Here is a 72089-nt window from a genome sequence, read left to right on the forward strand (position 1 = left end):
GCGCTGTGTCCATTGTGTGAGAATTAATGTGAATGAATGTTGGAGTTAACGCAAATGTACAGGATCTGGATATTTCGGAAGGTTAACCGGTGGTACAGGTTACCAAACTCCACCCGTCGGTTCCTTACCTCAAACTACTCCCGCCTTTTGACAACCAATCCTTGTTTACTGGTCATTTCATTGTTCACTGTGTAAAGTCTCTGGCTCTGCTCTGTGGAGGGTTCTTTGCGCCTCCGGCTTCTCGTTCCGGCGTTGGGTTCCTCTGGTGCCTCCGGCCTCCTGCTACTCTGTGCGTTGGATTTCTTGTGAGGGCGACATGTTGCTAGTTCCCTGCACTGTAACGCGCTATATTTGTTGTTCCTTTGATTGTTTTTCCGTTGAAATGGGTTCGTTCCACGCACTGTTAACTTATGTTTGATACTATGGCAGGTTTCCTTCAGTCCCGTGCTTCAGCTAATCGTTTCGCTTCAACCCGGTCTCAGAGGTAAGCTCTGGTTTGATGTTAAACCTTGTCTTCACACCTTTTACAGAGTTTAACAAGCTTGCCCCTTGTTCTTCAGGTTATGGGTGTCGGGTTGTTTGCAGTGCCGCCTGTCCAACTTCAGGTGAGAACCCAATGCGGTTGTGTCCGCTCGTTTACATGTGCTTTTAATTGTTTTCTTGCCTCAGGTGCTAACCCGCATCTATTTTTGTTGTTGCAGGTTGCTCGAGTGGCTGGCCGCCGTGGGCTTATGCTCTCTGCGCGTTCTAGAGACAACCCAAAACCCTCCCAACCATATGTAACGGGTAGGGTCTTTCCAGCTTGGCTCCGTTTGTTTGGTTATAAAGCGGTTGTAGTTTTTTTGTATTTAGTATTCACAGCCACCTGGGTTGTAAACGAACTGTGTTCACTTCTGTCTTTAAGTTCTGGTCTGTAGATAATCACTGTCGCTTGGGCTGTAATAGAACTGGTTTGTCCTTTGTCACTTATGGGACCTTTAGCCTGTTCGGTTGCTTTTAGTTTCTTGAAATGGTTTTTGTTTGTAAGGGAACCGTGGTTGGTGAACGTTCTATGCTCAGAGAAACTTGTTGCGCGCCTTATTTATAATGGTTAAATTAAATGAAACTCCTGTACATTTCATTTCCAGCATTTACATATCTTGCGAAAGGTATTTAAGCTAGTATGTTTGTTACCTGGTTTCTTATGTCGATGACGGTTGTCAATCCTCTCTTCTGTATGGGATAGCTTTCTGTAGCAGCGCCTTCTCTTCTCGTTGCGGTTTACTGTCTTTTAACTTCAAATATGTGCTCAGTGTTTCGTATTTTCACTCGTGTGCTTACTGTACTTTACTTGCAATGGATGTTAAGGAAAAACAATATCAACCGAGTAAATTTTGTATGCCTGTTGTATTCTACTTGCAATGGATGTTAATGCAGAAACAATATCAATAAATTAATTTGACAGTCGTTCTTAAAACAAACAGTTTGCTTCTTTTACAGAGGAATGTATCTGTCTCTTTCTCTTTGAGGGGAATTTTTTTTCATTATCCGTCTCCCTCTGTTTTTACATCTGGGTAGCGTAACTGCTCCCACTTTCAGTTGAACTGTTTACCAGAATCATTCCAACTGTGTACCAGTTTCTTGTACTAAATACTAATTTACTGCTAACTAATTTCTAAATTTAAAACAAAACACAGTTTTCAATTACCATGGTCTCTAAATGACCTTCTGGGAAATAAAACAAATAATAAAGGAAATTAAAATAAATGTCAAGTTTGTTAACCTGCCCAGCTATGCACATGTGCTCTGCTTGTTCATGTTCTCTCCATGAGACAATTAACGACCTTCTGTCTCCTCAGAGCTGGATGCTCCTGCATCACAACTTCTTAAACTGTGACCAAGCCTCTGCGATAGGAAATCATATAAATGTTAACTACTAAGTCATAGCAACAAGTATAAAAATCCATTTTTAGTCAAAATTCTTTGATTTTTATTTCTAACAAAAAATAATTGTCTCGTGTGTTTCAAATGTTTTGTAATATTATTTTTTTTATAAAAAGTTAATTTTTTGAAATTCAAAAATATTTTTATTTTTTATTTTTTTTTAAATTAGTAAACTGTGATTAAATTAGTTAGAAAGGTTGATTGGACTTAGATATGACATTTGTTTAAAAAAATTAAAAATAAAATGAAATATTAGTAAACTATTTTCTCATTGGCTATGACATTTCTTAAAAAATTAAAAATAAAATGACATAAAGTTTTAACACAATATACATTAAAGGGTTGTCTTTAGTGAGACTTTTTGGAAGTTTTTCTGGTGGGTTTTTTTCGAGTCTAATTTCTCTAAAATCCGATAGGAATTTATTGAAATCACAAGCTTGATGGGTAACCCCTACACAATCAAAGTGCCCTAAGGGTTTTTCAAGGTGTTGAATCCATATATACAATCAAAAAACCAATTTAAATAACACAAATCAAGATTTCACCTCAAATTTTTCTACTAGATTCCAGCACCGAAAAGTCCAAAAAGCCGCACTAAAGACAACTCCATACATTAATCTCTCATCTGAAAATAACACCTAATCCCCGCATTGATTGATGGCATTGAATATTGAGCGTGCACCCATCAAATCATTAGTACAAATTGGAGTTTGGGAAAGAGGTTATGATTCAAAGATATGGCCTCTTGAAGAGCATTTATTTTTTAATCTATATTTTCCCTTGTAATATGTTAATGGCGATTTTTCAAGAGCATTGGTCATTTCATTGTATCCTTTCAACTCTGCATCCAATGTTTTGTGCTTTTGTTCTGGGACTTCAACATTTTTAAGTTTTCATTCATAATTTGTGAGTAGCTATATCAAATTTGTTTTCACTAAGAGTTTTCGGGATCTTTATTTATGTCTCTATTTCTATTATTAACATTCATATGTGTTTTCTATAAGATAAATTTCATTATATTTGAGTTCTTAGGGTTTCTGGGTGAACTTTTATCATATCTTGCAACTCTTTGTTCGATGCATGTTTTTTTATTAAAAACACATAACTTACCTTTTTGAAGGTTTTATGTTCCTAGAAGTTGTCGGTCGTTGTCTATATTTGAGCCATGAGTTTTAAATATCATGTAGGGTAGAGAGGGGATTTTCATTTTCTGGCGGAATTATGTACTGTTGATTTATGTATGTTGTAAATTATGTTAGCTTTTATGATGTCTATATTTTTTCTGCTAATGTGCTTTGATGATTTTCAGGTATATCTAAGAGTATTAGGGGGTTTACTCATGCCAAGCGTCCTGTGATGACTCTTGTTCTGCAAATAGACCGTTGTGTTGCATGCTTCGGCGCAAAAGTGCAGTGTTGTAGTGTTTTCTTCTCAAAGATGTACGAAAAGAACCCACTTAAGATTGTGGATGACAAACAATCTCAACAATATAAATGACTGTTAAACATTGTAGATCTGCAGCAACTGATAGAAACAAAACCTACCAAATTTTTTATCTATGCCACAATCATAGTTAAACAACAAAAAGGAATAGTAATAACTTCAATCATCCAATGGAAACCAGATATACAAGGAATACTTTTATTATAACACCTGTGAAGGGAACAAATAAATGTTATCAGTCCCCCTCTATGGGATGGGTTCTTGGCTATCCTCAAACGTCTTCAGCTTGTGTAGAGTCGCTCTCCTCTATAATGTGTAAAGCCAGCAAACTATGGTGTGCGACAATGAAAATAATCAGAGTTACAAGAGTGAGTGCAACAATGAAAATAATCAAAAGTGAATAATGAATGGAAAACCCTTCTATTTATAACAAAATATTGAGTTATCCTCAAATAATGAGCAATAATAAAATATTATTAACCCCATTCTTGGAATAACTACTCGGAATATTTTATTGTATTTGGTTAGGAGGGAAAAGTATTTAAACTGTTATTTAGAAATAATAAATAAATAAATGATTTATTTATCATCTCATGGAATTGGTTAAGGAATAATAAATAAATAAGGATTTATTTAATTATTCCTAAGAGATTTAGTCAAATTTGATAAAGAATAATAATTAATTAGTGATTAATTAATTATTCTTAGAGAAAAATAAGATAATTAATGATTTATCTATTAATTTTTCATGATTGAGTCAAATATGACAAGGAATAATAATTGAACAAAGGTTTAATTAATTATTCCTAGAGGAAAAGCAAATAAATAGTGATTTATTTAATTATTCTTCATGGGTTTAACTATAAATTACTTAACAAAAGTGGTTTATTAAGTAATTTCTCACAGTGAAAGCAAATTTACTATGGTAAAATTGGCTTTAGATGGTGTACTTCGATCCATCTAGTAAATTAAGCTAGATGATCAATTTTTTGGTGATAACAGATTGCCCCCCAACGTATGAGTGTTAGGAGCAAAACGTATGACCAAAGTACGTTGTAAAGACACAATCATTAGACAACACAAGGGAGTTAGAGAGAGAGAGAGAGAGAGAGAGAGAGAGAGACTAATAAAGTTGATGTGAAAGAGGATAGGGACAGAGGGGGCGAGACTAATGCAAGTCTCTTTTTATGTTGTGGTACCAAACCTCATTGAGGCGGGGGAGGCATACCCATACCCGCCGAGATAACTTAGTACAAAAAATAATGGTGCGCCTAGAAACATAAAATTGAGCAATGAAGTACATGTTGAATGGTACATGACATGCTGGCATAACAGAACCAGAAAATAATACAATGTATCCCATATACATAATGCACTTGGAAAAAACATGAGCCAGGACTGAATACAATAATATCTAAGTACATGAGATATAATGGCCCTTCCCTCGAAAAATGGGTGGGAGGGAGGGTAGAACAACCAGAGAAGCCTTGTTGAACAGGGAAGGGCTCAGCAAAACTGAATGGATCATCTGAAGGAGACGTGCATGCTATGAACACTGCGATCTGTAGGAGCCAAACCCATCAACTCTACGAGACTGCATCTAAGGTTGTAGCATAATAGGAATGCATTCAGGCATGTGGGGGGCTACCTGAAGGGCCACCCCCTCATGAGGTCTTAAACGTCTCACACACACCCAAGAATCACTGGTACAATTTGTTGCATCACTGGACGATCAAGTGCATGGATCACGAACATGAAACGACCAATTCAAAGGGCAATGATGAGTCCCTTTGCTCAATCTAAGGTACCAAACAAGAATGGAAGCTAGAACCGAGATACACCACTCTCTAGGTCATTCTTCTGGAATAAGTGAGCTGATGTCGACAGAATAGGGCGACCTAGAGAGCTAATGTCGACAGAATAGGGCCTGCAATAGGTGAGGCAATGAGGATCCTCAACTAAGGCACGAGGGAAAATAGTAATGTTACTGATGGACTGACACCAAGGATAATGGGAAAAGTGGTACTGGGAGACAAATATATGACTTCCCTTATCAGAGCATAAAGTGTATGGATGAACTGGCAGCCGCTAACTCAACTCTGGAGGGGATGGGGACAGTATGACTCGAGGCCAAAATGGGAAACACAGGATGAAAAGTATGAAAATATGGATGGAATACTGTGACATGATATAATTGTACATGAAATAGACTCCATGGATGCAACGGTGACTCATCGCGGATGCTTTGAACAAGGCTAACTCAATGACACTGCCACACAGAATAGGCCCGGTGGGGACCATCAAAACATGAGTAAATGATGGTTACTCATGATGAAGATCGACACATGGTACGACAAGTATTAAGAGGAGGTGGACCTCAAAGTACAAGTGTCACTTTATGAAGAAATTCGATTTTGAGAGGCGACGAAGTGACCCTTCTTGGAAAAATGACTTCCTGGTGAAGTGTCAAATCATCAAAAACTGAGGAAGACCCATTATAGTACTCGATGAGAGATTTCCAATGGTGTTGACGGTTCATTAAATGGAGCTACGGTCTGGTTGCAATGTGCGATAGAAAACTGTGGGTTTTCCTATAAAAGGGTGTTTTCCCTCTAATTTGAGAGGAGGAGAAGGCCCTAAATCTTGTGGAGATCGTAGCAGAAAAACCGACCATCAGAATCGAGATCTATGACTTTCAAGCAAGTGGCCTTACTTGTCTAAAGATGGCCTTAATGCTTCTTGGAATGATGGTTCCTGGTGAAGAATTAAGGGAAGAGGAAAACGAGAATGAACTACTAGAGGAGGTCTAGAATCATCCTCACCCATGAAGTCAAACATGGGGACTATGTGGACATAGAGTAGAATATTTGAAGATATGGTATCAAACGTCTACGATATGCGATGTGCATATGGCTCGCCGGAGAGGCCGGTAGGATAAACTATCCAAGGAATAGGAGGATAATCGACCATACCTAGATCCAGTGGGATCTAGGCCGAGACTTATGTTAATCAATTGATAAGATGGCTAGGGGAAAACCATCATGCCCCCAAGCATGGGATACTGCTCGCAAACATATGTGATGGAGGGGACTGATCTGGTATGCAAAGGTGGGAATGATGCCCCCTAGTAGGAGGAGTTTGTGGAGCGCCATTATGTTCCAAGTGCTTTGAAAGGGGATTCAAGCATCTCTCCCCAACTTGGCACGAGATCCTCCAAAGGATGATAAGGAGATGTAGGGGCCTATGTGCCCCCCAGTATCATATGGGCATACTGGATGTATTTATAGTGATAGACTCCAAACACTTATATGATACATAATATGATTATGCATTTTGTATGACGATGATGGTTCGCCATGTGTTTTGCTAATGGTTGTCTTTTGTGGTATACATGTGATAAATGCCAATCTAGAATGTTAATTTCAATGGTATCTACATATTTATTTTGGGCTCTAGGAACATGACTGAAAGTAATGGTTTCAAATTCACATACCAACAAATTAACTCGTAGATATTTTCTGAATAGGATTTGGTTATGCACATGATACACACCATTCAATTGCATGACAAGTAGCAAGGAATATAAACAAACATGAAGATGAAGGATGCGATGAGCAAGGGCATCAATTAACAAACCTATAACTGCATCATATTCGACTTGATTATTTGTGGCAGATCCAATGCACACACCTTTTGAAAGGACTAACGTATGTAACAGGGTGAAAATGTCCTAGGCTGTCGAGGCTAGATTCCAGGAGAAGCGACTTGCACTGTCGGCATGACCGATATATGGTGTGGATGATGGATCCATCTGAAAGGTGCAAAATACGACGGATGATATGATGCAATGTACTTAACTTCATGGAAGAAATAAAGACACGGAAATCAGAGGGATATGCTATGAGAAACATTTCTTAAGGTAGACGTCACTTGGAGAATTAGGAAGGAAATGGCCTTCAGAATCCTCCAAAAACTATGCCCCCTTGCCTAAGTGCAAGGGTAATCAGGGGTAGACATAGCTTCCATGATTTCCTCATCAGACTGGAAGATGGGCAGATGGGAGGAACATTGGCTACATGATGTGGCGACATTACCTAGTTCATCAACCCGAGAAATAAGGCTCACATACACATCATCTTGAATGGTAGACGACGAGCTGGTAGAGGGAGGATCTACACATGTTGAGACCTTGGATTCTGTCGAAACAGGTTTGATAGAAGCGTGCGCAGAAACCTCAGAAAGGTTTTCCTGTGAGGAACTCAAGGATGACGACAGGTAAAGACATGGCCCGTGGTGTCCGTCATCTCGACATTGGGGGGAGGGATCACGATGGTGGGACCAGAGTCCCCCTATTTTGGTTGACTAGTGGTATTAGAATCCACGGGTATAGGAGTAGATGATCCACTACGAGTGGCCTCATATTTGCGAAGCGCCTCAAGGAAATCACGAAATTCATCAAGACAAGGGCAACAATGGGAATATCGACCATGATGATCACACGGGGCACAAGGGTGATTTGTGCACAACTTTCTGCGTTTCTTGGGTGGACTTATTAAGTTAACATGGACTTCAAGGATATTTGACTCAGGGAACGTTTCATGAACCAAAGGTTTGAGATGAGGAAGCTCGGGAAAATTATTGGTGGTGTGCCCAACAACTTTACACAAATCGCACGGAGGTGACGGTTTTAGGGCCTTGGGGGCTGGAGGAGCTTGGGGAGCCTTGTCCTTAGGTTATTTCCTCATATCTTTGCCCCCCTATCCAAATGCTTTTGCAATAGGAGTGGGATCATGTTGAGGTTGTGATGGAACTGAAGCAGTGGCAGGGGCCATAGGGACTAGTTGAACCAAGTTCAAAGTATGATAAGGTCTTAGCTGACCAGGTAGAATGCTTGCAGGGGATCGATGTACCATACTGGGATTCCCAAAGTCATGTTAGGAAGGACCAACGAATCCATGACAGGGATAGAAAATACTCCCAAAGGGGGGAATAAGAAAGGTATCTGGCCTGTAGGGTAATGTCCCAGCGGAATAACTCCTGGATGGTTGAGACCTGGACGAACAGTTCTTGGTGGAAAAATAATGTGAGTTACAACAGTGAGTGCAACAATAAAAATAATCAAAAGTGAATAATGAATGGAAAACCCTTCTATTTATAACAAAATATTAAGTTATCATCAAATAATGAGCAATAATAAAATATTATTAACCCCATTCTTGGAATAACTACTCGGAATATTTTATTATATTTGGTTAGGAGGGAAAAAGTATTTAAACTTTTATTTAGAAATAATAAATAAATAAGAATTTATTTAATTATTCCTAAGAGATTTAGTCAAATTTGACAAAGAATAATAATTAATTAGTGATTAATTAATTATTCTTAGAGAAAAATAAGATAATTAATGATTTATCTATTAATTTTTCATGATTGGGTCAAATATGACAAGAAATAATGATTGAACAAAGGTTTAATTAATTATTCCTAGAAGAAAATCAAATAAATAGTGATTTATTTAATTATTCTTCATGGGTTTAACTATAAATTACTTAACAAAAGTGGTTTATTAAGTAATTTCTCACAGTGAAAGCAATTTTCCTGTGGTAAAATTGGCTTTACACTGTGTACTTTGATCCATCTAGTAAATTAGGCTAGATGATCATTTTTTTTGTGATAACATGCAATGGTAGGCCTTGGTCATGCAAAATTGCCCTAGCTACTGCCACAATACTTCTATTCTTCATTTCAGACACCCCATTTCCTTGTGGGTTATGGGGTGTTGTCAAATCCCGTTGAATGCCTTCCTTTGCATAGAATTTTTTAAACTCATTCGACACGTACTCACCTTCGTTATCACTCCTAAGAGCCTTCACCTTCTTGCTAGTTTATTTCTCAACAAGTGTTTTAAATTCAACAAATTTGGAGAATGTTTGCTCTTTCTTTTGCATGAAGTAGATCCAACACTTCCGCTTGAAATCATCTACACATATAACATAATACCTATGCTTGGCAGTGGAGGTTGCCGAGAAAGGTCCACAGGCATCAGAATGGATCCTTTCAAGGATTGCATGTGCCTTGTTGTCCTGATCATTGAAGGTGGATTTTTTGTAGTTCCCCAACGCACACCCTTTGCATGTATCCCACTACTTTAGTGCTCCTTTGGGGAGGCCTGTAGAAATATGTTGCATGATCTTCAAAGCGCCATGATGCAAATGGCCAAGTTATATTCCATAATTATATGACATCACAACTCTGCACCTTCTCTACTTTTGTGCTCAATGTTACATAGTCTTCCACATCTAATTTTTAGAGGTTATTCACTCGAACTTCGATCTACTTCACTTGTCCCATGGAAATGTGTCTCAAGAAAGCCTTCCCTTTTCTAAATATCACATCGTAGTCATGGTCTTCTAACGTAACTACGAAGAATATATTCTTCTTCAGGCCCACTACAAACATCACATCCTTGAGCGTGAGAGGAGAGTCATACTCCCTCTGAAAAGTAATTATACCAATGTCAGTTGTGCTCTAACTTCCATCATCTCCCATCTCGATGTGCATCTAGAGATCCTTCTCCTCCAAGTCACTGAAACATTCTTTGTTGCCTGTCATGTGGAATGAGGCACCACTATCCAAATACCACACACTATACATCACTGTGCTTGCCATGAATGCAATGAGAGTAAAATTAAGCTCAAAATATGAGGCCGAGGCTTCACCCAATGCTTCTCCTACAGTCTTCTTTATTTCCTTCTTGTGTGGACACTTCATTGCATAGTACCCAAATTCATGACAGTGACAGTGAAAGCACTTGATTTTGGACAAGTCTTTCTTTTTGCCCCCTTGACTAGATTCTACTTTGGATTGGGATTTCTTCCCTTTCCCTTTCTTTGAATTTCCATCCAAGGAACAATTATCCTCATCCTCACCCTTGGATGATGTCTCGTCTAAGTTGTTCTGCCTTATCTCCTCTTGTACCAAATCGAACCAAAGGCATTCCAAATTTGGTAGCTTCTCCCTCTCGTTCACCAAATATTGGTAGTTGTGCCAACTCTTGGGAAGGCCTAGAAGGGCTAGGCTCACCAAATCATTCGTTTCTACAATAACACCAACTTGACCAAGTTCATCACGACATTGTGTGAACCTGCTCAGGTACAGTGGAATGGTCTCATTCCTCTGCATCTTGATATTTCGAAGCTTGTCCTTGAGTGCCAATTTCCTATGGTCACTACTATTCTGGAACAAATTTTTTAGCACTTGCCACACTACATAAAAAGTCTCTCTCTCGTGGATATTGGAGACAACATGGTCTCGTACTCCCTCCAATATGATCCTGCTCGCCTTGGCAACACACTTCTTCCAGTCTGCTAGATTTTGAGCATCCGTTGCTGTTGGTTTCAGAATATCATTATCAATGAATTCCTTCAACCCATTATCCTCCAGTACTTCCTCCATTAGTTCCTTCCATGAAACAAAATTTTAGCTTTCTTCAAGGGCATACTCGAGCCTTAGTCCATTGAAAGCCATCTTCTCAGTCCTGAAGAAAACCTACAACCTGATTTGCAACCTCGAACCTCATGCAATGAAAACTTCCAAATATCTGCTCTACAATGATTCCAGCTCTGATACCATGTAGAAATTAATGTGTAGATTTAATACTAGTCATGAAATTTACTAAACCGCAAGACTTGAAGCTACTATACTGATCTGTGGAAGTTAATTCACCATATAAAACAAGAATCATAGACATGCAATAGGAAACATCACACATGCACAAATATTTATCTAGGGTAAAGCAACTGCTCAAAACCCATTTACTATATATATTGCATTAATCAGAGAACATAGAGGAAATATAATGCTTTCTCAAGCCTGAGCACACCCTGCAAGTGTATAGTCTATCCCTCTGCCTGATTGACTGAAATTGTCCCAACACTTAGCCAATTTCAAGCCTTCCCAAGCTCCTATTTACTTGCGTTGTTCCCTTGGGATGCCCTATTTTTTAGGAATTTCACACCAAGGAATTGTGCAATAGTCTTAGGTAAATCTATGACTGCATGCACCACCTACACACATGGGAATATGCTACAACAGATAGTACACTGCCTTGGAATTTCCATCTCAAATGGGTAAATCGAATTCTCTGCATGCAACAATTATTTTAGGTCAATTGATCAGTTAACTGGTTGATCATTGAACGGTGGTTGAAGTTCTACTTCCACAACTTGACCTCCACTAGTTCTTATAACAATTAGAATTAGTTAAACTAACAATAACTCAAATTAATCGAAATAGATTGCTACAAATTAGAAATTGATCATGTAGAACTGAACTCAAGCTTCCCCAACTTGAATTTACTGAGTTAACTGAGTGACAAGAGCCATGTCTCTGCAGTTAACTACCTCCAAGTATTCCGTTGAAATAGAAATTCAAGTTTTAATCTAGCTTGACCAAGCGAAAGTCAAAACTAGTTTTTAGTATTGCATTATTAACATGAAACTCAACCATAATATCACCAATATAATCACTACAAGTATACATGAATCATAGTATAAGAATAGCTCTTATTAAGATGTGAAAATACCAACCAGGCCAAGGACTTCCATGTACCACCTGACCATAGATTGGGCTAAACCAAATCTTTCTTTCAGTCAATCACCCTCGCGTCATATTTCAAGCATGAATATGGGATCTCATGGAATAAACTAAGACAAAACCAACCATATCTTCCAGATTCCAAGCCACCTCAACCCTCAACCATAGCCATTCCACCTCCACGGTCAGACATTACTAATAGCAACCAAATCGGTCTCTACCCAAGTTTTCCAAGGCTCCAGGAACTAGTAACTCAACCCACTGAGGGATCCAGATCGTTTATCTGAACCTAGGCTCTAGGATCAGTAACTCAACCCAACTTGTTCCAGGGCTTCCAGAGCATTTGTTCCAACCCAAAGCCATAAGGAACATGAGCACCAATAAAAAAATAATCAAGTGGAAACAACCACAACACCATGGATATCCAGGAAATGGCAAGGCAAGGCTCAAAACACTGTCAATCCAAGCAATCCTCCATGCCAATGACATCACATTAACAGATAATGACATGCATATACCATGCATCCAAAAATCAACAAGGAGATCATACATGCAACCTGTTACCTACAAATAAATTTAGTTGTAGCTACTGATCCATCTGTTCCCTTGCGATATCCTACTTTCCCCTGCATTATTTCTCCAATCCAAGTGAATACTAGAGTGCTCCACGCATGCTACAAGAATTCTCTAAGTGTGCAAGAGTATGAGAGAATAAGAGAATGAACAAGAGCTCTCATCCAAAACTGTCATAAAACTAAAAAATGACCCTTAGAAGCCTTTTTGTCTATAACACCCTCCTCCCACATTTACCCAACTTAACTGGTCTGCTAGGGTAAACATGTGACAAGAGGCTACTGTGATGTAATTAAAATCCCCATGTACAATTAAGGAAGTATAATCGAAAAAACAAAACCATTATGAACTTCCACACATGCTACAGAACCTTCAGGAGCCAACCAACCTTTCCAGGTGGCCAACCCCTAAGAAAACTTGACATTTCACTAAATTGGACCCTTAGTTGCTCCCATGACAAGCCATGCTACCAAGAACTTCATGAAACTTTCAAAAATGATAAATAACAATAGAATAAGGCTACTAATGCAATCATTGATAAAATTACTTGATCTAACCCCTACTATCCATGATAGGCATTTCGTCAAATATGTCAGAAATATGTAATCTACAGGTCATAACAATAGATTTGAGCATAGGGGTCTCATACTTATCTGATATTCGTAAAGAGGCATTATTTCTCTATCACAATATCTTATTAGTTCATATATTCATTTTACATACATTTGTGAATCAAAGCATGATGAGAGACATCCATCAAGTCTGTCATAAAATATACTCATAACTAGCAGATAACCAACATAAATAACAAGGATATAACATCCATAAGAATCACATATGAACTAGTATATTTACACTTGAAATACCAAGGAGAAAGAACTCTTATTAATGAACACATAAGTCAATCAGGCACATGAATTCCACGAACCACCCAACCATAGATTGGTTGAACCAAATCTTTCTTTCAGCCAATTACCCCCATGCCATATTCTAGGCATGAATGTGGGACTCACAACAAAACCAATCCAAGTTTCCTCGGGCTTTATCACAATCCTCATCGGACCACTAGGCCATAAACAAGCATGGGTGCCACCGAATTTCTCTACCTACACTGTGAGGAATTTGTCTTCCTCCTAGTCTCTAGGCTTTATCATATATCCCGGCATTCATAAGTCAATCAGGCACATGAATTCCACGAACCACCCAACCATAGATTGGTTGAACCAAATCTTTCTTTCAGCCAATTACCCCCATGCCATATTCTAGGCATGAATGTGGGACTCACAACAAAACCAATCCAAGTTTCCTCGGGCTTTATCACAATCCTCATCGGACCACTAGGCCATAAACAAGCATGGGTGCCACCGAATTTCTCTACCTACACTGTGAGGAATTTGTCTTCCTCCTAGTCTCTAGGCTTTATCATATATCCCAGCATTCACCAGTCAAGGATTCCTAGGCCTAATCGAGACTCCACGCTATAGGCTTTACCGTATATGTCGCCATTCACCGGTTGAGGATTCCTAAGCCTAATCGAGGGCACACACCTCTAAAATTTACCATATATCTCGCGATTCATCGGTCGTGGATGCCTAGGCCCACCGAGGTACACAAAATTTGGCTTTACCGCAATCCCATCTTATTCGGTCCAGGGATTCCTAGGCCTTGTGTTCTTCTTCAGAGATCACCTCACTTACTTTCGAAACCATCCGACAATCTAGCTTAACCAACTAAAAGAGAGCCCATCACACCATGGCTATGTAGAAATGGCAAGGAAAGGTTGAAAACCACTGTCACACATGGAAAAACCCATGCCAATTACAACAAGAGAACTAAATACTCACATGCATGTACCATGCATGACAAATCTAACAAGGAAATCACACATGAAAATCGATAACTACAAGAAATCTCGTTGTAGCTACTTGATCCTGCTCTTCCTTGCTTGATCTTTGCTTCCCTTTGCATTCTTTATCCTTCCTTTTCTTTCCTTGATCCAATGCTAGAGTGTTCTAAGAATGCTCTAAGTGTCCAAGAGTGAGAGAGAGAGAGAGAGAATAGAGAGAGAGCTCCAAAACTGAATTGACAAAAGGTAAACTGTAAAAAGGTACCAATTGATCCTTAGAAGCCTTTTTATTGATGAGGCCTCTATTTTCTTCAATTTTCCATTATTTTCCTTCATTTTCCTCCTCACATGCAACCTGTGACATTTCACCTTCCTTTTCTCCTAATTTCCATTATTTTCATAAATAAAATACCAATTAATGCCTCATTTCTTTCCAAAGCCTTTGTCAATTTTCTTTAGCCATAATAAACCAAATGAACACCCACTGGGATGTTTTTCCCACCATCCAGCTTGGAATACATGTCCCATGACCTTGGTTATTATTTTGACTTTATTAATTTTATTACATGGAATTCTCACCAGGGTTGTTACAGAACCCTCCCCCATGGTGGAACACTATCATCGGTGTTCAATGACACCTACAATCAACAAGACTACTAAAAGCAAAACATACTACCCATGAAGCTTTATAACTTAGCTTGTTGCAGTATTTACAATGATCAACTTGCTAAGAAGCAAAATAACATGACAACCATAATGACATGACACCCATACTTTTTATTAGATCTTTATAACATATCTCATGGTGTTATTTACATCCGTATACATATGTACATATACCAAAACAACACACTAAAACATATACCAAAAACATTCGCTCAAACAGTGAATAGATAAGGATACACAGTCTGCATCTGATCTGCCATCTCCCATGTATCTTCATCAGGCACAAAGTGCTTCCACTACACTTTGACCTCCCATGTATCTTCATTAGGCACAAAGTGCTTCCACTACATTTTGAATTGCTTGATTTCTCGGTTCTGGTGCATGAGCATATTTCTCTTCAAAATACATTGAGGTACCAGCTAGAATTCTCCTTCTGGATCCACCTGCAGTACAAACCAATCGATCACATGATCACGATCTTTAACATACTTCTTAAGTAATAACACATGGAAAACATCATGGACTTTCATTGTAGGAGGCAATGCAAGTTGATAGGCTATTGGCCCAATCCTTTCAAGAATCTTGAAAGGTCCACAAAACCGAGGTGCCAGCTTCGCACATGACCCAATCCTTAAGGAACTCTTCTTGGTATTGATGCGCAAGTACACCTGTTCCCCGACCTAAAACTCCTTAAACACCTTGTTCTGATCTGCATAAATTTTATGTTTGTCCTATGCCGCATTTAGATTCTTCTTGATTACCTGCATTTCTTGTTCCATCTCTACCAACATGTCTTATCCTATCAACACCCTATTCACTAGATCACTCCAACTGATGGGAGTATTACAACTCTGCCCATAGATTGCCTCAAATAGACTCATCCTCAGTGACTCCTGGTAACCATTGTTGTAAGCGAACGCATCCAAAGGTAGATACTCTTCCCACTTCCATTGTTGATGCATCACATACATCCTCAACATGTCCTCCAAAATCCTGTTGACCCTCTCCATCTGTCCATATGTCTCCGGATGATAAGTTATGCTGAAGGCCAACTATGTAGCCAAACCTGAAAATAACTCTTTCCAGAACATAGAAGTGAATGTAGCATCCATGTCTGACACAATCTTCTTCGGTACACCATGCAGCCTAACCACATCTCTAATGAGTACATGTGCCACATCACTAGCTAAATGTGTAGACTTCACTGGAATGAAGTGCGCTACCTTTGCCAACTTGTCTACCATAACCATTATACAATGATGCTATCTAGATGTCCTCAGTAAAATTGTAATGAAATACATGGAAATGACCTCCCACTTCCATTTTGAAATCAAAATTGGTTGTAGTAGTCCACTTGGATGCTTACATTTTTCTTTCATGTGTTGATAGTCCAAACATCTAGCCACACACTCTGTTACATCCTTTTTCATATTTTGGAAACGATAAAACGTATTCACTGTTGTCAATGTCTTTGGGTATCCTGGGTGACCTGAATATGGTTTTGCATGAAACTCTCGCAAAATAGTCTTCTTGAGCTCACTGTCATTCAATACATATATTATGTCCCTAAATCTGAGCAAACCATATTCTGTAAGACGATAGTTCACATCCTGACCACATGTACCCTACTATACCCTATACATAATCTCCATGTACTTCCCATCCTATTGTCCTACCTGTAAGATATGATTTTGTAAGTCTATCCCATAAGAACTCATATTTTTTATGTGATTCACCTGTACTCTCCTACTAAGATCATTTGCAACCCTGTTCTCCTTACCCTTTATGTACCTAATCTCAAAGTCAAAATCACTAATCTTGGCCAACTATCTAGATTTCTCGGTGTTTAGATTCGGTAGGCCAAACAAGTATCTCAATCCATTGTGATCGCTCATCAGTACAAACCTCCTACCAAGAGGATAGTGCCTCCACATCTTCAATGCATGGATGGTTGTTGCCAACTCAAGAACATGTGCCGAATAATTTTTCTCATGCTCATTCAGTTTTCGTGACTCATATCATACTACCTGTCCTTCCTGCATCAGGACTCCACCAAGTCCTCTCTTGCAAATGTTTGTACACACCACACACTCTTTGTCTCAATCTATAATATTTAACATAGGAGCATTTGTCAACAACTGCTTCAACTGTTATAAAACTAGCTGCACATTCTTTTGTCCATTCAGATTTCTTACCTTGCCTTTGCAATGATGTAATAAGATATGAAATTCGAGCGAAGTTCCTAATGAACCTCCTGTAATAACTTGCTAGCCCCATGAATGGTCTCACCTCATCCACATTTTTAGGATTTTACCACTCCATGATAGATCTTATCTTATCTAGATCCACAACTATACCTTCCTTAGAAAAAACATGTCCCAAGTAATGTACCTATATCTGATAGAAATTGCATTTTCTAAGATTGGCATACAATCGATGCTCTCTTAGTAATCTCAACGTCGTTGCCAAGTGCTCGACATGATATTCCTCATTTTTAGAATATATCAAGATTTCATCAATGAATACAATAACAAACTTGTCCAGATAAGGATGCAATACATTATTCATCAAGCGCATAAAATTAGTTGTAGCATCAGTCAAACCAAATGGAACTAAAACAAACTCATAATGCCCATACCTGGTCTGAAAATTTGTCTTGTAAATTTCCTCCTCCTTGATGCATACCTGATGGTTTCTAGTCACAAACCAATCTTCGAGAACATTGCTTCTCCCTTCAACCGATCAAACAAGTCATCAGTCCTTAGGAATGGATACCTTTTCTTTATGGTTACCTTGTTAAACTTCATGTAATCAATCCATAGCATGAGAGTACCATCCTTCTTATTCACAAACAATATCAATGCACCCAAAGGTGATACATTTGGCCAAATGTATCCCTTGTCAAGCATTTCCTTTAGCTGTAACTTTAACTCTACTAACTCTGGTGTGCTCATCTTGTATAGTGCCTTCGATGTTGGTGCTACCCATGGTACCAGCTGAATGGAACTTTCCACTTCTCTATGAGGGGGAAACTCTGAAATCTCTTCTGGAAACACATCTTGAAACTACTGCAAAATTGGGTACCTTCTCAATACATCGGCATCCTCAACACCCTTACCTTATCACTAGAAATATGGACTGCAAATAACACACACCCTTTTTTGCGACTACTCTTTTCCTGCATAGTTGTCACCATTCTAACTGATGTTGCCTTCTTCTTACCCTGCAAGATCCTTTGTTCTCCATTGTCATCCAAGCACTCAATGGCCTTGTCATAACAATCCACCTTGGTCCTAGTAAGATACAACCAGTCCATACCCAAAATCATACTATATGATCCCAACGGAAATACATTCAAATGTGTTGATGTAGGCATACCATTCAACTCGAATGCACAAACTCTTACACAGTGATACACTCTCTTCTTTGTACCTGTAGCCAACTGCACTAACCAGGAGTCTGCATGCACTTCTTTATTCAAACCACACTTATCCACCAGGTCATGACTAAGATAACTATAATTAACTCTAGGGTCAATCAATATAAAAATAAATTGATCACAAATATTACCATCCATCTCAATAATACATGTCTGGTGATCTATCTACCTATTATTCAACGCTACATAGATACGAGGAATGATCTGCCCAACATCCCCAAATATATGTGCCTCCTATGACCTCTAAATCTGAGGCCTACCATCCTAATTCTGTTGACAATCCCTCTTAAGATGCTCCTTACCACATGTCCAACGCTGCAACTGTCCCCTATACCATCACCTTTATTATGTTTCCCTCCATGTTGTGACCCATTAAACTTCTTTTGAGGTACAACATTTTCCTTCTCACCTGCATCATGAGGCCTTGTTCTTTTTGGCTGCCATTTACCTTTAGCTTTGTCCTTCCATTTCTAACCTTGCTGATATTTTTCCTTGCTACTCATAACAATGCTTCAATTTCCCAATAACTTCCTCAAGCGATTGAGGCTCTTCATACTCAATCTGATCTCTAAATGATAATGGAAATCCACTGACAAATATATCGACTTTGGCTTTCTCATCCTTAAGATATGGTACATACCTCAATAACTCTAGGAACTTAGTCGTGTACTCCTCATTTGTCATTGATCCCATCTTTAGCTCATAGAATTCCTGCATTTGTTGTCGTAGTACCTTTCTGAAAAGTACATATTCCTAAAAAGTCTATTAAATTCATGCCAACTCAATTCTTTTGTCTTGATGTCTCTAACTCGCTTCATATATTCCCACGAGATGTTTGCTTTCCCTTTGAGGCTGAATATAGCTATTCTAGCCTTTATATTCTTTGTGTATTCATGCAATTCAAATAATTTCTTCATCCCAAGTAACCATGCTTCTACATCCTATGGCTTCTTCAAATATCCATCAAAGGTAGGTGGCTTCGCTTTCTTCAACTCATCTGGAAAATATCCCCTGTCACTCCTCCTGTAAGGATGATAACGATGATAATCATAGTGCTTGTTACAACCGTAACTAGAATAGAACTTGTGTCCATCACCTCTCCTATCTGGAGTATCCAAGAGCCTTCCATATCAGGTCATGCCATCCCTATCAGACCTCTGCCCGCCATGATACCAACTTCCATATGCCCCATTAGTTCTTTCCTCCTTCCCATGGTTGATCCTAAGTGGTCCCTATCTCTGCAATTCTGACAAACTCTGAAGAATGACTGCATTAACTTCTGCTTGTTGCTCTTGTGCTTACATGATTATGTCATTATCAGCATTGCAACTTCTTATTCTTTCCCTCAAGCTTCTCAATGTGTCTTCTATATCAGAAGAGTGCCCAACACCATGCTCATATGATCCATTAGGACAGTCTTGTGAACTATAACCTACCATCTTGCTAGTAATCTTTGATCTTCTTCTTGGAACCATACCATGTTAGCTTAAACCAAAACATAACATAATCAACATACCTCAGTATAGTTTAGGGGAGGAGATATTGTTTGCAAGATCAATCAGATTAACACAATACATGTATAATGATAATCATATCAATACATAAACAACATTTCAACCATCATCCAGTTACCATGCATGAGCATACCAACCACGTACCATGATCTCATGCACGACAACTATAACCATGTCAATGTATGCATAACAACATATAAGCACTAACATGCATAACCGACATACACTCATGATGACCACATCCAACAACAACACCATCAACTTTCACATGGTGACACAACTGGAACCATGACCACCACCGTGAATACACAACAAACACATAACCCACAAGCATAAGGAACACATATGCAACCAATATGTATGCATGTCCAACACACACCGCCCATCCAGTCCAAGGGGTGAACCATGCTCTGATACCACTCTACAACACCCTCCTCCCACATTTACGCAAGTTAACCGATATGTTGGGTTAATCATGTGATGAGAGGCTACTATGATGTAATTCAACTCCCCATGTACACTTAAGGAAGTGGAACCGATAAAACAAAACCATTATGTCCTTCTACACATGCTACAAAACCTTTAGGAACCAACCAACCTTTCTAGGTGACCAACCCCTGAGATAACTTGACATTTCACTGATCTGGACCCTCATTCACTCCCATGATAAGCCATGCTTGACATTGAGGTCTTCTAGTCACTCCCAGAGCAAGGCATGGCAACGATTGTGGAATTTTTTAGCTAGTTCTGAGCCAATGACCTCGGATTTTGTGCCACTTTTTCAGGTCCAGGACTCTGGCCATTGCCTAGAACTTTATGAAACTTTCAAAAATGATAAATAACAACGAAATAAGGCTACTAATGAAATCATTGGTACAAGTACTTGATCTTACCCCTACTAGCCATGACAGACATTTCATCAAACATGTCACAAATATGTAATCTACAGGTCATAACAACATATCTGAGCATATGGTTCTCATTCTTATCTAGTATTGGTAAAGAGGCATTATTTCTCTATTAAAATAGCTGCATTGTCATCTATTAGGTCATATATTCATTGTACATTCATTTGCAAATCAAAACATGATGAGATCCATTGATCAGGTATGTCACAAAGAATACGTATAACCAACATAAAAATAATAAGGATATAATAACCATAAGAATCACATATACACCAGTATATTTACACATGAAATACCAAGGAGAAAGATCTCTTATTATTGAATGCATAAGCCAACCAGGTCTGGGACTTCCATGAACCACCTGACCATAGATTGGCTGAACCAAATCTTTCTTTCATCCAATCACCCTGGTGCCATATTCCAAGTATGAATGTGGGACTCACAACAAAACCAATCCAAGTTTCCTCAGCCGTTACCGTAATCCCCACTGGATCATTAGATCTTAAACAAGCATGGATGCCACCAGATTTCCCCACCTACACTATGAGGAAACTTTCTTCCTCCTAGTCTCTATGCTTTACAGTATATCCCGCCATTCACCGGTCGAGGATTCCACAGCCTAATCAAGACTCCACCCTCCAAGATTTACCGTATATCCCTCCACTCATCGGTCGATGATTCCTAAGCATGATCGAGGGCACAAACCTCTAGGATTCACCATATCTCTCGTCATTCACTCGTCGAGGATTCCTAGGCCCACCGAGGTACACAAAATTTGGCTTTAGCGCAATCCCGCCTTCTCCAGTCCAGGGATTTATAGGCCTTGTGTTTTTTTTTCAGACACCACCTCATTCAGTTTCAAAACCATCTAACAATCAAGCTTAACCGAATAAAAGAGAGCCCATAACACCATGGCTATCCAGAAATGGAAAGGCAAGGCTGAAAAACAATGTCATACCTAGAAAACCCCACGTCAAGGACAATAAGAGAACCAAATACTCACATGCATGTACCATGCATGCCAAAAATATAGCAAGGAAATCACACATTCAAATCTATACCTGCAAGTAATCGTGTTGAAGTTGCTTGATCTTGCTCTTCCTTGCTTGAACTTTTCTTCCCTTTACCTTCTTTGTCCTTCAATTTGTTTCCTTGATGCAATGCTAGAGTTCACCAAGAATGCTCTAAGTGTCCAAGAGTGTGTGTGAGAGAGAGAATAGAGAGAGAGAGCTCCAAAACTGAACTAACAAAAGGTAAACTAAAAAAAGGTACCAAATGATCCTCAAAAGCCTTTTTATTGATGAGGTCTCTATTTTCTTCAATTTTCCATTATTTTCCTTCATTTTCCTCCTCACATGCAATGTGTGACCTTGCACCTTTTTTTCTCCTAATTTCCATTATTTTCCTTCATTTTCCTCCTTACATGCAATGTGTGACCTTTCACCTTCTTTTTCTGCTAATTTCCATTATTTTCATAATTGAAATACCAATTAATTCCTCGTGCCTTTCCAAAGCCTTTGCCAATTTCGTTTAGCCATAATAAACCAAATGAACACCCACTAGGATGTTTTGCCCACCAATTAGCTTGGAATATGTGTCGCATGACCTTGGTTATTATTTTTCCTTTATTAACTTTATTACATGGAATTTTGACTAGGGTTGTTACATTATCATTGAGGCCTCTACCTTCTTTATTTTCGTCTATTTTCTCTTCAATTTCTTCCTCATGCAAATATGTGACCCTTCAACTCCACTTTCTCACATTTTCCTTTATTTTCATAAATAAATGTCAATTAATGTCTCTTTTCCTTTGCCAATGCCTTTTCCAATAGCCACTAATTAATTACAAGTGATACCCATCACTATGTTTTGCCCAACATTTAGCTTGGAATATGTGTCCCATGACCTTGGTTTTATTTTATTTACATGGAAAATCAACCAATGGCTATCACACAATATTTTGGGTAGGTTGATTCTGGTGGCGATTATTTCATCTTCGTCTTTTCACTTATTGCCATTGCTCATTCTAATCTCCGTGTTGCTCTTAGCCTACTTACGATTTGGGGCTTCCTTTTGCAAAATGCTTGTATTCATGGCAAATTTTGCATCTAGAAGGAATTTGGTCATATTCAAATTCTTAAACATGAGATCGGTTATCCATGCAAAGTTTTATTGCATTCGGTAGTCCTTTGTATATATCTACCTCCACACATATATGTGCACAAGAGAATTGTTCGTCTTTAGACTCATCATAATCGATATAGCTACCCAAGGAATTTTCAATCAATCTGAAGGTTGCATCATTCTAGCAACGTAAGGGAAAATAGGGAAGCTTTACCCAGATTGGGATAGTCGTGGGGATATTGCTCTGGGTTGAAGTTAGAGTTCCAACAATCTAGATAAAGACCCTAGGCTCCCATGAAATAAGGACCGCTCTTAAACATTAGATCTCGATCTAATTTTTTCTCAAAGTAAAAGGTGTAGAAACCCTTATCACAGAAGGAGGACGCCACTTATCCCTTGATGAGGGGTTTCCAGTTCTTCTCAATCCATATCTTAATTGAGCGAGGGGAGGGCCAAAGACCCATAACTGACCAATAAGACCTTGATCTGCCAACTGCAGGGCTCGAATCCATGCTTGAGGAGTCTTGATCTCGATCTTTGAGATTTCATCAAGCTTTTTCACAAAGCGAGATGATCCAGATCTTTGAAACTTAGGGCCAGAGGCCACAAGAGAGTTGAAGGCAACAATCTCCCTCGAGAGGCCCGATTCATGCGTCGGCTCAACCATGATTGGTTGTTTGACCAACAAAGAGCTGAGCGCAGCACTCAGTGAATCAATAGAAACCGCGAGGAGGAAAGGAAGGAGAAAATTGCAAAACACAGGAGCCGACAACCCGATCTAGCAACGATTGGAATTGTAGGCCCGGGAAGTAGGCGAGTCACAGACACTCATTGTTCTACCCGCCTTGTTTTGATAACGACAGATAATTTTTAAAGAATATTGTAAATTTAGTTAATTCTTATAATTTTTTTTTATTTTAGCAACTTAAGATGTACGCTGAAGTAAGTGTTTCAATGTTTATTATGGATTGATGCCTGTCAGCATTTTCCAAACATTTAATTTAGGCATAGTCTAACTAATAGATGAAATAACTTTCTTGATCGCAATCTGACAATACATTTTGTTGCGAGATTATGATTTCTTGTTATGTAAAATATACTTTTGAATGCATAAATGGATTCAACACCCTGAAAAACCCCTATGGAACTTGATCTTTGTAGATTAAACAACTTAAACTTATGTTTTTTAAAAACATGTACAGTATTTTGGACAAAATTGACGAGGAAAAATGATCGAGAAATGGTCATTTTGTCTATTAGTTAGACCAATCGTTTAATTTATATGGTTGCACTATTTAATAACAAGTCTACTTTTCCATCATTTTTAGATAAATATAGATACTTTAATGTAAAAAAATAAATAAATAAAAATATTAATGCAAAATATGAAATGAAATGTAAACATTGAAAAACATCGAACTTGCTAACTAGGTTTGGAGAAAATATAAGAACAAACAAATTGTCCATCATTTTTAGATAAATATAGATACTTTAATGTAAAAAATAAATAAATAAAAATATTAATGCAAAATATGAAATGAAATGTAAACATTGAAAAACATCGAACTTGCAAACTAGGTTTGGAGAAAATATAAGAACAAACAAAATATGCATGTTTGTTTTGGAGTTGAGTTTTCATGATTTTATTTAATTATCAATCATTTTTATTTGGATGGTAGGGATTTAGCCAAATATTCTTAGTAGTATACATAAATCAAAGGTTGAGATTTAACTCAAAGTAGTTGTTATCACTCAAGGAAAAAATTTTAAATTTTTCACATCAGTTCGATTGTTTGTCAAAGGCACATAAATCCTTTCTATCAGTTTCGCAGCGCAGCATGTTTTAAGTGATTTCGTAGCGCATAATTCATATTTTGCACTGGCTACGCTACGAAATCGGGGATTAGTCCTAATCCATAGCAGACCTTACCCAGCTGTCATGTTTATCAAAAATCCATTTGGTTTGCATCAACAGTTGTCAGCTTATAAGGTTTTTAGTACCCCAAACGCAGGTAAAAATGGTAGAGTTGAATCTAAAAAGAAGACACAGAGAGCCTTGAGGAGAAAGCCCCTGATATGCTCACTGCGTGGAAAGAATCCTTTCTCAAAGCCTTTAAAGTTATGGGGTCTTTCACAGCTTGACAAGTTACAGCGATATTTTCCATTCCTAAGAAAAGTGTTGGGAACGACATTTGCAAGACAAATCATCACTGGCTACCTTCCTAGTGTTATTCTCCAGTTATTTCTTTATGTTATTCCACCCATAATGATGTTGTTTTCAGCCATCCAAGGTTCAGTGTCATATGGTGGAAAGCAAAAGAGTGTATGTGCCAAAATGCTTTACTTCACAGTTTGGAATGTGTTTTTTGTGAATGTTTTGTCTGGAACGGGCATCAACCAACTCAATAACATCATTTCGAGCCCAAAAGACTTACCCAGGCAGTTTGCAAAAGCAGTTCCTAGACAGGCTATTTTCTTCGTCACTTACATTTTGACATCAGGATGGGCAAGTGTATAATCAGAACTTATACAAATATTCTTTCTGATTTGGAATTTCTATAAACGTTGTTTGAAAGAGCGACAAGAGTGGCAATTGTGCAAACCCTGTGCCATCATTTCCTTACCATCAAAAAATGCCTAGAATGCTCCTTTTTGGGTTTCTCGGTTTCACTTGCTCTGTGGTAGCACCTTTAATTCTAACATTAGGGCGGTGCCGACGTTACACCAATTCAGAAGCGTGTCATATATGGGAGCGCTGTAGAAATAACAAATTAGAAGGGTTGAAGTTTCTTGTGAACAGCTGGTGGAATGATATGAGGTGTTATTCTCTCTCTAAAAAAAAAAAACCTGAAGTTATTATTTGAAATGCAGAAAAAGGAAGTTTTATTAACATATCACAGATGACTGCTTGTGTGGGACAACAAAATGTGGAAGGGAAACGAATTTCATATGGATTTGATGGTAGAACTCTTCCCCAGTTTTTAAAGGATGATAAAGGCCCAGAAAGTCGTGGGTTTGTAGAGAACTCTTATCTTCGTGGCCTAGCTCCACAAGAGTTCTTTTTCCACGCAAACGGGTGGCAGAGAAGGTTTGATAGATACTGCTGTTGTAATGAGGCACATAATGAAGGATTGGGATGCATTTTCATCTTTTGTCTTGGCAATACTTGGAAGTTCCCATCAGGGATCATTGAGAGCTCAAAAAGCCATTAATGAGCTCTTTCTTGTGTTTAACATACGTTATACTGGAATACCGAGTATCAAATATCGATTTCCTGGGGAGGCATCTGGCAATTCTGATTGCATGAATTTGATCACTCAAATAAGATCCCTCATCAGTGATATGCATAGTGTGAATTGGCGATATAACCTGATGGCACATAGAATGCTTTTGCTGCTGGCACTTCCTTCACGTAATAATTTTGATTTGCCATCAAAGACAAGGGAGGAAATTGCTTGTCACTTTTTATTGCTTCTCAATAGCCATCTTCCTCCAGTAAGGGTGCTTGCGGTTGCATCCCTTGTTCTTCTTCTGCAAGCATCCCCTAACAGGAAATCAGTTAGTGACAACATGTTGCATTCTGGATTGTCAAATGCAATTGCTAGTTCTTCCTTTAAGGGTGTTTTGAATCCAATCATTCAGGAAGAAGGTTTTGTCAATGACATGCTGAATGGTTTATCTTATGATCATGTTTTTCCTGATGCAAACAACCCAAACAGCCAGGCAATGACTATGTCCCAAAGTATTCGAGATAAATCGGTGAATGGATGGTTGGAAGCTTTTTATGCTCCATGGCCACGCTCAAGAAACTGGATTGACCTCTTAAAAGGAGAAGCATTTGTACCTGGTTTTGCCAAGTTATTTAAATGTCTTGTTAAAGAGTGTGGAGAAACAGTACTCCAATCCTTGCAGAGCCCTTTAGAAGAGTTGGTTGTGAAGGAAGAAAAGGGAAAGCAGTGCCTTGCTTCGGAGGTTTTGGCTGGAGTTTTGCATTCTGATGTGAGCTATGTTTTAGAGGCCTGGGACAATTGGCTATGTGCTGTGGTACGGACAGGACTACGCACATCAACTGTCGAAACAGCTGCTGAGTGGGCTGCCTGTGTGCGATTTGCAGTTACTGGAAAAGGAAGGGATGGGAAAACTATACCATTGTTGCGGCAAAAAATTATGGATTGCCTTGCTGAACCATTACCTAGTACAGTTCCAACTCGCATGGTGGCTAAAAGGTTTGATCTTCTATATGCGACTTTAGTAGAGGTACGAGAATCTGTTGGGACTACTCTTAGTGTTTTGAGCTCAAACATTCGTCTTTCCTCATCTTTCGGGGGTCAAATATCTGATCCAATCAGAAGACTTGATTGGAGTGCACTTCTTGTTGAAAAAACTTCCTCTTTCACAAAAAAGATTCATAGTGCCAACCAATCTACTGTGATTGATGGGCAGTTGGTTTCTTCTGATGATAACAATGGTGAAGGCAACTCTGAGCAGCAAGAGGATATAAAATGGATGGAAACTGTGTTCTATGAAGACTTCAGAAACAGGGTACATACAGAGGCGTCTTGTGAAAGCTATGGAGGATATCATGGTTAAATATGACGGGACTGTCAGGAACTCACTCGGTGATGACCCCATGAGTATTGAAGCACAGAAGAATGCCACTCTGTTTTTTCAACATTCTGCTTCGAAATACATTTGCTAGTAAACGTGTGCTGAAGGAGTACCACCTTACAAGGGAAGCATTTGAATGGGTAATTGGTGAGATAGAATCTCGTTTTCTGCAGTCCTTAGTTGCTCCAGGTGAGATGATTGGCTGTGTTGCAGCGCAATCCATTGGTGAACCAGCTACTCAGATGACGCTGAATACGTTTCATCGATTTGATAAGTTTAATTTGAAGTATAACCCCTGTGGACAAAGTAGACTCAGAGAAATTTTCCTAAAGCAAGACAATCTCATTCAAGGTCGTTTTCTTGCTGAGCTGACAAAACAAGTATTGTCTGATCTAGAGGCAGGTAAATATCTCAGGGAAAAGATAAGCTGTTTAAACAATTCAGCAGTTTCGTAGCGCGCTACGAAACTGCTGTAGGTGTTGATTTTAAACGCAGACAAACAGTTTGGTAAAATGATCGGGAATTTTCTAAAGGAAACACCTGAAGGACATATGAGAGACCAAATGAAGCTATCACAGCCATTCAGATCAAGACATGTGTACCTTTAAAAAGGTGAAATGTTTTGACTCAAGTTTAAAGTTTCTGTTATAAAGCCACTTTATTACCGGTCATTAGGGTTTTGAATGAGTTACATACGAGGGATTTTGGCCTGCACACTTGCCCATCGATGAAGCCTCCAACACATCAGGAACATGGTGATGTCCTATATTTTTGGGTTATTAAAAGGGATAAAAACATGCTGCTGTATTTTCGAAGTTATGGAGGACTGGAACCGAAAAACAGGGGATATCACCTAGCATCACTGAGCAGTTAAAGGAGTTGGCGTACAAGGTCGATATGGAGTACTAAAGACATCCAGCTCAGCCATATCAAAAAGGACCAGGTGTCAAAGAACAAAGAGAAGTCATTATGCGTGGAAGATAGAGTTAGAGTTATAGTTAGTTTAGGATTCTTAAACACTACAGTTAGTTCCTGATTGTATTTATGAGTCAGTTCAATAGCAAATAGGTGTCATTAGTGGCAGTCATCGAGCTCCCCTCATGCTGGAGGAGGAAGCTCGAAGTAGTTAGAATAATGTTTCTATATATAGCTGAAACATCTATGTAATGAGGGTTGGATATTTTTATACAAACAGAGGATTGTTTTGGCTTGTGTAAAAACTCAGTTTCAGTAATATAATTTGCTGCTTTTCTTCTCAGGATTCATACAGTATTTCTATGTTCAAGATGTGTGGTTTTACTTTGTCCTTGATGTTTTTACAGTTGTATAAATACACAATCACTCAGAATTCACTTATGCTGCTCTGATTTCCTGTGTGTATTTGTAAACTGTGGTTTTCTATGAGTTGTGTTTTGAGCATCTAAATGCCACATGCCCTGACTTCTATGTAAAAGCAGTGTCATTGTTTACTGAAAGTATGATTGACTCCATGAGCCCAATGGGGTTAGTTTAATGTTTGTCCAGCCAGCATACTTGTTCATGTTATATCACAAGAGTTAGCCATCTAATCATTAGTCAAAATCAATAACCTTTGAGAGAGCCCTCTCAGGCTAAGGAGGCTAAGCCTTAGTCAAAAGATTGGTGTGAAATAGTTGCTTGAAGTCTTCCTGGGTTGCAGCCTTCCAGGGCTTGATTTTGAGATAACAGTAGTTATGATTTTTTTTTCTCTTTTAATAAAATTGATTAATTAAAAAAATATCATATAAATTAATGTCATATGAAGTGAGTAGTTTTTTGGACATGTGGTATTGATAAACCATGGTATTGTAACAAAGTCTATTTACAGATTAAAAATCTCCAAAATGAAAGTAAATATATATGGATAAAAATCTTGTTCCATAGTTTTTCAAATATATATATGTTTAACGTATATATTAATTCTTTTATAATTAATAATAATAATAATTAAAGTGAAAATTTAGTTTTAAAATTTTTAAAATTTTAACTATATCAAATGTATTATGAAATGTTTAATTTAAATTTCTATATATGTGATTTTCTGATTTTATAATTAATTGTATTATTGCTAAAAAAATTTTTTGAAATAAATAATTCATATAAAAATTAAAATAATAATATTATTAAATATTTTATATTATTACTTGAAAATTATTATATCAAAGTAAAATAAACCTGAAAAATAATGTTTAACATTTTTAATATAAATCTTTATGATTATCTATATATATATATATGAGATAAAAGGTCAAGTTAGTTTTAAAAGTTATCACTAATAAAATAATAAAATAAATTCTATATGTTATTTGGTTGCTTGGTTGCTTTTAAGAATATCTTTAATATAATGTTGATAACCCTGGGAATATATTAGAAAAGTTACGCGTGATTATTATTTTTTTGTTCTTTGAAGGATGGCCCTTTGAGATCTCGTGACACGTGGACTCAAGTTGCCCACTAGCTGATGATTCTTTCACGACATGGCATCAAGATATGGTTGCCAGCGGTTGAGTACGGAATAGATTCTCAATTCGATTCGCTGCCGCAACGATGTCAAGCAAAACAAGAAAATAAAATTGTTGAGCACGACCTTGACCCCGCCTCCACTCCACTTGCTTCCCATCAGTTACGTTGAGTCAACATCTTTCCAGCTGTCCACTTTGAATGGCCGTCAATTGATGCGACGTAAAGTTGCTCATTGTTGAAGCAGTGTGAAAGCAGAGCAAGAAAATAGAGTAACAGCAGTGGTTTTCGACGCAAAGTGTAACGCCGGATTTAGAAAATAAAAGTGATGGCGCTGTCAGTCACCAATGACCATGAAAGTGGGCCCGGGAAATAATGAGATTCTACGGAGGAGCAACATGGATGATGGGACCATTTTGAACGACAAATCAAAATCATGTTGTTTCCCACTTATTTATTATCAAAATCATGTTTGCTTTCCAACGACGGACATTGTTGACGTGCAGTCAACATCTTTCCAGCTGTCAATGATTCTCTCTCCATGTGACGGAAATTGAAAAAGTAATTTTTGAAATAGCAGCGAAGTTGTTTATACTTTTCTCTTCAGAAGATATTAATTTTTTAATTTAATACATTTTAATGAGAAATCTAAAATTATTGAAATGATTTTAACTTGCTCTGACATTTTTACATTTTATTTTATATTTTTTTTTGGTACATACTAATAAACTATTTTCTATAACCCGTTGAAAGGGTTTTAATTCACAATGTCATTTTCACATTGGTTTTTTTTTGGTATTATAACTCGGGTATTTTAACTTAAATAAGTGATATGATTTAAGGATTTTAAATTTTACGATAATATAGTAATTAATTTTTGTTGTTTTCTTTTCAAAAATATGTTGATATTCATATTAATAAAAAAGAAAAAAAATTAATATTCATATTAATGAAAACCAATATATAGTTATATTTAATCTTGAATGTCTATTATCAATTATGAAAATTACAATTCAAAGAACTACTATTACTGTTAATTTATAACATAGTTATATTTTAATATTCACTAATAGATTATTTGTTTTCTTGTAGAAGTGCATGAGCCCTCAAAAATGATGTCACTCTTCCATCATCTAATAATAGATAGAGTCCATAGAACTAAAATCAAACAACAATTGAAGCATTAAAGATAAAAAATTTGAGTGTGCCAACAAAGATGAGCTGAAACTTAACCAAATGGAATGGAACCATCCTCCATCCTCTCACCACTCTAGAGGAACTAGAAACATATGTGACCATGTGTGGCCGAATCACCTCTCTTTGATAAAGAGTTTGTAGTAACATTTTGTTCACAGTATATCTGAGTGAAGGTGATGCAACTAAATAAGGTTTTTAGGTTCCGGATGCAATCCATCTAGGATGACAACATCGAAGCATCGGGTCTGGCTCCACCATTTATCCATTTGATTACTATCTTTACATTGCCACATATGTTGATATGCTCCAAATTGATCTACCTGACAAAGAACAACATGCTCCATAATCCAATAATTTCGCCCTAGTATTGGTGCCCTCATTGCCATACCAAAAAAGGTGGAATTGTTCATTTGAATTTTTAATGATCACCGTGCCACACCCACAACAACCCAATTTTGCAGCTCCATCAAAAACTCTACTCCAGTATTCAAACATTAGAGGGCCTCTAGGTGGCCTTTGTGGTTTCCGCTTTGTTTCCCTCAGTCCAATTTCTCCATAACATGCACATATCTTTGAAGAAATTCGTTCCATACCAAACTACTTATTTTCAAATATCAATGCATTTTTAGCTCTCCAAATACCCCAAATAGTCAACTAGGGTAAGATTATGTGATTCCTATGCCTACTCAGCCACCATATGAAACAAAATTCCAAAGTAGGGAAGCACCACCCCAAGGATAAATTGTATGACTGCAAAACCTGTAGCCAAATAACAACAACAAAAGGACATTGTAAAAATAAATGCAACGCAGTTTCATTTGTCTCCCTACACATAAGAAAAACTCTATAGCCACATTCTCCCCTCCTACACAAATTGTCCTAGGTTAAAATGCATTTTTCCCAAACCAACCATCAGAATAATACAATCTTTGTGGGAAAATAACATCTTCAAAACCGCATGAACCAACAACTTCTTAAACTGTGACCAAGCCTCTATGATAGGAAATCATATAAATGTTAACTACTAAGTCATAGCAACAAGTATAAAAATCCATTTTTAGTCAAAATGCTTTGATTTTTATTTCTAACAAAAAAATATTGTCTCTTATGTTTCAAATGTTTTGCAATATTAATTTTTTTTATAAAAAGTTAATTTTTTGAAATTCAAAATATATATATATATATATATATTTTAAATTAGTAAATTGTGATTAAATTAGTTACAAAGGTTGATTGGACTAATTACTTATGATTAGATATGACATTTGTTTAAAAAACTTAAAAATAAAATGAAATATTAGTAAACTATTTTCTGATTGGCTATGACATTTCTTAAAAAAATTAAAAATAAAATGACATAAAATTTTAACACATAATACATTAACTAGTTGTCTTTAGTGAGACTTTTTGGAAGTTTTTCTAGTGGGTTTTTTCAAGTCTAATTTCTCTAAAATCCAGCAAGGAATTTATTGAAATCACAATCTTGATGGGTAACCCCTACACAATCGAAATGCCCTAAGGGTTTTTTAGGGTGTTGAATCCATATATACAGTCAAAAAACAATTTTAAATAACAAAAATCAAGATTTTACCTCAAATTTTTCCGTTGGATTCTGACACCAAAAAGTCAAAAAAGTCGCACTAAAGACAACTCCATACATTAATCTCTTACCTAAAAATAACACCTAATCCCCACATTGATTGATGGCATTGAATATTGAGCGTGCACCCATCAATTCATTAGTACAAATTAGAGTTTGGGAAAGAGGTTATGATTCAAATGTATGACCTCTTGAAGAGCATTTATTTTTTAATCTATATTTTCCCTTGTAATATGTCAATGACGATTTTTCGAGAGCAATGGTCATTTCATTGTATTCTTTCAACACTACATCCATGTTTTGTGCTTTTGTTCTAGGACTTCAACATTTTTAAGTTTTCATGCATAATTTGTGAGTGGCTATATCAAATTTGTTTTTAGTAAGATTTTTTGGGATCTTTAGCTATGTCTCTATTTGTAGGTTATTATTAACATTCATATAGGTTTTCTATAAGAAAGATTTCATTATATTTGAGTTCTTATGGTTTCTGGGCTAACTTTTATCATATCTTTTAACTCTTTGTTCGATGCATGTTTTTCTATTAAAAATACATAACTTACCTTTTTGAAGGTTTTATGTTCCTAGAAGTTGTCAGTCATTGTCTGTATTTGAGCCATGAGTTTTAAATATCATGTAGGATAGAGAGGGGATTTCATTTTCTCGCAAAATTATGTATTGTCGATTTCTTTATGTTGTAAATTATGTTAGGTTTTATATGATGTCTATATTTTTTCTGCTAATGTGCTTTGATGATTTTCAGGTATATGTAAGAGTATTAGGGGGTTAGGGGGTTTACTCATGCCAAGCATCCTATGAGGACTCTTGTCTACAAATAGACTGTTGTGTTACATGCTTCAGCGCAAAAGTGCAGTGTTGTAGTGTTTTCTTCTCAAAGATGTATGAAAAGAACCCACTTAAGATTGTGGATGACAAAAAATCTCAACAATATAAATGACTGCTAAACATTGCAGATCTGCAGTAACTGATAGAAACAAAACCTCCCAAATTTTTTTATTTATGCCACAATCATAGTTAAACAACAAAAAGAAATAGTAATAACTTCAATCATTCAATGGAAACCAAATATACAAAGAATACTTTTATTATAACACCTATGAAGGGGACAAATAAATGTTATCAATCCCCTTCTATGGGATGGGTTCTTGGCTATCCTCAAATGTCTTTAGCTTGTGTAGAGTCTCTCTCCTCTATAATGTGTAAAGCCGGCAAAATATGGTGTGCGACAATGAAAATAATCCGAGTTAGAACAGTGAGTGCAACAATGAAAATAATTAAAAGTGAATAATGAATGGAAAACCCTTCTATTTATAACAAAATATTGAGTTATCCTCGAATAATGAGGAATAATAAAATATTATTAACCCCATTCTTGGGATAACTACTTGGAATACCTTATTATATTTAGTTAGGAGGGAAAAAATATTTAAATTTTTATTTAGAAATAATAAATAAATAAATGATTTATCTATCATGTTAAGGAATTGGTTAAGGAATAGTAAATAAATAAGGATTTATTTAATTATTCCTAAGAGATTTAGTCAAGTTTGACAAAGAATAATAATTAATTAGTGATTAATTAATTATTCTTAGAGAAAAATAAGATAATTAATAATTTATCTATTAATTTTTCATGATTGGGCCAAATATGACAAGGAATAATAATTGAACAATGGTTTAATTAATTATTCCTAGAAGAAAATCAAATAAATAGTGATTTGTGTAGATCATCTTCCGGATTCATCGCATTAGGTTTCTTGTTTTGATCGACGTTTCGAACCAGCAACGGTGGTTCATCTTCAGGATGTGAAAGATTAGTCGAAAACTGGTCTTATTATTCAGTTTAATGAATAGATGTATGAGATGCATTACCGACAGATATTAGGATTTATTAAATTATTATTGAATTATTATTTTATTAGGGTTACTTGTTTTACTTTATATCTTATTATTTTAATTGTATTTTATTATAATTGTTTTACTTTATATTTTGTTATTTTAATTATATTTTGTTATTTTAATTATATTATGTTGTTTTAATTTATATATTATTATTTTAATTATATTTTATTAAATTATTATTGAATTATTAGTTTATTAGGGTCATAGTTGTTTTGACTTATATCCTATTATTTTAATTATATTTTATTATAATTGTTTTACTTTGTATATTTTATTAAATAGTGATATATTCAATTATTTTTCATGGGTTTTGTTATCACCCAGTAATTTCCCAAGGTTAAGAAAAGAGATCATCAGGGTAACCACAAACCTAATCTTTTAGACTCAGGTTTTAGCCAACCTATGTCCAAGGAGGGATCTCTCTTTATAATTTAACTTTGTTTTGGGTGGGATTTTAGGCTAGTTCTTAGTGCTTATAAGGTTTTGATTTTGATTGAGTGGTGGGATTCTGGGAACGGATGGATAGAACAAGGCCTTCAAGCCATTGGGTTATGGAGTCAATCAAAGGATGGCTTAACTGTATCAGATCAATCACTAAAGGAAGAGATCACAGGGCAGGCTAGCAAAGCAAAAGGAAAATCTACAGGTTCAAATGGGTGAGGTAGTCCTGACCAGGGTGAAAGGGCAATGAAGAATCCTTAGACCGGGATCAAGATGAAGAGCAAGAGGAGATCAGTAGCAAAGGGAAACTAAGAATCCTTTACTATGGACCTAGGAGGGAAACTACGGAAGTAAGGGAGCAATTAAGAATTCCCAGACCAAGATAATTTAGCAAAAAACATTAAGAAGGTAAACAGTCAAGACAAAGAGCTTTAAAGCTTATTCTGAAATATCATTCCTAGTTTACCATACATATTTCATTCAAACACATGTGATTATTTATAAACATGAAGAGAAAACAATAATAAACATGAGAGAGAATACTTATTTGATTTCTGTTGTGCACAAGAATCCTGTGAAATTTCTTTACTTTATTCCTTGACCCAGCAATCCAATCTAATCTTGATTACAATAGCTCCTTAACTTGATAAGAAAATGTCTATAGAAATGTCTTTGAATCCACACAAAATACTTCAAATGAAGAAGTATTTATACAAATTCTAAACTGAAATATCTTGAAAAAATATCAAGATTGGTTTTACAAATATCTCAAACTGTTTTACATTAATAGAACTTAAATAAAGGACATTCAAAACTAATGAATCTTTTTGGCACTACTTTTATAGATTTATGTTGACAAAGAAGAGAAATTCGAATTTGATAGAAACTCTTAATTGATGATGAGGCATCCCAGTTACTAACAACATCCTTTCTTTGTGCATTTTGCTACAACAATTTCTGCAAGATTAAGGTCCATTGATACCTTTGTATATCTCAATCCGAGATAGATATGTAAAAAGTGAAAGAGGTTATTGTAGATAAGTATGTGTTTTAGATAAACCTCTCTCAGTGTCCCAAAATTCAGCTCCTGCTATTCACAATATTCTCTCCACAAAGATGTCAAAAAAAAGACTTTGCACATTCCGAAAAATAAGTTGTGAAGACATGCACTTATCTCACTTTTGGTAATACATGTGTAAAAAGTGAGATAGGTTTTTGTATATTAGCCTTTTAGGAACACAAACCTCCTCCAGTGTCTCAAAATTCATCTTTTATTGGCCACAATAGTTTTTGCAAAAGTATGACTTAAACAGGAAATTTATGAAGAATGTACCATTTCTGCACTAATTTCATCTTTTAACCTTAAATTTCTTTTAACTATTTTTCACTTTTACTTTGGATAAATTTCATTGTTGCTGGTGAAAGTGTTTTCATCTCTGTTTAACCCTTACTGCCTCCATGTTTACTTTTACTGTTTACTTTTATCGCTCTGTTTTTTCATCTATCTTCACTTTGACATGAATCTGTATGCTTTGTAACTGTCTTCCCTGCTATTTTTCTTCATGCTAGATACTGTACTTGAATTTGTCTTCAATCTAATACTCTTTAACCGTGATACACTTTGACTATTCTTTACTGTGTCCTGTTACCTTCACTATATATTTTAGGTGTTTACTGTTTGTTTCAACAGTAAATCATATAATTTCATGTTTCCCCTACTTGTCTTTTAATTGTATATTTATTTTCCATCTCTGTTTGAATAGATTCGATAACAATCTTGGAGTAAACAGGTCTTATGACTAGTATTAAGATTGTTTATCCAAGGTTGCAGTCTTTTGATCGCCTGTAAAATAAAACAAACTGTTAGGAAAACGTTGAGTTGACAGGGAGGGTCATTAATGGCTTTATCGAGCTTTATAGGTCTATGGAGTGAGTCCAAAGTGTTTTCAGGAGGTAAACCATGCTTGAATTGGTTAGCAGAGGCTTCAGGTGGCGCAGAAGGGTTACACATGATTTTACTACACAAACAGGCGAAAACAAGCAAAACTGGGGTTTTCGTGTTTAAACAGGTAAAGGTTTGATTTTTTTTTAATTTTGGCACAAAGTGAACAGTGGACGGTTTTGACATTTAGCGAGAGGGCAGTAAGCGGTTTATTTCGCATCGATTTTGTCAGCTTGGTGGTATTCAGCAGGGGTCACCCAATTCCATTCATCAAGCGCCATGTAGCATCGGGGCCCAAAAGGAAACCACCCATTATCGACTGGGTAAAGGTTGGATCGGAGGCCGTCGGATATGATTGTCCACCGTTGGATCAATGGGGAGCAGATCGCACGTTGATCGGGGTGGAGTTTTGACATGAAATTTAGTGGAGGGGCCCAACGAAGGTTTAAAAGCTGCGGGTTTTAATTAATCATGGGTTATGGTGTATTAAGGGCATCAGGGATGATTTCATTAGCGGAGGTCGATTATTAATTAACCGCAGATCGGTTAATTACTTTTTTTTATCAGGGTAGGGGTTTATTATAAAGTTTATGTTTCAAACTTTCGGGCGGGGTATTAATATAAGGGTTTTATTATATAACTATATAGGAAAGGTTATTTTGCTTTGGGAATTAATATATATATATATATATATATACATACATACATACATACATACATACATACATACATAGCGGGACTGCGGCTCCAGATCGGGACTGCGGCTCCAGATCTCTCGACTGCGGCTCCAGATCTCTTCCAGGCTCGACTGCGGCTCCAGATCTCTCGACTGTGGCTCCAGATCTCTTCCAGGCTCGACTGCGGCTCTATTCCTTTGGTCTCGGCGGTTCTCTGCGGGACTGTGGCTCCAGAACTCCTCGCCCTCGTCCTCATGTTAATGCTTTGTGTTAAAAACTCATATCCATTCCACACGTTTCTCGCAACAAAATGAGGAAATGAGACAGCCTCCTGCGCAGCCGGTTCAAGCTTGTTGCAGTGTGTTACGCACGGCAAATCTCACGTGCTTCTGTGTATTGGAAAATAAGTATCCCTGGCTTCTTTACATGTCCGACATCGACCCAGATCTAGCGAAGGCTTTGCCTGGAAAGTGAAAATTAAATCCTTTTACTGGATGTTACCTGAAAGTTGACCCTGGGAATTAGGTTTTCATTACTGATCATCTTGATTTGTCTGCGTTTTCTGTAATGTGTGGCGTGGCTCGATGTGGCAATTTATGCTGTAACGTAGATTGTTTTTCTCTAACGCAAGAGCAAGCTCGGTGCTCTGCTTACATATAAAATCAGATCCCAGATCCCTGATCTCAGAAGTCTCGGTTCCGCGGAGATAAAAAGATTTACGTGATTCATCTTGAAGTCAGATCTCAGATCCGCGGATCAGATCTCATAAAGTCTCGGTTCTCCTCTTATGAGCATCAGATCTCAGAAGTCTTCGGTGGCTCAGATCTCAGAAGTCTCAGTTCTCCTTTTCCTCTTCTGCGGATCTCAGAAGTCTCGATCGCTCAGATCTCGGCATTTGAGACAGCTATATATTCTTGACTCCTCAGTAAAATATGGCTCCGAGCTTTGCAAAAATAACTCGTGGCTCATCCGCCTCTGAAGGGCAATCTCCTGCCCATATCGTGAGTGAAGCCCCAGCTCCCACTATCCAAGTGGTCCAGGACTCACTCGATGAAGCTTTGAAGTTCTCCGAAAGTGCCCTAATTTGCCGGTTCAATGGTTTTTGGCCGCGGCTGATAGCACTCCACAATTGGATCTCGGAGGTATGGAAGCCTATCATTTCTGATGAAATTAATATCTACCCCTGTGCTAGAGGTTTCTTTATAGTAGATTTTGAAAATCCTGAAAGCAGACAATGTATTCTAGACTCCGGCCCTTGGTTTTGGGAAAAATCAGGCCTATTCATGAAGCCATGGAACCCATCATTCGATCCCTCTACAGCAGTGATAACCTCAGCACCAGTTTGGGTGAGATTGCCAAGCCTACCCTTGCATCTCTGGAATCTCTCCTCGCTAAAAGCCATCGGAAATGCAATTGGGAAATTTTACTGCAGGTGCCCAGAAACAGAAGAATATGCTAGAACCACCTATGCACGCATCTGTGTGGAAATGGATTTCAGCGCCGGATTCCCAGCTGAAATAAACCTAACAAGTAAAGACTATGTGTGGAACCAGAAGCTTGATTACGAAAGTGTCCTCTTCAGATGTCGATCGTGCTTTGAGACGGGGCATCTAGCAAAAAATTGCCCAAAAGCCTCTGAAAAAAAATCTGCTAGAAAAAACCACCACAGATCTACATGGTGGGAAGGAGCACAAAAAGAACACTACACTGTCATCAAAGAAGAAGAATATTCTAGAGAAAATGAGTCACAAGAAATCAAGGAAGAAGGAAGCAACTCTCAAAACAAGCAAGGAGAAAGCCCGCCCCAAAAAATCAACAGTTATGAGGATTTGAATACCGCAGAAAATAAATCTTCATCTAACAGCAAAGCAGATCTCCTAAACCAAACTTCTTCTCCGACTATTTTCAAAAGAACGAACACAATAGATCGCGAAGCTAAGACACCAATGTCCCAAGAACCAGAAGAGATGAAGGAGATGCAAGACAAAGGAAGTTGGAAGACTGTAGAGAAAAGAAAGAAAGCTACAACACCAATCTCGCCAAGAAAGACGAGGAGCCAGACAAGTAAAAATTAAGAAAATTGTAGGTCCCATAGACCAATTTGGTCTGAGTGGACGTTAACCACCATCATCATCATCATCATATATATATATATATATATATATATATATATATATATATATATATATATATAAATGTTAGAAATTAATATGAGAATGGCAGAAATAAAATTGCGCTAAGTATAATGAATTCTTTGCGTTTGTTTGCTTTTAGCATACATACACCATAAGTTAAGCTAAAAAGTATTTTTGGGTTTTTTTAGAAAAGGGATTTTTTTCATGGGAGTGATCACTTTTCCTAGGATAACAAGGTTTTATCCTTAGGAAAAGGGGTTTATTAGGGGAAAATGAATGAATTGAAGGGGGTGGATGTTTATGAGGGGATTTTAGTACTTAAGATATGTACATCATTGGGCCGAGGGTCTGGTCCTGTTGGCATTATGATTCAGGTGTTGTCCTTGATGGCAAACCCATTCAGGTGATAAATCAAGAAGGACGCAGGAAATATGTTCAGCAAGTGCGTCCCCGCAGGTATACCATACAGAACCCGCGTCCAGGGACGCAGGCCAGCCGTTCAGGAGGTGCGTCCGCCCAGTGCACACATTTCAAGGCAGAGAAAAGCACGTGGGGGTTTCTTGTGTGGTATCTAGCCGACGGTTTTGTGTTTCTATGGTGTCGGCTCGTGGTTTTGTTCCATGTTTTGGGGAGAAGCTTGCCTATATAAAGCAAAGGAGTTCGTTTGGATTAGGCATCATCTTGGTTGAATATCTTTTGGTGAGATCTAGTCCAGATCTATGAAGGCGAATCTTCTAATGGATTGTGATCTCTATGGCTCATGATCAGATCTGTGGATCTGAGTGTTTGGGTTGGTTCTGAAGTCCTCATATCTTTTATATCTGAAGGGACGCAGGTTCAGTGAAGGGAAAGTGCGCCGGGACGCAGTACATTAAAGGCTCAGGTGCGTCTCTGAGGCAAAGGACGCGGCGCGACTGTGTTATTGGGTGCGTCTCTGAAGCAAAAGACGCGGCGCGATAGTGTTTCTGAGTGCGCCGGTCGCAGCAAAGCATAGAGGAACAGTGCGTCGGCACGCAGAACAGTGGAAGGTAGACTGCGTCCAGTCGCAGGTCACAGAAAGAAAATATGCGTCCCTGTCTTAAGATGATCTGTTGACTGTATATTTCTGTTCATAAGGTGTTCTGGGTTATTTCTGTAATTACTGATCTGATATCTGTAGTGGACTGTATCTGTTATATACTTGTTGATCTTTTGATTCTTCATGAAAAGAAGTAGGGGGTTGTAGCTCCCTTCCAGGAGAAACTGGAAAACGAGAGAGAGTTGTAGCTCTCTGCAGGTTGCAGCCTGCGTGCTGGTAAAGGACTGCACCAGTACAAAATCATTGTAAAAAGAATTTCTTGAAAGAAGATAGAGACATATTGCAGCAGGTGGTTTTCTCCCGCATTGGGTTTCCACCTTACATCTTGTGTTCTTTGGTGTGACTGTCTATTTTCTTTATTCATGCTCATTGTTTTATGGTACTGATATGCAAGAATAATTCAAAAGATCAAATAAGGAAGATTTGGTAAATTGCTTGATAATACTGATTCACCCCCCCTCTCAGTATTATTTCCAACAATTGGTATCAGAGCAGGTCCTTCAGAAAAGCTTGATCGCTTGAAGGTAGATCGTTCATCATGAGCAACTACAAGAGAGAAGCATCAATCAGGCCACCAGTTTTTGATGGGACAAACTTCAATTATTGGAAGGTAAGAGTTACTGCATATCTTCAATCTCTTGGTACTGAAGTTTGGGACATTGTAGAAACAGGCTATGCTTTTCCTTCAGCTACTCCTACAGATCCAGCTGAGAAAAAGAAGTATGAAACAAATGCAAAAGCAGTCAGTACTCTATTAGGAAGTATATCCCAAACAGAATTCATGAAGGTAATGCACTTCAAATCAGCAAAAGAAATATGGGACAAAATGATCACAAGCTATGAAGGAGATGAACAGGTAAAACAAGCCAAACTTCAAACTCTCAGAATTCAATATGAGACTCTCAAGATGTATAATGATGAAAGTGTGGCTAATTATTTTCTTCGGGTAGATGAGATTGTAAATTGTATGAAAAATTTGGGTGAAGAAGTAAAGGAGTCTCTAGTAGTTCAAAAGATTCTAAGATCATTATCCCCCAAGTTTGAATCCAAAGTATCTGCAATAGAAGAAAAAGAAAATCTCCGTGTTCTTACTATGTCTCAGCTACATGGAATTCTCACTGCTTATGAAATGAGAAAGGGAGGACCATCAGACAGAAGGGAGGCTGCTTTTAAAGCATCAGGCAAAGAAGATTACTATGAAGCAAGCCATGATCCAGAAGAAGAGGAAGAAGAATCAAATTTTGTCAGAAATCTTCAAAGAGGTTCTGGAAGGTTCAGAGGTAAGCTACCTTTCAAATGCTTTGCTTGTGGAAGAGTAGGTCATTATGCTGCAAAATTCTCTTATAAGGATAAAGGAAAGGAACCAGTTAGATGGAACAAGAAACAAAGCAAGAAAAGCTACTACACCCATGAAGATAGTGATGGCTTATCAAACAGTGATGAAGATGAACAAGGTAATAAATATAGGTTGTTAATGGCATTTGAAGATGATGATTATGAGGATGCTGTAGATGTGGATAACCTTTATGATGAAATTACTAGACTCAAGAGATGCATAGAAGAAAAGAACATGATTATTGATACTCTACAATTCCAAATTGATGAAAAGGAAAAACATCTTGAAAAATTAGAAGGTGAAATTGTTGGTCTTAGAAAAGAAATTGAGAAAACAAAAACTATTAATCTCAAGTTTGTCAAAGGATCTGAAACTTTGGATGAGATTATCAGTGTGCAGCGGTCTCCACTAAATAAGACAGGTATGGGCTATAATGGAGAAACTTCTCAAGCATCCACTTCAAAAAGTTATCTTGATGCAGCAAGAAGAAATGAGCAAGAGCATAAGGAAGATCATCAGGTAAAGCAGGGACAAATGTCAAGCAGAAACTATCAGGGGCAATCCAGCTTAAGGGTGAACAAAAGCCACAACCAGCCACAGGTAAAATCTTCTCAATTTGGTTCAAGAATAGATGAAAATAGAAATTACAATCAGTTGGCTGGTAGATCCAATAATCGCAGAAGCTTCTTCAATGGACAATGCTTTTCTTGCCATAACTTTGGTCACAAAGCAGCTCAATGTGTTGCGTATAAAACAATCATGACTAGGGAAGCTCAAAAACAAAGAAGTATGACAGGGATTACAAAAAGGACCTATAACAACTTTTCAGCTCTTGAAAATGAAGTTGAATGTTCTATTTGCAATAATTTTGGACATAAAGACTTTGAATGCAGAAGCAGGTTTCCGGAAAGAAAGGTACAAGAGCAGAAAAAGGAACAAGCCTCAGGCGCCAAAACATGGAGAATAAAGGAACCTCAAACAGAAAGATGTGGGATAGCATTTTATGCAGAAGGACAAGAAAATCTATGGTACATTGACAGTGGATGTTCGAAGCATATGACAGGTGATAAAGAAAAACTTGAGTCTTATTCTAATTTAGAAAAGGGAAAGAAAGTCTCTTTTGGAAATGATACTCCTGCAACTATAAAAGGAAAAGGTATTGCTCCTTTAAAAGAAGATGTTAAGGCTGGAAATGTTTTGTTTGTTGATGGATTGAAGCATAATCTACTAAGTGTCAGCCAGATGTGTGATCAAAGAACCGAGGTTATATTCAGATCAAATGGATGCCTTGTTCGTGATCTCGATACAGGTAAAACAGTTCTCAAAGGAAAGAGAACTCCAAATAATCTATACATATTTGATGAAGGACAACAACAATGCTATCTAAGCAAGAATGAAGAGCACTGGTTATGGCATCGAAGGTTGGGACATCTAAGCTTCTCACAAATAAGGAAAGCTTGCAAATATCAGGCAGTTCGCGATCTCCCAGATATCAAAATTCCTGACAACACCATATGCAGATCATGTCAGTTTGGAAAACAAACCAGAACTAACTTTCCAGAGAAAGAAGGATCAGCCAGCATGCCTCTTGAGCTAGTACATACAGATGTATGTGGACCATTCAGAAAAAGAACACCTAGAGGAGAGGAATACTTGATATTATTTATTGACGATTTCTCCAGGTTTGTTTGGTTAGGTCTTATGAAGCACAAAGATGAAGCATTCGAAAAATTCAAAACCTTCAAAGCCTTGGCTGAAAATGAATCAGGTCACAAAATTAAGTGCCTCAGATCTGACAGAGGTGGGGAATTTACTTCAAATGAATTTTTCGATTTCTGTGATGAACATGGGATAAGGAGAGAATTCTCTACAGCTAGAACGCCTCAGCAAAATGGAGTTGTTGAAAGAATGAACAGAACAATCCAACAAATGGCTCGTGCTATGCTTGATGAATCAGGAACCCCCGCAACCTTCTGGGGTGAGGCTGCACATACTGCGGTTATTATTCTCAACAAGACAAATGTCCGGGTGAACAGCACTCAAACCCCTCATGAGCTCTGGAGTGGTAAAACTCCTTCGGTAAAGCACTTCAAAATATTTGGGAGCAAATGCTATATCAAGAATACTGAGGAGCAGCTTGGCAAACTTGATCCTAGAGCAGATGAAGGCATTCTTCTTGGCTATTCTCCACATAGCAAAGCATACAAATGCTACAATAAAAGACTTGGCAGAATTGTTGACAGCATTGATGTAGTGGTTGATGAAAAGGGATATATTCCTAGGCAAATACATCGTGAAGACATCGAAGAAGATGAGAGCTACCCTCAAAGACAGAATGATGAAGAAGAAGAACCTCAAGAAGAATCTCAAGAAGAACCTCACGAAGAAGCAGAAGAACGGACAAGAATAGAAGAAAAGACTCCATCCAGATATGTTCAGAAGAACCATCCAGAATCTCAGATCATGGGACAAAAAGAAGCAGGTATACAAACTAGAAGAACAGTTGCAGAAGCTTCAAGCTATTTGGCATTACTTTCCTCCACCGAACCACAAAATGTGAAAGAGGCATGCAAAGATGAATGTTGGGTGAAAGCAATGGATGAAGAACTTGAGCAAATCGAAAAGAACAACACTTGGGAGCTGGTTCCTAGACCAAAAGATAAGAATGTTATTGGAACAAAATGGGTCTTCAAAAATAAATTGAATGAAAATGGAGAAGTAATTAGAAACAAAGCCAGACTCGTCTGTAAAGGGTATGCGCAGCAAGAAGGAATAGACTTTGAAGAAACTTTTGCTCCTGTTGCAAGACTTGAGGCCATCCGAATGTTCCTTGCTCTCTCAAGTTTTCAGAACTTCAAAGTATTTCAAATGGATGTGAAATCAGCCTTTTTGAATGGAGACCTGGAAGAAGAAGTATACATTGAACAGCCAGATGGGTTCATTCTTGGAAATGATCCAAATCTTGTATGCCGATTGAAAAAGGCTCTCTATGGTCTCAAACAAGCTCCAAGGGCTTGGTACTACCGGTTGGACAAATATCTTCATCAACAAGGTTTCTTAAAAGGTTCAGCAGATAGCAATCTGTATATAAAAGTTGAAAATGACAAATTGCTAATACTTGTTGTGTATGTAGATGACATTATTTTTGGCAGCAATGAAGAAGCTATGAGTCAAAGCTTTGCCTCAGTCATGCAGAAAGAATTTGAAATGTCCTTGCTAGGAGAACTGACATATTTCCTTGGTTTGCAAATCCAACAGAAGGAAGGAGGAATCTTTTTATCTCAAACCAAGTATCTCAAGCAGATTTTGAAGAAATATGGCATGGAAGATGCAAAACCAGTATGTACACCCATGGTCACAGGATGTAGTCTCAGTGCAAATGATGAATCTGCAGCAGTACATCAACCAACCTACAGATCTATGATTGGAAGTTTACTATATTTGACAGGTACCCGACCAGACATCATGCATGCAGTTGGAATAGTTGGAAGATTTCAGGCAAATCCGAAGGAGACTCATCTTCAAGCAGTGAAGAGAATTTTCAAATATCTTCAAGGGACTCAAAATTATGGCTTATGGTATCCTAGAGATACAGATCTTACTCTTCATGCCTATACAGATGCAGATTGGGCCAGAAGCGTGGATGACAGGAAAAGCACAAGTGGTGGTGCGTTCTTTATGGGTCCCAGACTGGTCTCTTGGTTCAGCAAGAAACAAAGTTCAATTGCCTTGTCTACAGCTGAAGCAGAATATGTTGCGGCTGCATCTTGTTGCACCCAACTCCTTTGGATGATGCAGAATTTGCAGGATTATCAAATCACTTGTACTCCTCCAATCCCTATCTTATGTGACAACACAAGTGCAATCAGCATCTCAAAGAATCCGGTTATGCATTCAAAAACCAAGCACATACCAATCAAGTACCATTTTCTCCGGGAACAAGTACTTGAACAGAAGGTCAAGTTGGAGTATGTTCCTTCTAAGGAACAAGTTGCTGATATTTTCACCAAACCATTGCCCAGGGACACTTTTGAATACCTCAGGCAAAAGCTGGGGGTTGTTGATGCATCATCTTACTGTTGATCATCTTCCTATTGGTGGTATAGGCTCAGGGGGAGCACATAATGCATTGTTGGCATTATGGAGAAGGAGAACTTGGAAATAGCTGCAATATGTCTCTATCTCCTTCATGATGGATTTCTGGTTACAGATCTGGAGATGCATAAGCATAGGGGGAGCATACCCTTTGCCCTTGATGTCAAAGGGGGAGAATGAAGCTGAAGATTATGTGGTTGCCATCAAGTCCAAAGGGGGAGATTGTTGGCATTATGATTCAGGTGTTGTCCTTGATGGCAAACCCATTCAGGTGATAAATCAAGAAGGACGCAGGAAATATGTTCAGCAAGTGCGTCCCCGCAGGTATACCATACAGAACCCGCGTCCAGGGACGCAGGCCAGCCGTTCAGGAGGTGCGTCCACCCAGTGCACACATTTCAAGGCAGAGAAAAGCACGTGGGGGTTTCTTGTGTGGTATCTAGCCGACGGTTTTGTGTTTCTATGGTGTCGGCTCGTGGTTTTGTTCCATGTTTTGGGGAGAAGCTTGCCTATATAAAGCAAAGGAGTTCATTTGGATTAGGCATCATCTTGGTTGAATATCTTTTGGTGAGATCTAGTCCAGATCTATGAAGGCGAATCTTCTAATGGACTGTGATCTCTATGGCGCATGATCAGATCTGTGGATCTGAGTGTTTGGGTTGGTTCTGAAGTCCTCATATCTTTTATATCTGAAGGGACGCAGGTTCAGTGAAGGGAAAGTGCGCCGGGACGCAGTACATTAAAGGCTCAGGTGTGTCTCTGAGGCAAAGGACGCGGCGCGACTGTGTTATTGGGTGCGTCTCTGAAGCAAAAGACGCGGCGCGATAGTGTTTCTGAGTGCGCCGGTCGCAGCAAAGCATAGAGGAACAGTGCGTCGGCACGCAGAACAGTGGAAGGTAGACTGCGTCCAGTCGCAGGTCACAGAAAGAAAATATGCGTCCCTGTCTTAAGATGATCTGTTGACTGTATATTTCTGTTCATAAGGTGTTCTGGGTTATTTCTGTAATTACTGATCTGATATCTGTAGTGGACTGTATCTGTTATATACTTGTTGATCTTTTGATTCTTCATGAAAAGAAGTAGGGGGTTGTAGCTCCCTTCCAGGAGAAACTGGAAAACGAGAGAGAGTTGTAGCTCTCTGCAGGTTGCAGCCTGCGTGCTGGTAAAGGACTGCACCAGTACAAAATCATTGTAAAAAGAATTTCTTGAAAGAAGATAGAGACATATTGCAGCAGGTGGTTTTCTCCCGCATTGGGTTTCCACCTTACATCTTGTGTTCTTTGGTGTGACTGTCTATTTTCTTTATTCATGCTCATTGTTTTATGGTACTGATATGCAAGAATAATTCAAAAGATCAAATAAGGAAGATTTGGTAAATTGCTTGATAATACTGATTCACCCCCCCTCTCAGTATTATTTCCAACAGGTCCCTCCAGAAGTCAGGGAAATGCTCTGAGCCCCTTGGACTTAAGATTTTGGGTACTTCAATCTTATTGTGAGAAATTAATTAAGTAAAAGGTGAAATGAGTGAGGGGAAATTAATCAATCTTAGAACTTTCATGATGACGTTGATAAATATGCTTCTTTTTAACAATCATCACAATTCTGCAACTTTTCTTATACTTACCCACCTACTCATCCTACCATTTTTTACTTCTCTTTATCAGAGTACATTTGAGCTAGCAAACCCTTATCGAGCATTTTTCTTTCTTTTACAATGGTAATCTAACTAAATCTAACCTTATTACATCCAAGGGCTCAAATTAAACAATTGAGCTCCTTTATTGACTCTACCTATCTACTTATCTGCCAAGATTAAACAGTTTGGTTAGATTTTATTCTCTATCTATGGACATGAAATTGAAAACATGAAATAGTCAAGTTTAAACATTTTGACTACCATGGATTGTGGCAAAGATAACAAGATGCACACAATGAATTATTCTACATCAAAAGTAACTAGGAGTGGCATTTTGACTTGCACACTTTCATGGTCTTTTCTTTTCTTGGGGTTCATTTTTTCATGTTTTTTAGCTTTTTTATTCTTTTTGTCCTTTGATTTTTCTTTTAGGACATACCCTCTTTACATTTTTTAATTTTTTGAATATGGAAAACATTTGCAGAAAGCAAAGGTATGTACATATTACAGGTTTAATCTCAGGCATAAATTTTTTTGACTCCTATTGGTATAGGAACCTAACAGTGACTCCACTTGGGGATGGCATTTCCTAGTGAAATGTCAAGAATTAAGATCAGTAGCCTTTGAATTGTGACTGAAGTTACATTGTAAATTGTTCTTCTGTGATTTCTGCTTTATTGTATAATCTCTGTGACTGAAAATCTTGAACTGAAATCATAGCCCTTTCTACAAACTGAAATCTAACACGTGCTCAGAGTATTGAGCCTATTTGCACTCGTCTACCTACTCTAGTCTAATAAAAAGAATTCCATATCAAGTAATAACAAATTTCCAATGCAACCAGTCAAGTAAATGGATACTTAACAGAAGTTTGCATTCCACTTTTCTAGGTAGAAAAGTAAATTCAGAAAATGGCATTTTAACTTTTCCACTAGATTTAATAGCTCTATTGATGAACTTGGAAAACTCTTCTTCTACTAATGACTGCAATATATTGACCAAAGGATAATGGTAATCCAGCCATATAAGATCTTCTGGATGATTTGTAACAGGAAAACAAACCTCATTCCAAATTGCTACTTGATTTAAGTGATTCTCTTGAAATAGAGAGGAAGCCAATTGTTTCTCCTCCTTGTTATCCACTGTAACCAAGTGCTCTGAATGCTCTTGATCTTCATCAAATATAACAACCATATCATATACATAAGGGAAGTCCTTATCATTATCTTTGTCATATAGAAGCTTGCAAGGGAGTTTTAAACTCTCATTAATTTCAGATGAAAGAACATGATCTATCAAAGTATGTTGTCTTATTTTATTTACATGCAAGGTAAGAAAATTTGAGAGATGGTTTTCATCAAATAAATTTGACTGGTCTTTAATTTTTGAAGAAAACACTACTTTTTGAAGATGCTCTTATGGATCAATACTTTTAAGCTCTACTACTTCTATCTCCAGAGCACCAGACTGCTGTTGATTTTCACTGATGTCCTCTACTTGAGCAAGTTCAGGGAACTAAATTTCTTCTTTACGCTGATCAGTTTGTTGTGTTGCAAGAATTGCTTCCTGTGGGGAAACTTCATGGACCTCCAAACAACATACATCATCTTTTTCTTCCTGAGAAGATAATTCAAGCAAGGCTTCTACTTTTTGAAAAGACTTTTCTTCTAAAGCCTCTAATATTTCATAATCCATGAATTGATCATCATCATAGTAATCTTCCAGATATTGAATAAAACTTTCAAAATTGTCACAACAATTTTGAATTAGCAACATAGATGAATAACTTTCCTTGTATTTGTCATGAAATACAGTATGAAAATTCTTTAAAGAACATATGCTAGAGGCTATTAAATTTTCATACCAAGATCTAGCCTTTTCCTCTAAAGTTGCCATAAATATTTTCATAAGACAATCTTCATGGAATTTGACTTTAAACTTTCGGATGTGCATATGAAACCTTAATAAATGTAAAGCAACATCATCTCCTGTTTCATCTTTAAACAATGGAATATTCTTTGACCAATCAACATTGGGCATAGGATTTGGAAAACCTGGAACCTTTGACCTGTCCAAAGGAGCATACCTGCATTGTATTCTCGAATTCATCTTGAAAACACTCAATGCTAGAATGGAGTCACCATAGGTTTTCAACAACTATGGATTCTTTTACCAGTGGAGTCTTGATTATTTGAGGCTTCTTGATTGGAAAGTGATCATCATAAGATTCATAATGATGTTGTTTAAACGGATAAGGAGGATATATATTTACAATTTTCAAAGGAAAATAAAAAAAATTAATCTAAAATCTTCTCTAAAATACAATATATACATTGAAAAACTTTATCAATGAGAAAGAACATAATGTCTTGGATAACAATCCAAGTTAAAAGCTCGATCTTTTCATATAGTTCTTTCAAGTTCATTCCTCCAGTGGAGCCTTGACTATGGAATTTATTTGGAGTCGCCAGGTGGATGATTTTAACCTTTGTTTGTTTGATCACTGTCCACCATCATAGATCAGATCTGAACCTGTAAAAAAAATTCTGGAGAAAATGTTAGTTCTTCCCCCGTGGAGTCGCCACTATGTTATCACCCAATAATTTCCCAATGTTAAGAAAAGAGATCACCAGGATAACCACAAACCTAATCTTTTAGACTCGGGTTCTAGCCAACCTAAGTCCAAAAAGGGCTCTCTCTTTATAATTTAACTTTGTTTTGGGTGGGATTTTAGGCTAGTTCTTAGTACTCATAAGGTTTTGATTTTGATTGGGTGGCGGGATTCTGGGAACAGATGGATAGAACAAGGCCTTCAAGCCATTGGGCTATGGAATCAATCAAAGGATGGCTTAACTGGATCAGATCACTAAAGGAAGAGTTCACAGGGCAGGCTAGCAAAGCAAAAGGCAAATATACATGTTCAAATGGGTGAGGTAGTCCTAACCAGGGTGAAAGGGCAATGAAGAATCCTTAGACCGGGATCAAGATGAAGAGCAGGAGGAGATCAATAGCAAAGGGAAACTAAAAATCCTTTATTATGGACATAGGGGGGAAACTATGGAAGTAAGGGAGCAATTAAGAATTCCCTGACCAAGATAGTTTAGCAGAAAACATTAAGAAGGTAAACAGTCAAGAAAAAGAGATTTAAAACTAATTATAAAATATCATTCCTAGTTTACCATTCAGATTTCATTGAAACACATGTGATTATGTATAAACATGAAGAGCAAACAATAATAAACATGAGAGATAATACTTATTTGATTTCTGTTGTGCACAAGAATCTTGTGAAATGTCTTTACTTTATTCCTTGACCTAGCAAGCCAATCCGATCTTGATTAGAATAGCTCCTTAACTTGATAAGAAAATGTCTATAGAAATGTCTTTGAATCCATAAAAATACTTCAAATGAAGAAGTATTTATACAAATTCTAAACTGAAATATCATGAAAAAAATATCAAGGTTGGTTTTACAAATATCTCAAACTGTTTTACATTAATAGAACTTAAATAAATGACATTCAAAACTAATGACTCTCTTTGGAACTACTTTTATGGATTTATGGTGAAAAATAAGAGAAAGTCGAATTTGATATCAACTCTTAATTGATGATGAGGCATCCCAGTCACTAACTGCATCCTTTCTTTGTGCATTTTGCTCCAACAATTTCTGCAAGATTAGGGTCCATTGATACCTTTGTATATATCAATCCGAGATAGATATGTAAAAAGTGAAAGAGGTTATTGTAGATAAGTATGTTTGTCAGGCAAACCTCTCTCCATTCCACAAAATTAGTAAATTGTGATTAAATTAGTTACAAATATTGATTGGACTAATTGCCTGTGATTAGATATGACATTTGTTTTAAAAAAATAAAAATAAAATGAAATGTTAGTAAACTATTTTTTTATTGGCTATGACATTTCTTAACAAAATTAAAAATAAAATGAAATCAAATTTTAATACATAATACATTAATGAGTTGCCTTTAGTGAGACTTTTTGGAAGTTTTTCTGGTGGGTTTTTTTTCCGGTCTAATTTCTCTAAAATCCGGTAGGAATTTATTGAAATCACAAGCTTAATGCGTAACCCCTACACAATCGAAGTGCCCTAAGGGTTTTTCAGGGTGCTGAATCCATATATACAGTGTAAAAACGAGTTTAAATAACACAAATCAATATTTCACCTCAAATTTTTCTGCTAGATTTCAGCGCCGGAAATTCCAAAAAGTTGCACTAAAGACAACTCCATACATTAATCTCTTGTTTGAAAATAACACCTAATCCCCGCATTGATTGATGGCATTGAATATTGAGTGTGCACTCATCAAATCATTAGTACAAATTAGAGTTTGGGAAAGAGGTTATGATTCAAAGGTATGGCCTCTTGAAGAACATTTAATTTTTAATCTATATTTTCCCTTGTAATATGTTACTGGCGATTTTCAAGAGAAATGGTCATTTCATTGTATTCTTTCAACTCTGCCTCCAGTGTTTTGTGCTTTTGTTCTGAGACTTCAACATTTTTAAGTTTTCGTTCATAATTATTGAGTAGTTATATCAATTTTGTTTTCACTCAGAGTTTTCGGGATCTTTAGCCATGTCTCTATTTCTAGGTTATTATTAACATTCATATGTGTTTTCTACAAGATAAATTTCATTATATTTGAGTTCTTAGGGTTTCTGGGCGAACTTTTATCATATCTTGTAACTCTTTGTTCAATGCATGTTTTTCTATTAAAAATACATAACTTACCTTTTTGAAGGTTTTATGTTCCTAGAAGTTGTTGTTCATTGTGTGTATTTGAGCCATGAGTTTTAAATATCATGTAGGGTAGAGAGGGGATTTTCATTTTCTAGCGGAATTATGTGTTGTTGATTTCTTTATGTTGTAAAATATGTTAGCTTTTATATGATGTCTATATTTTTTCTTCTAATGTGCTTTGATGATTTCCAGGTATATCTAAGAGGTCAATAGAGTTGTAGGAGCAGTGAAATATATTTAGTCACCATGGTTCTGAAGTAAGTTTCTCGTTATCATTATGGGGGGACAACATTATATCTAGGTTTTTATTGTCTGAAATGCTTTTTTTATGAATGTTTTATTACGGTTTTGTTGATGATTTCCATTGTTGTTTCTAAAGAAATTATATGTGCTTCATCTCAAACTCTCTTTCAAGGTCCTCCTTGTAAGATCCGATCAGCTGCTCATCACCAGTAAGGATGAATTCATAAACATATAAAATAATAATCAATAAGTTACCTTCTACCAAAATATGATAGAGGTTTGCATCTGCTTCACTTTTCGTGAAGCCCAAATCGGTGAGATAGCTATCGATCCTAGTGTACCATGCATGAGATGCTTGAGTCCATATAATTGTCGCTTGAGCCTACCCACCTGCAAATCTTTGTCAAAGGTCTCAAATCCCTTTGGTTGCTCAATATACACCTCCTCCTCAATAACTCCATTAAGGAATTTTGTCTTCACATCCACCTGGGGGATCTTCCAACCCATTTACAATGACAGTGCTAGAATTGACGTCATGGATGAGTACCTTACTTCTGGAGAAAACGTCTCCTCATATTTAATTCCCTTAACCTAAGAGAACCCTTTGGCTAAGAATCTGGCCTTGTGTTTCTCTATGCTTCCATCTGCCACATGATTTTCTTTGTAAATCCATCTCGAACCAACTAATGATTTGTCTGTTGGTCTTGGGACCACTTCCCAAACACTGTTTATGACGATGGAATCATATTCCTCTACCATATCATCAATGCATACTAGCTACTCTGCAACTTCCTCAAATGAGGATGGCTCAGTCTCTATAAGCTCACTCATCAGATCCATATAGCGAGTGTACTGATCTGGTGACCTCCTCTCCCCGTGATGTGATGTGGGTGCTCCCACATTCTCTTTAGAATCATTTAATAATATGCCAACTTCCCTGGTTCACTTCCTTCCTTCTCTGGATGTCTCTGCTTGAGTGGATGTCTCCACTCTCTACTCCTCTTCTTATAGTTGCTCCACAAATTCCTTAGGTTCTTCCTTTGGAGCCAAAAGCTCCTAATCAGGATACAACTGAAGCTCCCTCTCAAGAAAACACCTCATTGCCTTCTCCTCATCAAATTTCACATCCCTTCTGACCACTATCATCCTAAGGGATGGCAAGTACACACGATAGTTGTGAGGTGTTTTTGTGTACCCCACAAATATGCCCAACTCTGTTGTTGGCTCTAGCTTTTTCCTTGCTTCCTTGGAAACATGATAGTAAACTGATGATCCAAAGATTATGAAGTGTGACACATCTAGTTTCTTCCCTGAAAATGGTTCCTCTGGTGTACTCATGCCAAGAATCTTGTGACGACTCTTGTTCTGCAAATAGACTGTTGTGTTGCAGCTTCGACCCAAAAGTGCAGTGGTAGGCCTTGGTCATGCAAAATTTCCCTAGCTACTGCCAAACTACTTCTATTCTCCCTCTCAGCCACCTCATTTCGTTGTGGGTTATGGGGTATTGTTAACTCTTGTTGAATTCCTTCCTTTGCATAGAAATTTTTAAACTCATTCAACACATATTCACCTTAGTTATCGCTCCTAAGAGCCTTCACATTATTGCCAGTTTATTTCTCAACAAGTGTTTTAAATTCAACAAATTTGGAGAATGTATGGTCTTTCTCCTGCATGAAAGAGGAGCTGTAACACCAAGAGTTTATGGGCCCTATTGGGGTTAGTTGGGTAGCCAACTTCCTGGGGTCGCAATTTGGTCATATTATCTCCATTTGATGCATATGATACCTCATTGGAAAGATATCTCTGAGGACTACAACTAATTATGTGATTTCCATCAAAATTACAAAAGATTTTTTTTCCCAAAAAAAGCGTCGTTTAGGGACTCAAAACGGCTCCGAAAGTTCAGGATCCGAAAAACTGCCAAAAATAGTAAATTATGCTACAATTAAGGAAACTGAAAAACAAAAAGAGACAGTGGTGGGGGTGTAAGTGGGATAGGAGGGTGGCCACCAACATCCACCTAGACCATTGGTGTTAGATATTGAGAGTATGAGTGGAGAGAAGGATGAATATAGTGATTATATTTCAGACTTTGGGTAGAGAATGAATGCTTCAGTGAATGAGTGTTAATCACTGAATAGTGAGCATACATGAATCATGTTGTAGAATAGATCAAAATTGAAGTTTCTGGAGTAGAGATTGTTCGGAGAAGTTTTTGTATGCTGTTGGAGTATATGTTGGTGATTCTCTCACACTTCTTTTTGCATGATCTGTTGATGCATTTGGCACACAGCCATAGTGTCTTATGTTGTTATTTGTATTATGAAACAATCTATTCTTGTGAGGGTATGATTTTATTTAGATTTTATGTGGCCACATTTTTTCTAGTTTGGAGATCTTGCTGATGAGATCTTGCTGCTGAGAGAATGTATGCAGATTTGAATTCTTGTTAAGCAGAGAGTCTTGGATCTAGTTTGAAAATAGATGAAAGGAGAGCCACGATATTGAAGCTTCAACAAAAGGAACAATTTCTCTATCCAATGGTAGTTCGATAGTCCAATCGGAGTGAGGCGAGGATCATTGATCTTGGTGGCCTTCAACGAATGGTAGTCTATAGATCTGTGTGAGAATACAGTCTTCCGAGCTAATCAATAGAATTGAGTCTCCTAGACGATTGGTGTTGGCATATTGTAGATGAGGTCAAGTCTCCATGCTGATGGGAGTCAGCAAGCTATGTAAAAGACAAATTGCTTGACATAATAGAAATTCAAAGTAGAGCAACAACAACAAGGGTGTTTTTTCTCCCGGAAGGGTTTCCACTAGAAATCTTGTGTCTTATGTGTGATGATGTGATTATGTGCATTGTTTATTATTTATATTGTTGCTTATGGTTTTTAATTATGCTTATGTGATGCACATGTTTAATGAGTTGCTACTAATATGTATGTGATTTAGTAAGTGAATTTAATAAAGGGAAAACTTTGTATATAGATCACACTATTGATTCAACCCCCCCTCTCAGTAGTGCTCAAAGGTTTCCTACAATTGGTATCAGAGCAGGGATCTTGGTTGCAGCTTGATCGCTGGAGAGTATATCTGGGGTTTGTTAGCAAAAAATGATTTTTTTTAGAATGGTTGTCTTCACTGCTACAAATTACAAGGTATGGCACAAAAATGTAAAATCTCAATTATTATCTTGTGGATCTAACATATGGAGAGTAGTATGTGAAGCTTGTGGTAAGGATCCAATTGCAGATGAAGTTTTGCAGCAAGATGCATAATCTACAAGAATCTTCATGATGATGATATGAAGAGACTAGTGGCTTTGAAACGTGCCAAAGAAATATGGGACAAGCTAGAATCCATATTTGGAGGTGGTACCAACGACATTAGGGAAAATGAGAAGAAGAGAAACAAGAAGAAGAAGAAAAAGAAGAATAAGAAAAAGGGTCTTCAAAAACAAGAATCTCATCCACAAGAGTCTCATTCTTCTAGTGCACATGATTTAGTGAATGATGAGAAGAGATCATAAAATAATGAATCCAAAGGTATAACTGTTAATGATTTTATTTTGAGTTACAACTTTGAGGATTCAAATTTAGATCATGATGATGCACATAATGAAGATGAGAATTTTATTAAGGGTCTTAGAGATGAGATTTCTAGAATAACAATTGCATTCAAGGATCAAGAAAAACTATTGTAGATCTATGATGATAAGGAGGCCAAGCTCAAGGAAGAGATTGTGAGCTTAAAAATTAAATTGGTAGAATCAGAAAAATTCAAGCAAGGTATGAGGAAGCAATATCAAGTGAAGGTAGAAGAGGTTGAGAAATTAGAAGCTAAAGTTGTTTCCTTGAGAAAGGAGTGAAATATAGAGAAGAGCACGGTAGCCTTGGATAATTTTCTTGAGATCCAAAGATCACCATTGAATAAATCTGGTCTTGGATTTCAAAAGAGTGAGTCTAGTTTGCATACTGTAAAAACACCAAAGACGAACCCAAGAAACCTGTAGTAAACTATACCAGCAGCAAAAGTGAGCTCTAAGGAAACAAGAAGTTGACTGCAACGACAAGAAAAGCTCCAAAATCTTGCTCTGACCTCCACAACTTAGCAATGCAAATGAGTGATATTTGGGCCCCTTAGCCCTATCTATCACCATTTTCTCCATCTCTTGGGGTCCATTATAGAATCTTGGGATATCCATTGACAAAACTAGAAGAGACACAAGGATCAGTACCACACCATCTTCATCATGGAACCATCCATTGCGGTAAGTGAAAAAATCATTTTTTGTCCTATCACACACTCAGAAAATCATGTCAAGTACTCCTCTAGTTCTGTAATTCATAGCATTCATTATATGTATGTTTTGAACAATTATTTCACTTGGGGTATTGGTTGTGTCAATTGCAGGAACATCGCACATGATCCACTTCAACCAACATCCCGACAAGCAAACGACTGAGTAGGTATCATTCTCCACTTAGCATGATAGGCTTCCTCCTAAAGCTTTGCATATCCTAACATCATATTTCCAAAATACACCATAAGGTTCATCATCTCGACCATGTTTATCACCATATCACCTTTGCAAATGATAAACATTTGCGTCGGTCAATAGAACACCCCCCTCATGGCTCACTTTATCTTTGTAGAACCTTATTCACTAATAGGAGCCATGACCAATCACTTCGGCCCGGGAACCATCTCAGTTACATACCTTGAAGTTTCGCCTGATTACGCTACACTCATTACACATGCATCCATTTTTCGGGCCATCTCAAGTCCTTTATGAAGGATTTAGACGGATTGTTGTAGGGAAAAGTATCCAATACGGAATGACCCTATCCCACTCTAAGGGTGATAGTACCTCAGCAACAACTGAAAGCAAAGCTATCTAAGATTTCTTCTTTATGAAAGTAAAAGGGGAGAAAGGGATCCACCAACCGATGTCTTTCGCTTAGTGTTTGATCCAATCTTCTCTCTTTGCTGCTTGCTCCCAGCTCCTTGCTCTTTCACCGGCCCAGCTACACAAAGATCCTGCAAGAGAACAAGAGAGGGAAACTACAAGAAGCATACATTCATAATTGATTCAAGGATTAGAATAAATCAAATACACAAGTATAACAATACATCATTGAAACACATGCATATAGAAGAACCTCAAATGCTTTATTAATGGAAGAAGTAAAGTTCTGAGAGGGTTACAACCATAAGAGGCCCAATCCAGCAACACCTCCCAGCAGAAAGAAATCTCCTCTTCACCTCCTTCAAAGCAATCACCCAATAGTTCTAACCACAAACCAACAGCACTTCCTTGCATCCACAAAATTCCCGCCTCCCTAGACCTCATGAGAGAGCTCTATATATAGGAGGGAAGGAGAAAGGATGAGTCAGCTGGAGGCTGGCATGAAGCTGACTAGTGTCCTCTCCCACTTCAGTTAATCTTCAGTTCTTGAGTCCACTTGGAGATCCTTGCTTCCACTTGGAGTTTAAGAACCTCTTACTCATCATAGGGCGAATTCCCTGATCCAAGTGTCATTTTGGAAGCTTCCTGGGCATTTGACACCTTGCAGAATGACTGTGCCACTTGGCCAATCTCGCCCAGCGCAGGTAGCCTTCATTGGAGTTGACATTCAGCGCAGGTACAGAGTGGAGCAGTTGACATTCAGCGCAGATGCTCAGTGGAGCAGTTGACATGATCCTGAAATTGCTTGTTTTTGAGTGTTTTCAGGTGGAGAATTGATTTGAAGTGTTGTGGTTTGCTGACCTTGTTCCTCTAGGGGTAGGAACATCATGTTTAGGGACTTTGGATCCCTTAAATTATGGACATTTCATGCTTCATGCTGTAAGGCACAAAAATGTCTATAACAGATGCCCCCTAAAGTATGAGGTCGTTTATCGGGTGAAATGCTTTATCTAGAGGATCCGAAGTTCATTCAACCGCTGAGAGGTGCCCTGTAATAAGATACAATACAATACATTATTTTTCATTCTGCTTTCATGATCTAGCTGAGGCGGGAATTCCCATGCTCAGCTTTATAAATTCATTTTAGTACATAGAACAGACGATCGTCTGATGGTAGACTGATAATTCTCTGCTGAAATTATCATCCTTTGAGTAGGATGATCATCTGCTGCAATGATGTACATGTCAAATGTTTTTATATTTCCTGAATATATATCGCAGCCCGGATGGATGAAACTAGATCCGGGGTCTTCAAACTCGTTCGATCTTCACTCTAAGTACAAGTCGATCCACGTGAGAATTGCGCTGAAGTTGAACATGGAAAGACATCGCTTGATTACCGGTCAATAATGTAAACCGTTAACAAGCGCGAGAGGAATCACCGATAATGATAATGACCCTCAAGGTACTACAGTACAATTCACGTGGTGTGAATAAAGGACTTGGCGTCGAACACCACGCAAAATCTTTCGGTCGAAGGTCATTGATGTATACCTGTCGCCGAAAGTGAGAAACTTGCCATTGAGGCATGCAAGCTTCAAAGTACTGAGGGGGTTGTTCCTAGATCAACTTCTTGGATAATGCGCTGAAGTCGACAAGAAGCGACCCGTCAAAGGAGGGCCTTAATGAATCCCACATCAGTGACACAGAACGGAGCTAATGATTTCAGTGGAGATGAAAACAATCTGTGACATATGATTCAGGGTGGCGATCATGGGTGGATGAAGGATAATGTATGGCAGTGGATGGGACACGGTTGACTCTTGCTGAACGACATCTCTTGAACATATAACGACACTGATGTGATGGATCGGTAGCATTACCCCTAAATGGATGGTGTGGCGAGGACCATGGTGATGAGACCGGTGAATGAAACAACCCAACCCGATATGATACGGAGGACAAAGTGTCATGTTCAAGAGCGACTTGCTACCATTAAAGCTTTGAGGTTCTCCCAATTTTTCCCCAGTCATTTCTGACCAGTACCTCTTTATTTTTGTCAAGCTTGAGGAGGATAACATATGCTTGTTCTATAACCTGCCCTTCGGGCAAGCCCATCACTATGTTTTAACGAGCTTAGCGATAGGGAAACTCGTTCTCGTCTAAAGACAAGTTTGTCGCTATTTAATCATTTTAACGAGTCTAACGACAAGGAAAACTCGGTCCTTTTCATTTTTAGAGAGTCTGAAAAGGTACAGAAAGTTAACTCCACAATTCCTTTTTCGTCATCTAATCCCTTAAGTCCGAAAAAGTATAAAACAATACAGAAGGGATGAATTTTCGGTACTTTTAACGAGCCGAACAAAACAAGCGCTCGATATTTTTGTGCAATAATCCCTCAGGTCCAAAAAGATTAAAATCTAGAGGAGGGATAGCTCTTCCGGTCTTTTAACGAGCTGGAAGGCCAAAACTAGGCAAACTTTTCATATTTTACGAGTCAGGAGAAAAGAGCTCAAAGAAGACTCGTCTTTTGAGGAACGAGTGATAAACAGGGATAGCAGCAGACTCCAGGTACAGGTTGGAATTTTCCAATCACGGCAGTGTGACAAGGATGGCTAGGTGAAATCACTCTTCGCAGTTGTTCCTCAAAATGGGTAAACAATCATATGGAGGTGAACGATCGGCCAAATGACGGTGGAGGTGGAGGGTGTAAACACGACCAAGGCTTTTATGGCTGATAAAATTATGATCACACAGGTTATTTACCGGGATAGGTTTGTTTTTTAACGAGCTTGAACACTGCTCAAATTTATGTTTATTTTTTAACGAGCATGAACTATGTGCTAAAACTGCTCGGATCTTGCGTTTATTTTTTAACGAGCATGAACTTTGTGCTAAAACTGCTCGATATATGGTCAAATTTTGATTTTTTACCATTACTAGCTTTTCTCTTTTCAAAGACAGTACTGCATTTTCAATTGCTGCAACAAACTTTGTTAGAAATACATAATCAGGAGACAAAAACCTTAATATTTTGCTTTGAACTACGTAAAAAGTCATTAAAAAGGGTTTTTACCTCTCATTTTACCATTTCATTTGCATTTTGTTTGTTGGGGCTCTGGAGGTGCTTCTTTCTCCTTGATTTTCACCAGCTGATTTCGGGAGATTCTGTGGACGATTCTCGGCGCCGTTCAGACCAGGTAGGAGCTAAACACTAGCTCTTTCTTTTCATGGTTTCCTTTTCCTGTTTTATGCATGTTTTCCCATTCTTCTGAGCCCTAGGGGTTTTGCCAGGGCGCCCTAGTTTCAGCGCAGGTTCCCCTTTCGAAACCTGCGTTGAATGTCAAGCTGCCTTAGGGCAGTCTGACCTTCAACACAGGTAGGAGACTCTCTGCCTGCGTTGATCTCAGAAAACTGGGTTTTGGCATACTTTTTTGATGAATTTTCGCCAGTTATTCATCAAATTCAGGATCTCACTCATTCTCTTTGTTGTTTTGCAGGAACCTTTGAGCAAAATGTCCCTTACATGGCGAGAACGAGAACATGAAGAAGAAGATATGATTGCTCTCCATGACCCTGTCACGATGAACGCACTACGGAACTGTGGCCTGCTGAAGTTCTTCCGTATCTCTAGCATGAGAGCACAGATTTCTTTGTTGCAGTATATGCTTGATGCTTGGGATCCCATCAACCAAGTATTCCAGATTAGGGGAAGATCTATCCCCTTGACCATAGTAGACATTTACTTCTTGACTGGATTGTCAAGGCGGGGTGCCCCCGTCTCTTTGTCTGGTTCGGCCCGAGGGAGTGATTCCGTGAGAGACTATGTCCGCCAGTACTGCAGGGAAGGGTCCCAGCCTAGCAGAGATGGCAAGGTTGTTATCCGTGAGATTGCTAGCAAGCCTCTCAGGTCTATTCTGTATACTATTGGTAGGATGGCCGGCAGCGCATCTTTGCATGTCGCCAACAGGTCTTATGTGCAGCACGCCTTGGAGTGTCTCCAACTGAAAGTATTCAACTGGTGTGATGCAGTACTTGTTCAGATGAAAAGTCAATTGACCAAGGTGAAGGACGAGAAGCTGAAGAACTTTGGATTTGGTTCTATTCTGACTGCCTTCGCCTTGGAGAGGATCCCACTGATGCAGCCTCAGTATATTATACTTGACTTGCCTTCTCCGACCGAGCCACGCATGCAGAGGTGGGTTGATCAAATGTCTAGACATGCTGGTCAACCTCAGATTACTTTTACTGAAGCCTTCTTCAGGTGGTTCGAGCGCCAGGAGATGGCTTTCTCCGAGTATCCATATGTGGGTATGGATTTCTGAGATGATCCGGATTTGGTGCTACCGGATGGCGAACAGTGGGGTGCTATTGGTGAAATCTTTTGACCATATTACTGTTTACTGTTATTATTTATAATGTTGTTGTGCTTTATTCTATCAAGACTTTTAATTATACTCTTGGGTGCATGCAGATGTTGGTCCTGTTCGTCCAGCAGTTCGTCCGAGACCGCCAGTTGCTGACCCGACAGTGGAGCCTGCTAGGAGAGTCGTTCTTCGCGACCTTGACGATACTGAGACTCTTACAGCTGTGCAGGAGCAGGTTGAGAGCCTTACTCGTGGTCTTCCGGATGTACAGATTGACGAGTTACCTTTACATCTGCAGCGGCATACTATCGGTGTGCCTAGACGATGGACTCGTCTCTTGCGCATGATTGCACAGGCCGTGACGTACTATCATGAGCACCACTAGGCTAGGGTACCCCCTAGCATCTTTTTTGAGTTTTCAGGTCATATGACCAATTTTGTCTTGGTTACAGAACATTATGTATGAACTATAAACAGCTTATATATATTTTGATTTTCGAGTATTATTCTGGTTGATTTATGTGATCCATATGTACAATCTTTGATGATGTGTCTCTTTTATAAATGTTGCAAATGTCTATCTAACACATAATTTGCTAATGAGTCGGTTAATGTGTTTAAGTTTCTGGAAATATGTTGATATTGAATTGAATCAAATCGTCTTTCCAAGATCTTAACCCTTAGGAACATGCGATAAATAGCTGGATTGCGAACAGAATATATACCATTGAGTTGTAGTATTACGAGCTGTGAGTCTAGCCTGACAATTAGTCGGCGTATGCCACGTGCGATGGCATCAGAGAGTAGTTCTATCAACGCGCTATACTCAGCGATGTTATTCGTTGATTGCCCAATACATACACCTATGAAACTTACTAACTCGCCGCTTGGATCAAAAATGGCCCAGGCTGCGGAGGATAGGTTCCGCGAACTACGACTTGCTCCATCGGCATATCCAACACATGTATCTAGAAGGTTTGACATCTGCAACAAATGAAAAAGGTAGATCACTCGACCAGAACAAATACTTTAGCGAAAACAAAATACAACAAAAGCATGCAGGTTACTATTAGGCATAGTAACGCTTGAGGTACAGCCCGTTTCGGGGCTGCGCCAGTGGAATTCCATCGTAATCCATTAACTCGTAGGCTCCTTTTGCTAACACCCTTTTAACAATATAGGGGCCCATCTATAAGGACTTGAATTTACCTGCTCCCAATTTATCGGATTCTTGGTCATAAAGCAAGACCAAATCACCTTCTGAGAAGACACAGGGTTTGACATTTTTGTCGAACTGAGCCTTGACTCGTTTCTTATGAGCTTCGTTAACTAAAGCAGCATCTCGACGGGTTTCATCCAACTGGATTAATTCCAAGAAACGAGCCTCTTCTTCTGAAGTTCCGGGGAGAAGATCGATTGCGAGTTTAAGCGACGAAATTTCGACCTGGATTGGTAAGACTGCCTCCAGGCCATACACCAGCTGAAAAGGTGTGAACCCGGTTGCGCTCTTTACCAACGTTCGGTAAGCCCACAAGGCGAAGTACAGGATTAGGTGCCAGCTTCTTTTATGAACCCCGATCATCCTTTGCAACATACGCTTCAGGACCTTGTTGATTGCCTCAACTTGTCCGTTGGCTTGCGGATAATATGGGGTAGAGCCGTATTGAGATAGCCCTAGCTTGGCAGCTAATTCGACCATCATGTGATTGCGAAAATGCGATCCATGATCCGTAACTATAGCCTGTGGTACGCCGAACCTGGCGACTACATGATTGAAAAAGAAAAGGGCAGATGTTTCACCAGTGTTATCCAATGTAGGCATCGCCTCGGCCCATTTGGTAAAATAGTCAACAGCGACTATAATATACCCATGCCCCCCGGTCGAGGTGGGGTTACATTGCATGAAATCGATGCCCCACTTGGCGAAAAGCCCAACAGCAACTATCGGCTGTAAAGGAGCGGGTGGTCGTCTGGTTTTGCTATCAAAGATTTGACAAGCATGGCAACTTCTGACTGCGGTTATGCAATCTTTGAACATGGTTGGCCAGAAGTATCCTGCTCGTAAGATTCTTTGTGCTGTTACATATCCAGACTGATGCCCTCCACACGCGCCAGAATGACAATCATTCAGGGCTTTTTCGGCCTCCTCATGGGTAAGGCACCTCCTCAGAACTGTATCGACACCACGACGGTAAAGTGTATCACCGACGATCATGTAGTCTTTTGCTTGGTATCGTATACGTTTTTGTTCGGAGCGAGAGGTGTTAGGCCTGGACCTTTGGGTTTGGAGATAAACTATGATATCCCCATACCACTCATCGCTTGCAGATATCAGAAACAAACTTTCGTCCACGATTGATTCTTTCGACGTTTCATCGTTGGACGATGATGGGAGATCGCACAATAATTCTGCGAAAACTAGAGCTTTCTTTGATTTGGATTTTACAAATTCCAGATCAAACTCTTGAAGGATCGCTATCCATTTTGAATATTTGCCCCCTAGCAACTGTCGTGACAGTATATAAGTCATGGGGTTGCAATCTGACAAGATGGTAGTTTTCCGAAAGAGGACATAATGTCGAAACCTTTGAATCGCTTGAACAGCTGCAAGCGCTAGTTTTTCAACATAAGAATATTTACTTTCTGTATCATTTAAGTTTTTACTTAAATAATAGATAGGATGTTCAATTCCATCGACTTCTTGAACTAAAACCATCGCAATGGTCGTATCTGCTGCAGCTAGATACAGGTTAAAATCTCTTTGATAGTCCGGGGCGTACATTAATGATGCTTTTACTAGACAATCTTTCAGACCATCAAAGGAAGATTGCGCCACCTGGTCCCAGACAAAAGGTACATCCTTTTTCAAAAGACGAGTATAACCCTTAGCAAGTTCTGCGTAATTTGGAATGAACCTCCTCAGAAAGTTTTCTTTCCCTTGGAGTTTCTGAATCTGAAGCAAATTTGAAGGTGGAGGCAAATTAATGATTGCCTGAACCTTGCAGGGGTCGAGACGAATCCCATCCTTAGGGACTACAAAGCCAAGTAAACGACCAGAACCGACGCAAAACACACATTTGTGTGGATTGAGTCTTATCTTGTAGTGTCGGCAACGTAGAAATATTGCTCTCAAATGCCGCGGATGATTAGTCCGCTTTCGCGAATGAGCCGGAAGGTCGTCGAGATAAGGTTGAACAATGTTATTGATGTCATGGAAGGCATAATTCATTGCCCTCTGAAACGTCGCCCCTGCGTTCTTTAAACCAAGGGGTAATTTTCGATAAGCGAATGTGCCCCACGGACAAATAAATGCAGTCTTAGACTGGTCCTGTGGGCGGATATTTATTTGATTATACCCGGAAAATCCATCCATGAAGGAAAAGATTTCACATCCGGCGCATTCATCAATTATCTGGTCGATGAAGGGTGTAGGATAGTTGTCCTTTGGACAAGCTTGGTTTACATCCCTATAGTCGACGCACACTCTTATCGTCCCTTTTTTTTTCATAATAGGGATAATATTCGATACCCAATCTGTTAGAGGAACCGGGTAGATGAATCCAGCATGGAGAAGTTTTTCAACTTCTGCCTTAATGGCAGCGGCTTTTTTAGGATGCACCTGTCGAAGCCGTTGTCTTACTGGTTTGACATCAGGATACATTTTAATTTCATGTTCAACGATACTCGAGTCAATGCCTGGCATTTCATCATATGACCAAGCAAAGACATCTCTAAATTCGTGAAAGAGAGCACCATATATTTCCAGTTCTGAAGGGGAACAACTTTTTCCGACATGAATATTCTCTACAACATCAGGTTTTGTCGAGATATTTATGGCTATAGTCTCTTCAATATTGGATAGGTTTCGCTCTGAATCCACCGTGTTTACAATATTTGTTAGGAATTCAAAAACTGAAGGGTGGTATAGGTCGTGTTGAGTATCTTCTTCACACTCCGGAAGAAGGGAACGATGGTGGTGATCATTCCATGGTGCCCCCTCAATCAACATTGATTGCAAGATTCCTTCGTCAGTCCCATGTATTTTCGACCAAGGATCTAATGGGGTACCATATTCTTTAGACCTATCTACCCAAACGCTTGACGAGCGTTGATTTGGGCTCGCCTCCCATGCCCGAAACATTGATTGCTACAATATTTCTATGGGGCTTGGGGGCAAAACCATCTGATGATCCATGACGACTTTGTCTTCTGCGGCTTTCAAAGAAGATACCATGTTGCATGTTGCTACAAACGGGATGTTCCCTACATGGATAGGAGGTGGCAACGCGAAAGCTCCCATCATGGTGGGGTCTTTCAATAAGCCTACTCCGATATCTTGAATTGAATGGTCGCTCCCATGGATCATGGGAATGCTTCCTGTAACTTGTGAACCATTAGGGAGGAAGTTCTGTTGGTCGACGATCGTAATCCCTCCTTCAAACGGGAATGCGATCTTCCTAAAATAAGTCGACACTACAGCTGCCATGGCATATATCCATGGTCTTCCCAGTAGGATGTTATAGTCCAGATTGCCATCAATGACCTCAACATCAATTTCCACTGTTTTTCCTCCTAGTTCAACTTTCAAGTTATTTAGGATGCAGTACGGGGTGTACGTACTACCGTTGAATGCTTTTAATGTTGTCGAAGATCGCGACAAGGTTGGAGATCCGAGAGTTTTCCAGCAACTCATCGACATAATACATGTCGATGCCCCCTCATCAATAATTGTTCTGTGAACAGTTTTGTTGAGTGCTTTCACTTGAATAAGGAAAGCTAGTTGCGCTGGTAACTGAGGATCATATCCTTTGTGATCAAAGGATACAAGATTGGAATCTTTAGGATCCACTCCACCAATTGCTGATAACAACGCCTGCCTTTGGGATGGGCAATTTTGCAGCACCTCGAGAGTCGACATGGCGGATGGCGATTGGGCCAAATCTTCCACTATGTTATAATGCTGCGCCGCTCTGGCGCGAGGATTAAATGTCGACTTGTGTACTACTCCCTTTGGCGGTTTTATTGTTAACTCATTCGTGATGGGGGGTACAACTTCTGCCGAAGTTGTTGTCGAACTACTAGGTTGATCTTTACCTTTGTCGTTCGACACCTGTGGATTCCCATAATCTTTACTCCTGGTCGAAATCAAAGCATCATTTTGCTTAGAGATTGATAACATTAGCACTTGTGACGGGGAAGCATTTCCACTATCAACCATATTTTGACCTGGGTTGGGAAATGGATCAGTTAACACAGCCGAAGTTTGGGAACTTTTAAAGAACCTCTTTAACTCAGCTTTGAATGGGCAATTCTTTGTGTTATGATCCTTATCATCACATATTAGACATGGATAATTTTGTTTCCCTTTCCTAGGAGGGTTTGAAGAAGTTTTTTGAGGGGATGACTCACCCTGTTTCTTCTTCTTCCCTTTGTTTTGCTTCTTCTTGCTTCCTGGTTGATTGGAATTTTTGCCTTTATCCTCAGATATGGCATTTACTTCCGAAGCAAGAATTTCTTGATTTGCTTTTTGATTTGAAGTCTTACGGGCTTTCTTATTCGAGTCCCTTGTCGACTTTGCGTTTGCCGTGCCAATCACACCATCACCGGCGTGAGAGTCACTATTTGATCCAGGAGGAGGAGGGATTGAAAATTCCGGTCTAGGGGCGTCAGGTATCTTATCATAGAGCGTGCCAGACTGAGTATATACTAAGACTAAATATTGGGCACGAGCAATAACCTGCTCCTCCGTTACGACCCCTCCCTTGGCCACATCTTCTGTTATAGCAGGAAGAAGCGACTTTATAAACCACTTAGCTAATAGCTGATCTGGAACATATGTCTTTACCATTCTGTGACGACGTCGCCACTCATGTATATGATAAGATATATGTGTGGCTGTTGTCTGCTTGAAATTGGTTAAGATCTCTGTTCCAGTTTCGTACCTAATAGGTAACTGAAAGTGGGTTAAGAAAGTCGTGGCTAGAGAACTGAAATTGTCGAAAGAGGCTCTAGGTAACTCAATATACCATTTAGCCGCCGGACCAGTCAATGTCATCTGGAAAAGGCGAAGCCTTATCGAATCATCATTCAAGGTATTCGACGAACACCACAGATGAAAAGTCATCACATGATTCGACGGGTCTTCACCAGGATTTCCATTGAATTTAGGAATGTCCAAAGGAAGCTTGTGAGGAATCGCTGGCCACCAATGGGCATAGGCGTTTGGATCGTTCGTCAAACGATGTAAATCTGGTAATTCTAGAGTCGCCACAAATGGCAACTGTTGATTCAGGTTTGGCGAGGCGTACCCAGGATATGATGGAATCGCCTGAGTAGTAGGCCTTTGCACACCAGCATAATGCAATTGATGCTGATATGACTGATATGGCTGGTGGACTTGGCCACTGTAAAGTGGTTGATTTAACCCGTTCTGAATATAGGGTTGTCCACTATTTGCAAATATCTGTTGCTCAGATCCTTGGTACACCTGCTGGAATTGCACCATCCATGGCTGTGAGGCCATGTTCTGTTGTGCCATACTAACCGACGGACCAAGATGTGGGGTAATTGTACCCGTTTGGACCTGTGTCGTCCCGGCAGTTGGCGATTGTGGTTGTGTCACAGGGTCAAGGGGCTGTTGCATTACAACTTGAGGTTGACACACAACAGGCATCGCTTGAACTTGCGACACTGTTACAATAGCTGGCGTCGTCGGGATGCTCGTCACAGGTATACACTGTTGCATAGAATATACAACTCTTGGCTGTTGGGGTAGCATAGGTACCCAACCACTTGTTGCAACTCCAGTTAAACCTGAATATGGTTGAGAACTGCCGTATGGGTATCCTCCCGGAGGGGGTAATGAAAGGGCATACTGCCCCCCATGCGGTAGCAATCCGGAACTCAAGGGTATAGTCTGCCCTTGGGGACTGGATGGCCCAAATTGTCCTCCATAAGGATCAACTTGTCTAGTTTCAACATAAGAATTACCGGATATTACTCCGGAGGAACAAACTGGAACAGACCATACTGTCGAAATAGTCCCTGGGTGGACTCCTTCTAGCAGTTGAGTGCTAGTTGGGACAGATGGTATACCGGCAAACATTGTCGGGATGGCAGCAGGGGGTTCTGTTGTCGCTGTGTCATTTGACACAGTCCTTGATGTCGACGGTTGCTCAGACATTTTAAGTCTATCCAATAAATTGCCTAGCGATTCTACAGGAACTTCCACTGGTGATGGACAAACTTCTGATGCAGAAGGAAAAAGAGTGACGCCTACTCCAAAATGAGTTGGAGTATTTGCTTGCGGTTCTTCTACAATTTCCTCTATTGCAATCAAACCAGGTGGAAGAGGAAGACCGTCAGGTCCGTAAAATATTTCTGGTGCCAAAGAAGTGGTTGCTTCGACAGCGACAGTTGTTTGAGGAACAAAACTCTGTGGACCGGTTACAGATGGAATTGGTTCAGTTATACGAGTATTTGCCCCCAGACTAGGATCAGCGTTACTGTCTCTCTGTTGCTGTTGAACTTCTTCACAAGAGGCAGGGATTCCAGAAATGCTTGGAGTAACCGGAATCTCAGTTGTGGTTGGAACAGGAGTTCTAACTTTCAAAGGAGATTTTGAACCGGTTAAGCGAGTTCGCTTTGTCCGTACTACTTTCGATTCTGGAGACAAAGATGGTTGAATCGCAAGTCTCCGCGAACGACGGAGTTTCAATTGACTTTCTTCCACGGTTGCGGATTACTCGATCAACTAAAATACAAAAGGGGAATTATGTTTCCGAATTGAATGAATTTTATTAGACGCTTTTAGACACAACTTGCTTTTTCACTTTTTAAGAGTCGAGAAAAAGCTAAAGATGACTCTAGTCTCCTTCGATGTTTTAACGAGCCCGAAGTGACAAATGCTCGGTTGGACCTTTTCAGTTATAGAGTTTGAAAAGGGCCAAAAGAAACTGCTCTGAAGATCTAGGCAGAGGGTGTGCCAAACATTTCGTGAAACCACAGAATACGTTTTACGGTACGGGTGGTCGATCTTCGTGAATGCTGTGTTCACTGCATCGCGATCAGTAGGGCGGCCGACACGGCTTCCTAAGGATAAAGGATAAATGCCTATAGGGGTCTCCCAATATATACGCGACGATACGTGGGAGCACAAGTCCGTATTAGTGCTATCGTCCCTCAGGAGGAATCACCCACCTTCGTAGAGATCGACAGTCACTACGTTTAACGACGCCGGAACACGTCTCTACCTAGACCTCTATTGTGAGCGTTATGTTACAAAGCGTTGTTAGGTTCATTCAATATATTTTAAGTTGATCTTGTTTAGCAGTTTGTCTTTCAGGATCACCACGAGATGTATTGGTACAAATTCCTAAATGCAGTTTAAGATGATAAGCAAGCTTTATAATCTTTTAACTTTGAAAATCCTAACTACTGAGGGAAAAGAAAGACATCATCTTTTCACACAGATCACCAAGCACACACTAATGCACTTTCTCCTAGATCAATCATGCAAACTCATCAAAAATGCAAATGCAAAATGCAGGTATTTCTTTTCTCTTTCTTAATGTTGATGTATTACAAAAAGAAAGCTGTTGTATAATTTCGAATTCAATTTCGAGTGAAAGCAAACAAGCTTATCCAAAACCAAAAGACACCTTAAGATTTACTTGTTTCGACACTAGAAATATGTAAATTCGAACCATATGACGAAAGAAAAAGCTCAATCAATCAGCTATGAACAACAAAAAACTAACTCTTAAGATCATAAAGACACCTATCACAGGTCTAGATCTAAGAGGCCACAGCAAGACTAGTTCACTTTCGTTATGGGAAACTGTAAATGATGTAAGAAATACACAAAGAACAAACACAGTTTCTTTATACAACCGAGGCGGAATAGTGGCAAGGAAAGTTGGTTTCAGATAGATACATTGACTGGTAACAGGCAGCAAAAACAATGGTGAAAACAGGGCAAGAAACAGCAGGAAACCCCAGTAGCATAAGGCAAAACTGGTTCAGCGCAGGTGGTACACTGTCAGTTTGACATTCAGCGCAGGTAGCCCCTTCGGGAACTGCGCTGAAATGCAAACTGCCTTCACAGCACCTGCACTGAAGAATGAAACTTTCGTTTCTCTTGGTTTCCGGGTCACAGATTGCTCAAAAATTCACAGTTTTTGGCCAAATAAGAAGCTATCAGTCAAGTACACACTAAGGGATGATAAGGATGATGAAAAGCTATCACTAAGAGCTTATCAGAGTCCTTGTGGATCAGCTCTTCAAATCATAAACATGCCCAGAAACTGAGCTAGAGTAGCTGCCCTCTACTTTGCATTTGAAAGATCCAAATGCAGTTCGATTTGGTACTCCCTGTGTTTAAGAAATGGATAGCTAAAACACAAATAACCAACAAGATACGATCCCCAGCGGAGTCGCCAGTTTGTTGTAGGGAAAAGTATCCAATACGGAATGACCCTATCCCACTCTAAGGGTGATAGTACCTCAGCAACAACTGAAAGCAAAGCTATCTAAGATTTCTTCTTTATGAAAGTAAAAGGGGAGAAAGGGATCCACCAACCGATGTCTTTCGCTTAGTGTTTGATCCAATATTCTCTCTTTGCTG

This window comes from Pinus tabuliformis, chromosome 5_2 (genome assembly GCF_031772625.1).
Source record: "Pinus tabuliformis cultivar Carrire ecotype Pingquan chromosome 5_2, CPIR1, whole genome shotgun sequence".
NCBI lineage: Eukaryota > Viridiplantae > Streptophyta > Pinopsida > Pinales > Pinaceae > Pinus > Pinus tabuliformis.